The sequence below is a fragment of the Hemibagrus wyckioides genome, linkage group LG11, assembly GCF_019097595.1.
Source record: "Hemibagrus wyckioides isolate EC202008001 linkage group LG11, SWU_Hwy_1.0, whole genome shotgun sequence".
Classification (NCBI taxonomy): Eukaryota; Metazoa; Chordata; class Actinopteri; order Siluriformes; family Bagridae; genus Hemibagrus; species Hemibagrus wyckioides.
This window is the reverse complement of record NC_080720.1, coordinates 32704295-32771453: the sequence shown is the minus strand read 5'-3', so window position 1 is coordinate 32771453 and position 67159 is coordinate 32704295. Positions and strand designations below refer to the sequence as shown.

General features: G+C 41.5%; 1 protein-coding gene and 4 long non-coding RNA genes across 5 annotated transcripts; 4 read left to right on the top strand and 1 right to left on the bottom strand.

Annotated features, from left to right (window-relative positions):
- Nucleotides 1–4339: 4339 nt before the first annotated feature.
- On the bottom strand, nt 4340–5601 carry LOC131361314 (uncharacterized). Its single transcript, XR_009206011.1, has 3 exons — nt 5459–5601; nt 5121–5363; nt 4340–4793 (listed from the first exon to the last, which is right to left on the bottom strand). It is a non-coding gene; the product is annotated as an uncharacterized LOC131361314 (long non-coding RNA).
- Nucleotides 5602–6997: 1396 nt separating this feature from the next.
- LOC131361318 (uncharacterized) lies at nt 6998–7737 on the top strand. Its single transcript, XR_009206015.1, has 3 exons — nt 6998–7101; nt 7419–7537; nt 7642–7737. It is a non-coding gene; the product is annotated as an uncharacterized LOC131361318 (long non-coding RNA).
- An 8200-nt stretch (nt 7738–15937) lies between these two features.
- Nucleotides 15938–19052, top strand: LOC131361764 (membrane-spanning 4-domains subfamily A member 15-like). The gene is made up of 6 exons (XM_058403292.1): nt 15938–16009; nt 16097–16192; nt 17030–17086; nt 17676–17744; nt 17974–18081; nt 18891–19052. The coding sequence occupies exons 1-6, from the start codon at nt 15938–15940 to the stop codon at nt 19050–19052; spliced, it is 564 nt and encodes a 187-aa protein (XP_058259275.1).
- A 9160-nt stretch (nt 19053–28212) lies between these two features.
- Nucleotides 28213–30021, top strand: LOC131361313 (uncharacterized). The gene is made up of 4 exons (XR_009206010.1): nt 28213–28268; nt 28574–28693; nt 28776–28877; nt 29707–30021. It is a non-coding gene; the product is annotated as an uncharacterized LOC131361313 (long non-coding RNA).
- Nucleotide 30022: 1 nt separating this feature from the next.
- LOC131361311 (uncharacterized) lies at nt 30023–39622 on the top strand. The gene is made up of 3 exons (XR_009206008.1): nt 30023–30511; nt 30706–30813; nt 39189–39622. It is a non-coding gene; the product is annotated as an uncharacterized LOC131361311 (long non-coding RNA).
- The last annotated feature ends 27537 nt before the right edge of the window (nt 39623–67159 follow it).

Below are 67159 nucleotides of genomic sequence, written 5' to 3'. Positions count from 1 at the left end.
AATGCTAGGAGTAGACATCATGGGACCCCTGCCCCACAGCACTCACCAACATCAATATTATTAGATCAATATTATTAGACTAATATATTAGTCTTTGTAGATTACTTTTCGCGATGGGTTGAGTTGTTCCCCATGCGGAATGCCACTGCACAGACTGTCGCATCTCTCCTCAGGAAGGAAATTCTCACCAGGTGGGATGTTCCTGACTGCATTCTGTCTGACCAAGGTACACAGTTTGTTTCTGCTGTATGCAAAGAGATCTGTACAAAATGGAGGATAAATCAAAAAACAACAACAGCATATCATCCTCAAACCAACCTGATAGAACGGTTGAACCGTACCTTAAAACAAATGATTGCAGCATATGTAGAGGATAACCACCAAAAATGGGACCAGTATCTTCCTGAGCTAAGGTTTGCCATCAACTCAGCTGTACAGGAAACAATTGGAATGTCTCCAGCCGAACTACACCTGGGACGAAAATTACAAGGACCAATAGACAAGGTACTGCATGGCCTGAATCTCCTCCCTGATACACTCTCTTATGGCCTTGTTGAACAGTTATCTCAGCTGCAGATGAGAGCAAAAGAGTGTTGCAGAAAAGCTCAAGAGAGACAACTGAGAAGCTACAACAAAAAGAGAAGAGAAATTGTATTCAAAGAGAAAGACCGTGTGTGGGTAAGATATTTTCCCCAGTCAAGTGCACTTCACCACTTTAGTGCCAAACTAGCCCCAAGATGGAAAGGACCTTACCAGGTGACTGAGAAGTTGGGCCCGTTAAACTACAGAGTAGCGATGGAGGCCACTGGGGAAGATGTCCGCACTGTCCACGTGTGCAATTTAAAACCGTGTTTTCCCACTGCAGAAGAGAGAGACACCCAAGAAAAGCAGAAACTCCGTGAAGTATTCCAGGAATCATTAAATGAAGATGAAGAGTTTCTAGGATTTTAATCTTGCTAACCTCTTCCAACAACTGTGAGTTGTTTTCTCCAGAGGGGGAGAGTGTGGTGGAGCAGTAAAGGCAGAGCAGAAAGTGAAACCAAACTAAACGTCATGACAGCCAGCGAATAGGAATAGAAATTTAATTTGGGGAAGGAAGTGAGGTAGTGATATATACAGCGGTCTAGGAACAAAATGGGGGGGTTTTTGTCTGAGTGAGGATCAGAGGAAGAAACCGCGAGTGTCCAGGGTGGTGGCTGCACCAGTATCAGCTGAGCACAAACTCATGCAGGGGTACTGCTGGAGTAAAAGCCGGAGGGTCGCCGAGATCATTATCCAAGTGCAGGACCAGCACAAAGTGGCGTGTTGTCTCACCATTACAGGATTGTTTTGAGGTTAACTAATTTTTCTCCTTAAAAAACAGCCCCACCTTTTTGTGGCCTTCACACAGCCTATGTGTCACAAGTTTTAATTTAACATGTATTAGTTGTCGATCTGTCTGGACTTCAGAACTTATTTAAACCACATAACACATTTATTTCAATACACATTTATTTTATCACATATTTTAACCTACATAACCCACATCTACATGTTCCATATGTTTCTGTACTTGTTTATTGTTCCTGTGTGGTTCATGGTGATTGCCTGGCAATTACTTAGAATCCTGAGGATTTTTACCATTATTTAAGGAAAGGGTGCTACCCTTATTTTATTTTTTTAAGTTTTTTCACTAATTTTCACTAGTTTTCACTCGTTGCCTATGTGATAATGATAATGTGGTAAAAGTAAAAGGGGTAAAATACAGTGATTTCAGTTGGGTTTATTTATTTAGGTTATGATTAGTCAGTTTGTTTTAATTTAGTTTAATTTTTTATTTTCTAAATATTCTCCATTGCTTCCAGCCCTTTAACCCTTTTAGGTCCATATTTTTCTGTTACATTTATTCAGTGTTTTCTCCCTTTAACATCAGCCACTGCAATAATATTTTACTTTGCTCGCTTTTCCTGGCACCAAACACACTTCCGTCTTCTCCGAACACTCTTCCGTCTCGGCACCTGTTGTTTTGTTTTTTACTTTTGCCACAAGGAATTTTACCATTTTTTCCACTTACCTGGGTAAGTTACTTCTTATTTACATAGGTGGTGTGATATAATTTCTGTACATTATATAAAGTTTATATTAACTTTTATTTTTAATAAATGACCTTACGCTCTCTCTCGAACATTCAAGTCAGTGTCATGTCAGATAAGACTGTTATGGTTTTCTCGCACCTAAACTCAAGGATTCTGAATTTTCTCCAACATGTTTTCCGGTCTCAGTGGAGCCAGCTCCATGATATGATATGATATGCTAGCTTATGCCCTTCTTTCTTCTGGTTGTTTATGCCAAAGCCAGACCACAGACGGCAAAAAGTTAGAGCATAATTCTAACTAACCCACTAACGATGACTCAGCCAGTTTTGCTCATCTCTATTTTTGTGGTTTTATATATTTTTTCCCTTTTTTCCCTATAATGAACCAACTGGTTCCTTACATGGTTTTACATCTAACAACCTACTCAGAATTTACCTGATTTTATGTCTATTTTTTTGTGCTAATTTCATCTATTTGCTATAAGTTTAGCTGTCGACTAATTATTATGAAAGGTGATTAATACTGAAAGGATTATTAGATAATCAGATAATCAGTAGATTAGGTAAGATGATTAGATAGGCAACATTGTTTATGAAGTTTTGAGTAAACCCCTCCCTTTTGCCTTTTGTTATACAGTGAGGGAAAAAATTATTTGATCCCCTGCTGATTTTGTACGTTTGCCCACTGACAAAGAAATTATCAGTCTGTAATTTTAATGGTAGGTTTATCTGAACAGTGAGATACAGAATAACAACAAATAAATCCAGAAAAACACATTTCAAAAAAGTTCTACATTGATTTGCATTTTATTGAGTGAAATAAGTATTTGACTCCTTTGCAAAACATGACTTAGTACTTGGTGGCAAACTCTTGTTGGCAATCACAGACGTCAGACATTTCTTGTAGTTGGCCACCAGGTTTGCACACATCTCACATCTCAAGGAATTTGGGCCCACTCCTCTTTGCAGATCCTCTCCAAGTCATTAAGGTTTTGTGGCTGACCCTTCAGCTCCCTCCACAGATTTTCTATGGGATTAAGGTCTGGAGACTGGCTAGGCCACTACAGGACCTTAATGTGCTTCTTTTTGAACCACTCCTTTGTTGCCTTGGCCGTGTGTTTTGGGTCATTGTCAGGCTGGAATATCCATCCACGACCCATTTTCAATGCCCTGGCTGAGGGAAGGAGGTTCTCATCCAAGATTTAACGATACATGGCCCCGTCCATTGTCCCTTTGATGTGATGCGGTTGTCCTGTCACCTGGGGATGGTGTACATGGGGTCATAGGCAGCATTCCTCCTCCTCCAAACACGGCGAGTTGAGTTGATGCCAAAGAGCTGCATTTTGGTCTCATTTGACCACAACACTTTCACCCAGTTCACCTCTGAATCATTCAGATGTTCACTGGCAAACTTCAGATGAGCCTGTACATGTTTTAGTTAGCAGGTGGACCTTGCGGGCGCTACTGGATTTCAGTCTTTCCCGGCATAGTGCGTTACCAATTGTTTTCTTGGTGACTATGGTCCCAGCTGCCTTGAGATCATTTACAAAATCCTCCAGTGTAATTCTGGGCTGATTCCTTGCTGTTCTCATGATCATTGAAACTCCATGAGGTGAGATCTTGCATGGAGCCCCAGACCGAGGAAGACTGACAGTCCTTTTGTGTTTCTTCCATTTGGGAATAATCGCATCAACTGTTGTCACCTTCTCACCAAGCTGCTTGGCGATGGTCTTGTAGCTCATTCCAGCCTTGTGTAGGTCTACAATCTTGTCCCTGACATCCATGGACAGCTCTTTGGTCTTGGCCATGATGGAGAGTTTGGAATCTGATTGATTGCTTCCTTCTATGGAAAGGTGCCTTTCATACAGTTAACAAGCTGAGAGTAAGAGCACTCCCTGAGAGTGCTCCTATTGTAATCTCAGCATGTTACCTGTATAAAAGACAGCTGGGAGCCAGAAATCTTTTTGATTGATAGGGGATCAAATACTTATTTCACTCATTAAAATGCAAATCAATGTAGAACTTTTCTGAAATGTGTTTTTCTGGATTTTTATGTTGTTATTCTGCCTCTCACTGTTCAAATACACCTACCATTAAAATTACAGACTGATCATAGTAAATATTAGGAAAACAGACATTTGGGAGAGACATGTTGATTAAATGTAAGAGTTTTATTAAATAGACATATGAAATATAAATACACAAAAAGTAGCCAGAGATTGTCATGGCATCACTTTTGGCATCAAATGTCTTTTGCTGCCTCAGGGTCGTAGGTATGCGGGTGGCGTTCTGTTAGACGACAGCCCAGTTCACAGACGCCGGTGATGCAGTGCTACACACTTTGAACTGGCTTCTAGTCTCTCTTGCAGCTTAGCACACAGATTGCTGAGCTCCTGGCTGCGGAATGATGGAGGTCTCACAATCCACCCCGAGACTCCATCCCCTCCAGAAGTCCACTTCGTCCACAGCCAGTACTCTTTGCCCCACCTCCAAGAGTTGAAAACACAATTGTTACATATAATAAGCAACATGTATATCATTACAGTTTATACTGATGCAACAGAAATAAGTAAAACAAATTTATTTCTAATCTGTCTTACCCTCTTCCTCCTCTGGCGACTCCGGGCTGAGGTCTTATTAGGTGCAGCCACATTTGCTAGCTCTGGCTGGCTGTACCGGAAATCTCTCTGCATGGTCTCGTAGTATGTCTTGCAGGCAACTAGAAAAAAATGAATGGGTTTTTTAAAAACTACAACCAACCAAACTACACAGATAAACAGCAAAAACAGAATTAAGAACAACAACATGATGACAACAAAATATAATAACATTTTACACTTTATGTGGCTTGGACAAACTTTCGGCCCTAGCTCTGTGTTGTTCTTGTGTTTTAACTCTATGTTTTATGTTTCTGTAGCACCAGGCCCTGGAGAAACGTTGTTTCATTTCACTATGTACTGCATCAGCTATATGTGGTTGAAATGACAATATAGGTTCTTGAATCTAACAACTAAATAACAACAACAACACAGTGAAAATTACTTACCAACAAAGACATTTTTTATCCAGGCCTTCATCGTGTAATTTTGGGCTTATGGACAGTGCTCCCACTAAAATGAGGTGACTGTCTCATTATATGGCGAGCTTAATGAAGCTACAGAGTTAAAACAATGTTTATTTGCTTCTGAAACAACAGAGTGCATGTTAGCCCACATCTTTCATCCGTACCCTTGCTCCGGGTCATAGCGCCTACAGTTTCCTCAGAGTTGTGTAGCGGACGGACTGCCTCCTACAAAATACAAGGAAAAATGCTTTGTTACAAAACTTACACTGGTTCTGCCAAATGAAAGCATGGCTTATGTCTTTAGAAGAATTTAGACTTACCACGATTTTAGGATTGTGCAGCCGCCTCTTCCTCTTCAGTTCCTTGGCTAGCCATTGTCAAGAGCAAGGTAAATATAAAGAGTGGAGGTAAAAATGAAAATGGTAAGTGAATCCCAGGAAAGAGTAACATCTCTGTTTGTATGTTTTGGTTCCGCACTTTGTCTCGTTTCCTCGTCTGTGATTGGAGGAACATACCGCGTCACCGTGACCTAGCACCTGATTGGCCAAGGCTCATCACATGCGAAGTGATGTAACCAGGAAGAGCTCGGAGAGCATTAAACTGTACAGTGGAGCCTCTGTCTCCATTCCAGCAAACAATCTTGGATGAGGATGACAGAAATGCGATGTTGACCATGTAACATCAAATGTACCCTGAAAATTGTATAACTGAGATTGACTGTTTTGCCAAGACATGCAAAAGGGTAACCCACCATTGACCCTGTAGCAGAACCACAGCTGGCTATTATCAAGAGGTTTATTGTTGTACATGTTGTGTCAAAAGGTAATAATTTAAACATGTCATTGCACAAGTCACAAGTCTAAGCAAAACAACAGAAAAAGTTACTGTAGTCATGCCACTATGTACAATAGTTGAGGTCTAGGAGTGCTGTTAGGATCAGACTGTTGTCTTAAAATGTTTTTTTTTACTTTATGTAATCATTTGCTATAGACTTTGTTAGTTGTATACAATAAAAAGTATTTTCTTGTATAAGTATTTAGTGAGGCCAGGAGACTTGTGCAATGACATGTTTAAATTATTACCTTTTGACACAACATGTACAACAATAAACCTCTTGATAATAGCCAGCTGTGGTTCTGCTACAGGGTCAATGGTGGGTTACCCTTTTGCATGTCTTGGCAAAACAGTCAATCTCAGTTATACAATTTTCAGGGTACATTTGATGTTACATGGTCAACATCGCATTTCTGTCATCCTCATCCAAGATTGTTTGCTGGAATGGAGACAGAGGCGCCACTGTACAGTTTAATGCTCTCCGAGCTCTTCCTGGTTACGTCACTTCGCATGTGACGAGCCTCGGCCAATCAGGTGCTAGGTCATGGTGACGCGGTATGTTCCTCCAATCACAGACAAGGTCACGAGACAAAGCACAGAACCAAAACATACAAACAGAGATGTTATTCTTTCCTGGAATTCGCTTACTGTCTTCATTTTTACGTCTGCTCTTTATATTTACTTTGCTCTTTGCATTTTCTTCGCTGTTTACAATGGCTAGCCAAGGAACTGTAGAGAAAGAGGCGACTGCACAATCCTAAAATCGCAGTCTAAATTCTAAAGTCTAAATTCTTCTAATGACATAACCCATGCTTTCATTTGCCAGAACCAGTGTAAGTTTTGTAACAAAGCATTTTTACTTGTATTGTGTAGGAGGCAGTCCGTCCGCTACACAGCTCTGAGGCAAACTGTAGGCGCTATGACCCGGAGCAAGGGTACGGATGAAAGATATGGGCTAACATGCACTCCGTTGTTTCAGAAGAAAATAAACACGTTGTTTTAACTCTGTACTTTTTGCCTCCACAGATTAAGCTCACCATATAATGAGACGGTCACCTCATTTTAGTGGTAGCACTGTCCATAAGCAAGGAATTGCGTGATGAAGGCCTGGATAATAACGACTTTGTTGGTAAGTAATTTTCACTGTGTTGTTGTTATTTAGTTGTTAGATTCAAGAAGCTTTATTGTCATTTCAACCACGTATAGTTGACGCAGTACATAGTGAAATGAAACAACGTTTCTCCAGGATTTGGTGCTACAGAAACATACAACATAGAGTTCAACACAGAGCTAGGACCGAAAGTTCGTCCAAGCCACATAAAGTGTAAAGTGTTATTATATTTTGTTGTCATCATGTTGTTGTTCTTAATTCTGTTTTTGCTATTTATCTGTGTCGTTATGTTTGGTTGGTTGTAGTTTTTAAAAAACCCATTCATTTTTTTCTAGTTGCCTGCAAGACATATTATGAGACCATGCGTAGAAATGTCCGGTACAGCCAGCCAAAGCTAGCAAATGTGGTTGCAGCTAATAAGACCTCAGCCCGGAGTCGCCAGAGGAGGAAGAGGGTAAGACAGATTAGAAATAAATTTGTTTTACTTATTTCTGTTGCATCAGTATAAACTGTAATGATTTACATGTTGCTTATTATATGTAACAATTGTGTTTTCAGCTCTTGGAGGCGAGGCAAAGAGTACTGGCTGTGGACGAAGTGGACTTCTGGACGGGAATCACCACTGACATGATGTCAGATGAAGAAGACGGTGTCGTTGATGGAGTTTTGGGGGGGAATTTTGAGACCTACATCATTCCGCAGCCAGGAGCTCAGCAATCTGTGTGCTAAGCTGCAGAAGAGACTAGAAGCCAGTCCAAAGTATGCAGCACTGCATCATCTGCGTCTGTGAACTGGGCTTCCGTCTAACAGAATGCCACCGCAAACCTACGACCCTGAGGCAGCAAAAAGACATGTGATGCCATGACAGTAATCTCTGGCTACTTTTTGTGTATTTGTATTTCATATGTCTATTTAATAAAACTTTTACATTTAATCAACATGTCTCTCTCTCTATATATATATAAAACAAAAGGGAAAAGGGAGGGGTTTACTCAAAACGGTATTATAATTGCCCAGACTGACCAATAGCAACACATGTCTCAGCCAATCACAGGTGATCTTTCTGTTTTGAAAATTGTGCTTTCATCCAGTAGGTACTGTAGAACATTCAAGGTGGTTTCATTCATATGCTAATTCGCATTTCGCACCTTGTACCTCCACACACACCTCCCTCCCTATACACCCCCTGGTACGATAACGACTGTTTCTGTCACTTGTGAACAGGAACTTCCCAGGCTGTGAATTGTCGATAACTGCCGGTGATTAGAGAGGTCATCAGGCATTCACGGGGATGAAAATCTGCCTTTTCATGCAATGTAGGCTACACAATCATGGGGAAGACTGCTGACTTGACAGTTGTCCAGAAGACAGTCATTGACACCCTCCACAAGGAGGGTAAGCCACAAAAGGTCATAGCTAAAGAAGCTGGTTGTTCACAGAGTGCTGTATCCAAGCATATTCATAGAAAGTTGAGTGGAAGGAAAAAGTGTGGTAGGAAAAGATGCACCAGCAAAAGGGATAACCGCAGCCTTTAGAGGATTGTCAGGCAAAATCCATTTAAGAATTTGGGGGAGCTTCACAAGAAGGGGACTGAGGCTGGAGCCACTACGCACAGATGAATCCTAGACATGGCCTACAAATGTCACATTCATCATGTCAAGCCACTCCTGAGAGAAAGAACTGGACTGTTGCTCAGTGGTTCAAAGTCCTCTTTTCAGACGAAAGTAAGTTTTGCATTTCATTTGGAAATCAAGGTCCCAGAGTCTGGAGGAAGAGTGGAGAGGCACAGAATCCATGTTGCTTGAAGTCCAGTGTGAAGTTTCCACAGTCATTGATGATTTGGGCTGTCATGTCATCTGCTGGTGTTGGTCCACTGTGTTTTCTGAAGTCCACAGTCAACGCAGCCATCTACCAGGAACCTTTAGAGCACTTCATGCTTCCTTCTGCTGACAAGCTTTATGGGGATGCTGATTTCATTTTCCAGCAGGACTTGGCACCTGCCCACACTGCCAAAGGTACCAAAAGCTGGTTCAATGACAATGGTGTTACTGTACTTGATTGGCCAGCAAACTCACCTGACCTGAACCCCATAGAGAATCTATGGGGTTTTGTCAAGAGGAAGATGAGAGACACCAGACCCAACAATGCAGATGAAGGCCACTATCAAGGCAACCTGGGCTTCCATTACACCTGAGCAGTGCCACAGGATGATTGCCTCCATGCCACGCTGCACTGATGCAGTAATTCATGCAAAAGGAGGCCCAACCAAATATTGAGTGCATAGAAATGAACATACTTTTCAGAAGTCTGACATTTCTGTTTGAAATATCTTTTTTTTATTGATCTTATGTAATATTCTAATTTTCTGAGACACAGAATTTTGGGTTTTCCTTATCTGTAAGCCATAATCATCACAATTTCAAGAATTAAAGGCTTGAAATATTTCACTCTATGTGTAATGAATCTATATAATATATGGGTTTCACTTTCTGAACAGAGTGACAAAAAATATTGATCTTTTTCATGATATTCTAATTTTTTCAGATGAACCTGTATAGAGAACATTGTCCTCCATCTATCCATTCAATCACATCTATCCATTCAAGGATACATTCCATGTGTCCTAACTGTTCACCTCATCTGTCCTCTGATATGAAAACGACTGAGTTATGATCATATTGAGTTTAACATTAAACTAGCATGCAGAATCTGCTTGTCATTGCTGACAGAAAATGCATGGTTTATGAAAATATGATTATCCTGACCTGAGCTAATTTACTGAATCAACCAAGTCACATCTCTTTTCTTTTCATCCATGATGACATTAAAGTCATCTGTTGCTGCTTCTGGCATTTCATCGCTGATTCTGCCGCAACCTTGATACCTGTTCATTACACCTTTCAGTCAGCTAGTTTTCGAGTGTGCATGTGGCGTTCTTGGATGCTGACCTAGATGAGGATATAATGCTATCTGCATCAGACTCTGATGAGCTCAATGAGGACAAGTTTTTTTGAAGCGTTTTTTTGAAGCGCTTACCGCAAGTTCTTACCTGTGTTGGCATTTTTCATTTGAAAAACCCCCCGGGGTTTTAAAAAGCAGTCGGAGGATAGATTCACTGAAAGGTACATGATCATTCATTATGGCTAACTTTCAGCTGGTTCAGTGTTTGAGCTGCAGGATGTTCAGCAATTCTTCCTCCATCATTAGTGTTAATTTTACCTGTGATAAGTGTACGCTAATTAGTTCTCTGACTGAGAAGATATTAGCTTTAGAGGTGTGCATCCAGACTCTAGAGAGGGTTAGTGATGGTGAGAGCAGTGTAGTGTCTGTAGGAGGAAGTCTGGATGCCTTAGGTGGAGTAAGTAACCCCCCAACTCCGGCATTAGAGCCCTCACAGCGGGGCGAATGGGTGACGACTCAGAGGCATAGTCGCGCAGCCAAGGCTAACGCTATGGCTTGCCCATGGAATCACCACTCCTCTCTGCTTCACATGACCAACAGGTTTGCTCTCCTCAGTGAAGCACCCGCTGAGAAACCTGAAAGAGCTCTGGTTATAGGAGACTCAATTTTAAGGCATGTGAAATTAGCTAGGCTCCAGCAGCACAGGTTATGTGTATTCCGGGAGCCAGGGTGCCGGACATTGCAGGTAATCTTAGGGTCCTAGGCAAGCACAGGTTCTCCAAGATAGTTTTCCATGTAGGAGCTAATGATATATGCCTTCGTCAGTCTGAGGTTACTAACAGTAATGTTGTAGAGGTGTGTAAATTAGCAAAGGGGATGTCCGATGCCATAGTATGCTCTGGCCCCATCCTAATGCGGTGTGGCGATGTAGCTTACAGCAGGTTATGGTCGCTGAACTGCTGGATGTCCAGTTGGTGCTCCGAAAACAATGTGGGCTTTATAGGCAATTGGAGCTCTTTTGAGGGCAAGGCTGACCTGTTAGGGCGGGACGGTGTCCATCCCACTCGGGAGGGTGCTGGTCTCATTTCTTGCAGCATAGCACATAGTCTTAGAGCAGATCTAGTTAATCGGTGACAATCCAGGGCCAGGGCCTGGGAGCAGACAAGCAGGTTAATCCGACCGTCTGCTGGCTGCAAAGAGTCGTCACTCAGGGTTCATAACATTGAGACTGTGTCTGTTCCCCAAACCAAACAAAAATGTTTTAACAATCAGAAAATTTGTTTTAGTAACCTGATTAACATAAAACTAGATAATAGTGAATGCACAGCAAGCAGCTTTGATCTGAAGATAGGACTGTTAAATATAAGATCTCTGTCAACTAAAGCACTTATTATTAATGAACTGATAACTGATCAGGAGTTCAGTGTTCTTTGTTTAACAGAAACATGGATTAAACAAAATGTACGTAGCATTAAATGAAGCTTGTCCGCCTGGCTATAGCTATATACATCAACCGCGTCTAACAGGTAGGGGAGGAGGTGTCGCAGTTATTCATGATAATAAGCTAAGCACCACACAAAAACCCAGACATCAGTTCAACACATTCAAAGTTCTTTATACTAACCTAACGTATGCAAGTACTAATAATAAGTTCACAGAGTCAATTCCACTAATTGTTATTTACAGACCCCCAGGGCCATACTCTGAATTCCTCAGTGAATTTGGAGATTTTACTTCAAACCTTGTTGTTTCTTTAGACAAAGCATTAATAGTAGGAGACTTCAACATTCATTTTGATAAGCCAGAAGACCCTCTGAGAATAGCAGTTGTATCCATCTTAGATTCATTAGGTGTTAATCAAAATGTAATAGGACCCACTCATAATGGAGGTCACACTCTGGATCTCATTTTTACATTCAGATTAAATATAGAAAACATAGTCACTCTTCCACAGTCGGAAGCTATCTCAGATCATTATCTAGTTTCATTTAGAATGCGTCTTAGTCACGAGATGCACAACTTGCCACGTTACCGTATGAAGTGTATATTTACGTCTGCTACTGCAGAGAGATTTACCGATAGTCTCCCAGAATTATCACACATGATTGGTTCACCTTCTGACCCTACAGAACTTGACCAGGTGACTGATTACTTGGAGTCATTATTTCGGAACACCCTAGACACTGTATCTCCACTTAAAAGGAAAAAAATTAAAGAGATGAAACTAGCACCATGGTACAACGACCACACACGAGCTTTAAAACAATCAGCTAGGAAACTAGAGCATAAATGGCATCAAACTAAATTAGCAGTATTCCAGATTGCGTGGAAGGAAAGCCTTCTGAGATACAAAAATTCTCTTAGTACTGCTAGATCAGCATATCTCTCTGCCCTAATCGAAGATAACAAAAACAATCCAAAATTTTTATTTAGCACTGTAGCAAAACTAACTAGGAGTAAAACCACTATAGAAAAGTGCACACCATCTACATTTAGCAGCAATGACTTCATGAATTTTTTCAATGAAAAAATTTACAATATCAGGCAAAAAATTCAGACTATTCATTTAAAGCCATATTATTTGATAGATAATACTTTAGATAATATAACTATTTCTGATCAGAGCTTAGAGTGCTTCACTCCACTTCAAGAGCCTGATCTAATTTCACTAATTTCTTCTTCAAAATCTTCTACCTGCATCCTAGATCCTTTACCCACGTCTTTCCTTAAACAGATATTACCAGTAGCTACTGAGCCTCTTCTAAAAATAATTAATTCTTCTCTAAGCACTGGCTATGTGCCTAAATCTTATAAGCTAGCAGTTATCAAACCCTTGATTAAAAAACCGGACCTTGACCCCTGTCAGCTGTCTAACTATAGACCAATATCAAACCTGCCCTTTATCTCCAAGATCCTAGAAAAGGCTGCAGCACAGCAGTTATGTTCAGACCTGCATAGAAATAACATTTATGAAATGTATCAGTCAGGATTTAGGCCTCATCATAGTACAGAGACAGCACTGGTTAAAGTGGTAAATGACCTGTTACTGGCTTCTGATCAAGGTTGTGTCTCCCTACTGGTGTTACTCGATCTTAGTGCAGCTTTTGACACCATTGACCACACTGTTCTACTTGATAGACTAGAACATGTTGTTGGTGTTAAAGGAACAGCCCTCTCCTGGCTCAGGTCTTATTTGACTGACCATTATCAGTTTGTAGATCTAGATGGTGACTTCTCCATGCATACCAAGGTTATGTTCGGTGTTCCACAAGGTTCTGTCTTAGGCCCACTGCTTTTCTCCCTATATATGTTGAAACAAAACAGCCTTTATTTGTCACATATACATTACAGCACAGTGAAATTCTTTCTTCGCATATCCCATCCTTGGAGGTTGGGGTCAGAGCGTAGGGTCAGCCATGATACGGCGCCCCTGGAGCAGAGAGGGTTAAGGGCCTTGCTCAAGGGCCCAACAGTGGCAACTTGGCGGTGCTGGGACCCCTGATCTTCCGGTCAACGACCCAGAGCCTTAACCACTTGAGCCACCACTTGCACCATGTTACCCCTTGGTGCAATTATTCGTAAACATGGTATTAGCTTCCACTGTTATGCAGATGACACACAGCTATATGTTTCAGCTAAGTCAGATGAGAGACACCAGCTTATTAAGATAGAAGAATGTGTAAAGGACATTAGACATTGGATGGCCACTAACTTTCTCCTGCTTAATTCGGACAAGACAGAGGTGCTTGTACTAGGACCACAGGCAGTTAGAAGTGAGCTTTCTGATTACAGAGTAATGGTGGATGGTCTTTTGGTTTCATCTTTCTGGTCTTTCATTCGAAGCTCATGTAGATAATATCACTCGGGTAGCCTTCTTCCATCTTAGGAATATTGCTAAGATAAGAAATATGTTGTCGCTTCATGATGCAGAAAAACTAGTTCATGCTTTTGTTACCTCTAGGTTGGATTATTGTAATGCCTTACTGTCTGGATGTTCCAGTAGGAGCATACACAAGCTCCAGTTAGTCCAGAATGCAGCAGCTAGTGTCCTAACTAGAACCAGAAGATATGAACACATCACTCCTATTTTAGCCACACTACATTGGCTCCCAGTCAAATTTCGCATTGATTATAAAATACTGTTACTAACCTATAAAGCACTAAATGGTCTCGCGCTGCAGTATTTGAGTGATCTTTTAGTCTTTTATGATTCTCCACACCTACTTCGATCAAAGGGTGCTGGTTACTTGGTAGTACCTCAAGTAGCAAAGGCTACAGCAGGGGGCGGAGCTTTCTCTTTCAAAGACCCAAAGTTATGGAACAGCCTTTCAATTAGTGTTCGGGATTCAGACACAGTCTCAATGTTTAAGTCTAGGCTGAAGACACATTTGTTTAGTCAAGCTTTTAATATATAGTTTTCTTAGGTAAAGGAGCAGATCTGGAAGGTTCATGGTCATAGAGTGTTTGGTGACTGGGATGTTTGGATGCTGTCATCTTACCATCCTCGCAAGTCGCTCAGGTTTCCTGACTGTGAAGTGATTGGATGCTTTATGTCCTGGGAAGCCTTCATGTCTGTGACCTTCTGGCTCTCCCTTTTAGTTATGCTGTCATAGCTTGTCTTGCCGGAGTCCCTGCCTGCACTTTACACATAATTCTACATTGTCTTTAAGTGTCACATGATCAGAAATGTGACATCATCTTTCTCTTTCTCTCTCTGCCTTCTCTGTCGAGCTATACACCCCACTCCTGAGCTCCCAGTGTTTGCCAGTTTCCAGTGCGATTGCTGCCCTACCCCTGGCCAGAGTGCCCACTGATGCTGTGGATGGATCTGTGTGGACCAGTAGACAGCCATGGACAGAGCCACTTGGGGACTTTCACACCATCACAGATCTGCCATTTCTTCTGTCAGCCCGTGACAGCAAAGAACCAGTGCTTATAATGACCTTAGAAACTACACTGACCTAATAGTTCCTCATGGGTCATTGATTGCTGTTGTAGAAAGGACATTAATCAGTTACAGTTACATTATTTACTGTTTAGTGTCACCCAAATTAGGATGGTTCCCTTCTGAGCCTGGTTCCCCTCAAGGTTTCTTCCTTTCCATCCCAGGGAGTTTTTCCTTGCCACAGTTGCCACAGGCTTGCTCATTAGGGATAAAATAGGATAAAATAGTCTAATTATAGAATTTAATATTTTTTTTGTATTTCTAGTTAATTAGTTATTTTTTATTTTTTATTATTATTTTTCATTTTTACCCTCCCCTTTCTCTGTTTTCTTCTTTTGTAAAGCTGCTTTGAGACAATGTTCATTGTAAAAGGTGCTATGCAAAATAAATTGAATTGCATTGAATTGAACAAGTAGCAAACACCATTTGAATTGTGGTGATCAAACATTCTCTTGCTAAGCTTAGCTTAGATTGGCATGATGAAAAGTTAGTGTTGTCCACTATGAGCTTGACAATCTCTGACTACCTTCACACCACCTTTCACCTTCATGCAGATGTCTACCATTGTCCCTATACCTCCACACTGAGGTGTCGAGGTTGTGGCTGACTGTTCACCTCAGTGAATGCTGAATATTCAGCCATTGTAGACTTTGATGAACAGCAGTATGCAGCAATGGCTAGGGTTGAATATGCTTGCAGGCTATTTCTCCCCTTCACTGGCTGCATGGAGAAAGTCTGCATTCTCGGTGAGGCCCTGTCGGGCCACATCTGCCTTATAGGGAAGACCTACAATCCCACAGGTAAAGTCATTGTGGTGCTGCACAAAATGGCAGTTTAGCAGTCGTACTGAGTTGACCTGACCCTCCTGGGTTAGCCCCTGCAAGCTTGCTATTTTAGGTCACTATGCAAGGTGAGTACAGCGAGAGGCTAACACCTCTCTCAGACCACCTGGAAGCATGGAACACTTCTTTAGGTTCTGTCTGTTCATCGAGTCGAATCCTCCTCATCATGACCCCTGTAACGGCTCCAGCTGATACCCAACGCACAGCTTATCTGAAAGGCGAGCCCAAAGCACTGGGCGTAAAAAATACTTTTATTTTAAAATGTCTTCAGTGCTTAACATTTCATATTTTTCCAGGTTGTAATCTCGTCTCTTTTTCTCCACAGACTGTGCAGATAATGATCGCAATCATAACTTTGCTGTTCAGTATTTGTTTAGACTTCTTCAATAGCTGGTTTTATTGCTCTGCGTTGTATCGCTCTGTGTGAATCACTTGTTGTAAGTTGATGCCATTTATAAAACCTCACCACTTTACACATTACTGGATAACACAAAAGTCAATTAGATGAACAAAAATAGCTCATGATGTTGAAGCATGGTGGTGGTGGTAGCATCCTGTTGAGAAGTAAGCTTGGCTTTTTGCTTTCGTTTCTGATTAATGCCTCTGATTACTTAAACACTTAAACATTACTTAGATGTTTTTCTAAATACGTATTTATTTATTTATTTATTTATTTATTTATTTATTTATTTATTTATTCATTCATTCATTCATTTATTTATTTTGTTTAGTTTTTTCATTGTTGCTCCAAACAATGCACAAAAACTGACAGATGTGTTTTACTACAGATGTTATTAAAACATCTTTTAATAATGCACTTCCTTGGTTTTGATCATGTTTAACTTATTTTATTATTTTCATGCTTTCTAACATATTCTGGGTTCCTTAAGAAGCAGGTGTATTTATATTGAGGTCACATGATACTTCATCAAACCTTTTCTGGTTTTTAATTTGTAAATACATTTGTAAACTACTGATTTATTTTTTTTAATTATTTTATGTTTATTGGCTTAATCATGGCATGGCTTTATCTGTAAAGAAAGTAAGAGCCCAAGGTTAATTTTTAACAGGATACTACCATCCAAATGCTTCAGTAACATATTTTATATTGTGCAGAGAGAGAGAAAAAATGTTTAATTTCAGTACCTGGTTATAACAAAATATAGGAAAGATGGAGTAAATACTGATACAAGCCGATAACCTTCACTGTTGCTTTTTTGTTACTTGATAAAAAGTCGTGTTTCTTTTTTCGAAACAGTTCATAATATCTGGTGCTCTGTCAGTCGCTTCAGTGAACCAACAAAATCCCTGCGTGGTATGTAAACATGGCTTACTAATAACTTCACTTCCTTCTGTTTTTCATTTTAAAGTAGAACCTCCCTTGTTTTAGGAAAAAATAAAATAAAAAGGATTCTCACTTTAGTCAAATTAATGTTTGTTCTACACACTGAAAGAAAAAATGATCTGAAACTGCACTGTAGCAGCTGCTGCTCATGGTGTAGCATGAGGAAACCATAAACCACTTCCTGAGAACTCTTTTATATACACTGATATAAGTACATATAGACTTACAAAAATTTTTTTTAATGTTTTACATTTTTTAAGTGACTTATAATTATATTTAATGTTGAATAGGAATTAATTTAAAATTAATTCATATTATGAAATTATAGATTTCAATAGAATTCCAATTCCAAACTTCGTGAAATGTTTGCATGAAGACTCTATGGAAACGATGACTTCTTGTGAGCATAAATAGAAATGCCTCCAGCAGTGCCAGAGCTGCTGTTCTAGAGAATTCCCCAACCACTTCTGACCAATCAGGATCCAGACTTTAATGTGAAGTTTAATGATAGAATAATATATATTCTGTTAGATGACACTGTTTCCTGTTTCCTCTTTAGATAAAAGCCACGCTGGGAATGAATGTGTTTAGCACTGTGGTTGCAGGCTTAGATATTATTCTGTATTCAGTTCAGTGTTGATTGGCTTTTTGGTAACTATTTGGTAACTTTTGTTACCGCTATAATTCTGACCCCTATAACAACCCTTATAACAACAATTTCTATTACAGTTGTGTACATAACATCTGGTCAATAATTTTTATTATTATTATTCTACAAATGATATTTGTATCTTACTAAACTGTTTACTTGCACATTTATTTACTTGTTTGCTGGTTTGTCTGTTTGTTTGGGTCAGTTTCATGGATTCTCTGTAGTGTTGCTGTTTTTCGCTCTGCTCAAGTTCATCATTTCTATCTGCACTTCTGTCTTCGCCTGTAAAGCCACCAGCTGCTCTGCAACTAAAGTAAGTCTGTTTTTTCTATTTTACTAATCTGTTTTTTTTTTTTTTTTTAATCACACTCATGCAGTCTGAGACCCCAAACACAGACTAGTCATGTTGTGTGTAATTAGTGTTCATGTTGCAAAGTGAGTTAAAAAAAAAAATCAATTATGTACAACTTTAAAGACGCAGAAACGAGAGTGTGGTTTCCAGAGTAAAACTGAAGCTCAGATCTGAACCACGTATTTGGAAATAGAAAGAAAAAACTAATTCAGTCATTATTTAAGAAGAAACTTTATCATAAATCATGTTGCAGGTGCAAAATGAGTCTAAATACTCTGACTCCGCCTACTGCTGCAGTTCATTAATGCATGTTATTTTTAACACAGCTCTTTAATAAAGTTCCCTTTCGAGGAAACTCAATGCTTCATCATGGCTGATGCTATGGGAACGCTTCTTTGTGGAAGTTGTGTCTGAACCTCTGTGTGAAATCATGCCAATTTATCGGCTCGGGTAGGTCATGTGATGGAGCGGAGCACGCCAGAAAGCCCATAAATGTCACATTACTACAGTTTCTTTGTCTGTTCTTTGTTTGATAGTGGAACATGCATGCAAGGCTCTTGAGGGGGCTGGCTGCCTGCGCTGAGAAACTTTTCCTCTCTGTAAACTCCACTCTCCCTTGGCTGTTTTCTCCAGCTAAGCGCCTATGCCGTGTGACTCGGGTCTCATGTTTGCTGAGGCAGTGCACCGACTTAGATCAGAAGCAGGTCAAGTTAGTGAAGACGGAACAAGAGATGGGTGATCCCTTTTCTCTTTTCTTCTCTCCCGACTAGGATTTCCCCGCATCGGCTCTGGGAGCTCGTTTTGCAATTTCTCCCGAACCAAACAAGGAATTATTGTCTTCATCTGATTCTGAGGAGCTCAATGTGGGCAATGATGAGCGGTATTCCATGTTCACTTGCTTGTATATCCAGCCAAGCGCTTGTGCCGCATAGCTCGAGTCCCGCGTCCGTCAAGGCAGTGTGCTGGATTCGGTCATTGTTTCACGGCTTCATGAATCCTTTTCATCCTCTCAGCTGACTCTAATACATCCACCTAGGCTCCAGGAGCTTGTTTTTTGAGATTTCGCTCGACCTAGATGAGGACATAATGCTATCTGCATCAGACTCTGAGGAGTAACAAGGAGCAAACAGCATTCAAATTGCAATTGCATTCTCTGGTGTTCAAAAAGCTCATGTGATCACACGTGCCATTGCTAAGCTTAGCTTAGTTTGGCATGATGAAAGGTTAGTGTTGTCTGCTATGAGCTTGAAAATCTCTGACTAACTTTACACCGCCTTTCACCTCCATTCAGGCATCTCCTTGCTTTTTTTTCATACCTCCACACTGAGGTGTTGAGGTTGTGGAATAATCCTTATTCTGTCTGACTGTTCTCCTCAGTGACTGCTGAATATTGAGCCATTGTAGACTTTGGTGAACAGGAGTATGCAGCAATGCCTAGGGTTGAAGAGACGCTTGCAGGCTATTTCTCCCCTTCACTGGCTGCATGGAGAAAGTCTGCATTCTCATCTGCCTTATAGGGAAGGCCTACAATCCCGCAGGTAAAGCTGTTGCGGTGCTGTACACAATGGCAGTTTAGCAGTCATACCAAGCTGACCTGCTAAAGGAGCTCATCTGCAGGAAGGGGCTAATCAGTGAGGTCTGCGTGCCACAAAGCCGATGGCCCAAGCCATCGGCCATTTCTTGACTGCATTTAGTTGCCACAGAGAGGCAATGTGACAGAGATAAAAATAAATGGACAAACCTTTCTTTTAGACATCCTGGTGTCTCCTAAGGGCCTATTCTGAGATGCTAGGGCTACGTCAGTAGCCACCAGCCCCAGCTTGGCCTGCTGAGGCAGGAAAAGAAGGCTAGCAGGGCAGACTGAGCCACCAGATGTAAAATCTGGGTAGCTGGCCAGCACTTAGGGGCAGGTCCCCCAGGCGAGAGACAAGCATCTCCGCTATGTGGGCCAGAAATTAATCCTAATGCATGAGGGCTAGGGTTCTCAGGGATACCCCTTTACTGCCTTTTTCACTGCTGCCTACCCTGCCACCTCCTGTGCTTTGGGGTTCAGCCATAGCCACCCACGCTTCTGCTCCTTATGTGTTGCCACCTCCTGGGTTAGCCCCTGCCAGCTTTCAGGCCACGATGCGAGGTGAGAACAGTGAGAGTCTAACACCTCTCTCAGATCAACTGGCAGCATGGAAGCTTCTGCTTGGTACACCAAAATGGGTTGTGTGGGATAAGGCTACAGAATACAGTTTGCCTCCCATTCTCCTTCTTTCAGAGTGTGCTGCCCACTGCTGTTGGCATAAACCAAATTTATTTCCTCCATGAGGAACCTCTCTCGCGACTGAGAAAGGGGCTGTAGGGTGCATTCCCCTCCCAGATTGAACTGGCAGGTCTTGGTTAACAAGAAGGATGGGGGCTACACCAAATTTTTGACCTGTGTGCTCTGAATTGTATGAAACTGAAACTAAAAAGTCTGGGATATTATCACTCAAGGTCAGTGTGTTGCAGATCAGGTAAGAGGACTGATTTGTGATGACAATCCTGATATCTTCACATATGCATCTCGCCAGAGCCTCAGGAGACTACCCTGGTTCGCTTTCGGGGCGAAGTGTACCAGTGCCTGTTTCTCCTTTTAGGCCTAGTCTTATTGTTCACCCTCACAGAGTGCATGAAGACTGCTCTGGCATTATAACACCCTCAACCCAGTGAAATGTGTGCTTTCTCACTCTCTGAGAACTTGTGGATAGTTTGGGATTCAGCCACAATACGGGCACACCTGTCTCCCACTCTGGGGAATTCCATCCTTTCTGCTGTAAAGGTCTGACTCAAACCCTTAGACACCAGTCACTTTTTTTCTCTTTGAAAGTGTTTTTGTAAATGAAATTATATTGCAGCAACCCAGAAAAAAATATGTACACAAACGATAGACGGTTGTCTTTCCAAAAAGTTTATTGCCAAATAAATGTTTGCTATTAAATTAATGTTAAAAATAAAAAACTTAGGTATGTCAAATTCTCGTCTCCACACTCTCCGGAGACCTGCCCCCGCACTTAGCGCTCCATTCACATGCAAGATTTATGTAAACGACTCTATTCAGGTGTAAGTCAATGCTAATTTCTGTGTTGTTTGGGAGGAAACATAAGTTCAAATAATAGTAATCATCATGCTTTTTTTGCTGTTTGTGTCCAGCATTGAATAATTATTTCACTGTGAATGTCTGGAATGTGGTTGTGAATTTATGACTGAAATAAAGCTGCTTACATCGGTGTGTGCTTTCACTTTGCAAAAGGCAGCGTTTACTTAGCAAGTATATATTTGTGCTATGTTGTTTTTCTAAGCAGACGAAATGTAAAATCAATAATAGTACTACAGAAAACAACATAGCACAAATATATACTTGCTAAATAAATGCTAAATAAAAGTGAAAGCACGCACCAATATGAACAGCTTTATTTCAGTTATAAACAATAGCAACTTTTGCTAAGCATACATAATGTAAAAAAAAGAATATAATAGTACCCCAGAAAAACAACATAGCACAATTCACGTTGTCTGTGAATGGCTAGAATGTATTTGTGAATATGCCTTTTAGAAAATGTTCTAAAAGAATTGCATTTCAATGAAAGTTTCAGAAACCACGCTTTATTTATATCTTTCAGCAAAACCTGGCCTCAGTGTACCCTGTTTTTGTATGAGGAATCTGAATTTATAGGTGTGAACATCTGATACATCAATAGGAGTCCTGGGGAAACATGGTGTCACCTGAGCCAGGTGTCAATAGGTCTTACATATTCATGAATAATCACGAATTATTCAGTGAAACAGAGGCTCTGCTTAAAAAAGTTAGGCACATCAGTCACTTTACTCCAAATAATTAATAATAATTTAGCTGTTTTTCTATGGGCCCACACACAAGACTTTCATGAACTCAGTCCTGTATTCTAAGGCCTCAGACCCCAGTGGGTTAAAATCTGATTAGGCTAGTGCCTCCCTGCATCTCAGGCATAGAGGGTGCTCGGCTTATGACTGTAACGGCCAATGCAACTCCTTTGGATCTGCTACACATGAGATTGATTCAATGCTGGCTCAGGAGCAGGTGTTTTCACCCGTACAGACACCCTTGTCAGGGTCACAAGAGTTACACCCCACAAGCTTCTTAATCTTCTTATGTGGACAGACCCTGGTTTCTCACCTTGCATCCCACTCTTAGGGCATGCCCTTGTTGCAGGAATCTTTCGACAGATGCCCCCCTTTGGAGGTCCCCTTATTCAATCATTAGGGCAGTCTGTGTTTGCACTCCCTGTTCAGGTTGGTGCACCAGATCTGGCTCTAGGTAGAGACCAGATTTCTCTCACTGAGGGCTTTTTACACTCCAGAGCACATGATCAGGAAGCAGGCTTCCTGCTGAGGCAGGGGCCGAGTGCTAGGGAATGGCATTTCTACCTGTAGGTGGTGGAATGCATATGGCAATTTCTGACCAGGCAAAATTGGCTATGTTCACCTCCAAGGAGTCGACCCACTGTGCCCTGTGCCCTTCTGGATGGTGCTCCTTGGGAGATTCCTGTCAGGAGGAGCCTCCTCTCTCAGGTGCATAGGCAATTCTTGGCCCCTGCACTGAGATTTATAACCTCTGGACTGGCCCGGGAGGGGGCCCAGTTCCTAGATTACTTCTCCCAACTTTCATCTCTGATGTAATCTGCGTTGTTAGGATGTTGTTCACTGCCCTATAAATATGGTGCTAGAGTTCCTGCAGATATGCCCCTTTTTGGGCCTATCACCCTCTACATTGAGGTATACGTGGCAGCCATTGCTGCTAGTCACGTGCCTCTGGTCTCTCACCTCCTACGTGGTGCCAGGGAGCTGAGGCTTTCCTGTAGACCATGTCATGGCTTCTACAACCCCCCTGTGAGCCAATAGTGTCAGCCGCTGAGGAGTTTCTGACTCTGGAAACAGCTCTGCTATAAGCGGGGCATCTGGCCTTTCTGCAGGCCTTCTGCCCACTGCCCCATGAGTTGCCAGAACATGAGAGACTGCACCTGCTGTGCACAGTTTGGGTTCTTAGGACTTACGCCTATTGCTTGAGTGCAAGGCATAGGTCCTCTAGCTTTTTTTCTGCTTTGGCAACCACAGCAAAAGCAATCTGGTCTTCAAACAGCACCTTGTGCTGGGTAGCATTCCCCCCAGGATGTTTGTGCTGCGGTGGGTTGGTCCTCTCCACACACTTTTATCGGGTTCCATAACCTGGACCTGGACCACACTCCTGTGTTGAGAGTCTTACAGGGCTAATGATGCTCTACTCCTGGCTCGGTTGTGATCTTTCACAACCTCCGGGACAAACATCTCCCGTCATGTAGTGGCATTATTATTGGCGGTCTGATACCATCAAAAATGAAGCAACGGTGAGTTTCTTCGAAAGGGAACTATTCCCTGAGAATGGAATGAGATGCTGCATTACTAGCCACACCCCAGATGCTTGCTCGTTCTTCAGAGAAATAGAAATTGTGGTAATGTAACACAGATGCCCTTTTATCATCTTTCTGGCTCGCTTTGCTTCATCACATGACCTACCCGAGCCGGTAATTCACACAGAGCTTCAGACACAACTTGCACATAGAAGCATTCCCATAACATCAGCCATGATGCAGCCTCTCTTTCCCTTCTCAGGGAACAGGGGTACATACGTACGTAACTCGGTGTAGTTTTTACTCATTCTAGTGCTTTAAAAAAGTGCACTTGTTCACTTCATTATTATTTGAGCGTACTTAGGGTTCAGTTAAGTTAGATGATATTTAAAAATTATGCATGTGGGCATAAAGTTTGGAAAAAAAAGGCATGTCTCAGTTACAATTCATTTGACAAAATTATGTGTGTGTTTCACTCAATCTTTCAATTACAGCCGACTTATTCACAGGCGGTGACTACAGAGGTGATGTACACATTGCATATGAACAATCCTGACTACTACTAAAACCAAGATCCATAACAATCACCAGTAATCACCTACAATGTTTAGATCCTACTGTGGTTTAGTTCTTTTCTGAAACTTGCCCTACTTTTGCAGACAAATCCTACTTCCTGTTTCAGCTTCATGTCTAAAAATGACCTCCGAATAAATTAGCATTGATGTAGCAATGATTTTTAACCCTGTATTCTGCTTCAACTCTATTGTCATTGTGCAGTTTACATTTTCTAAGATGATGAAATGTAGTTAGCTTCTGACTGAAGAGTAAGTAAGATAAATGAAACCATTTACTGTAAAAGGACAGTGCAAGATTACAGATGGCAATAGCAGTTAAACTGTTCTATAATGTTTAATTGTATGATTAACAAATAAACAACAATTAAAAATAAACTTTCCATATGCAGTAACTTCTAAATGTTTGTCTATTTCTATGGTACGTGCTGTAGCGTCTCCAGGTCGGCTCACTTGCTCATGGGGTCCATTGCATCCTTCTCAAAAACTCAATTAACTATTACACAGCTCAGAACTGAGCTATCACTACTTATAGTCGTTTCATTATACCTCAACCGACATGCTGTAACTCATGGGAGCCAGGCTCCGGGATTTCTGATGGCTCTGGATAACCAATGACCCCCCCCCAACAAAGACTGGAGATAAAGGAGGTATTCTACCACCATGAATGTTGGAGTTCTGCAGACCATCAGTGCTGATAGCCCAGCCTCACACCTGGAACTCACCATCAACTTGTGACCTTACCATACAAATCACCCTGCACCCAGCAGTTTTACGGTCGTTAAAAGTCAACAAGAATTCCCTAATCTAAACCAAATCAATGCCTTGACCGGGGGATGACCAAAGTTCTGACTGAAGACACACACACACACACACACCCACACACACATACACACATACACACACACACACACACACACAAACCATCTGGAAACACTCCTCCTGACCGCCACACGCACACACATAAGGAGCATTACTTGAATCAAGTTTCAATAAAACAATAGTAAAACCCTACCTGACCCATGCCTAACACACCTGTATGTGTATTCCCCTTTTGCCTTTATATTATAAAGTCTATATATTGCCTGACTCGACGCCGATCTTTCTTCGGGACAAGACTGTCACTTTCTCTTGAGACTTTGCCGGCAGCTTCAATCGAGGAACTTTGCACCACCGAAACCTTTTTCGTTCCAACAGAATCTCTTGCTTGCTCAGAGGACGTTGAATCTCCGAACCTCCTTGATCCACTACATCAGGACTCTTATCAACAAACCAATGCAAGTAAAAGCTACCAATTATTTTAGATCCACAATTTTAAGCTGAAGCCCCTTATTGAATCCTAATTACCTTGATGATTCTCACACGTGGTAACTAAAACTCGATCTGAAACTTGCCATATTTGATCTCTTCTCTGTTTCCTTATCTCTTTCTCTCTCTCACTCTCTCTCTCTCGCTCGCTCTGATTTCCTCCGTATTCTCTTCCTTAATCTCAATCTCTCTTCTCCTACTTATCCCCTCTCTATAATCCTTACCCTGTCTTTTATATATGTGTCGTAGTTAGTATTTGTTGTGTGTTTTTGTTTTATTAAATGCATTTTATTCACAAGTGATTGTCTCTGTGCTTTGCTCACAATTTCAGGGTCCCTGAACATTACTCTTGCTATGTGCTAAATTACAGCTAGTACTTTATAAAGTAGTTATTCTTTCTTGGCCAGGAAGATAACTTTCCCTGGAATTAATGCATAATTATACGGTCTGTTCGCTGGACGAACAAATCAAATAATTGTGTTATTGATTCTCTGACAGTTAGTTCTAAGAACCCCCATTTGAATATTTATAATTAATTATAACCAGTTATAATTACACTTAAATATTTAAATGTTGAGCTAGATTCGCGACAGTGCATTAGTATGACCAAGGGTGTAACTTGATAAATTGATTATAATGATAAATTCTGTCAAAAAGAATAGTAGGCTACTAAACTGTGTATATAAACAGATGTCTTACTTTCTTTATTGTTTAATAGGGGCTGTTCACCAAGGCTTGAGAGAATCATTTTATAAAGTCTATGTAAATATTTTGTGTGTGCATACAATTTAAATAATGTAAGACTCAAATTCCACTGTTGAACAAACTTTTACTTTAAACTAACTGCTGTATCTGAAAATGTGAAATAAATCACATGTTGCACAGTACGTTTGACAGAGACACATCCACCAAACTGTAGGTGATTAGAATAGAATAAGCAAAAAGCTTTTTTGAACCGTTTGTGTTGAATCACTATTTTCACAATATTAATATGTAATATAATTTTATAATTTTTATAAAAATTATATGAAAATGTTTCAAATCATTGCTTTAATAATTGTCTCTCATGAATAAACAATCACTCTTAGTTAATGAACAAATTAAAATATTTACATTCCTGGTGCTAATTTTTGGTGCATCACAAATACCTAAAATTGATCATTTTTATGCCTCCATCACTGTATTATAGCAGGGTAGGAATAAACATCTGTACTCCTTACTGCTGTAATCCAAAAGGATGGGAAAAGTAGATACATTACTTATACAGTAGATACATTACTTATTTGGTACACAGGATGCAAGATTGGCACACAATCTCACAAACATAAAAATATATATAAAGAACATTGTCCTCCATCTATCCATTCAATCACATCTATCCATTCAAGGATACATTCCATGTGTCCTAACTGTCCACCTCATCTGTCCTCTGATAGGAAAACTGAGTTATGATCATGAGTCTAACATTAAACTAGAATTCAGAGTCTGCTTGTCATACATTGCTGAGAGAAAATGTGCCGTTTAAAGTGAACTCATTTTCATGCTACACAGAATGTTCATGAAAATATGATTATCCTGACCTGAGCTAATTTACTGAATCAACCAAGTCACATCTCCATTTTTTCTTTTCATCCATGATGACATTAAAATCATCTGTTGCTGCTTCTGGTGTTTCATCGCTGATTGTGCTGCAACCTTGATACCTGTTCATTACACCTTTCACTCAGCTAGTTTTAGAGTGTGCATGTGGTGTTCTTGGACGCTGACCTAGATGAAGATATAATGCTATCTGCATCAGACTCAGATGAGCTCAATGAGGACAAAAAGTAGCAAACAGCATTCGAATTGAGGTGATCACACTTACTGTTGCTAAGCTTAGCTTAGATTGGCATGATGAAAGGTTAGTGTTGTCCATTATGAGCTTGACAATCTCTGACTAACTTCACACCACCTTTCACCTTCATGCAGTTGTCTACCATTTCCCTATACCTCCACACTGACATGTCGAGGTTGTGGAATAATCCTTATTCTGCCTGACTGCTCACCTCAGTGACTGCTGAATATTCAGCAATGAGGTCTGAACTCTAAACAGATTTAGCCCTCTGTGCCACTAAGCAGATGGCCCATGCCATCGGCCATTTCATGCTTATGACGCTCTGCTCCTGGCTTGTTTGTGCTCTTTCACGACCTCTGGGACAGACATCTCCTGGTGTGTGGTGGCATTGGTATTGGTGTTCCCATAGCATCAGCAATGAAGCAGCGTCGAGTTCCCTCGAAAGGGAACTACACCAGGTTACGTATGTTCTCTGAGAAGGGAACGAAACACTGCATAGCTAGCCACACCCCGGGCGTCCACTCGAGCTTCCTTCAGAAGCTGGAGTATTGTGACGTAGATGCCCTTTTATGATCTTGCTGGTGCACTCCAGACTTGCCATATAACCTACAGAGCTTCAGACACAACTACCACATAGACGCATTTCCATAACCATGACGCAGTGCCTTGTTCCCTTCTCAGGAAACCAGTTTACATACGTGACCTGGTGTAGTTTCATAGCAATATGAGACATTCTTTTTCTTCTTTCTTTGATGTTGAAATTTTTTTTATTGAAAAACATCCATCATGTATGGAATGTTCTGAATATTTTAAAGGGGTGAACATGTTATTCAGTATAGTAATAAAAAGTAAACATCAGTATAAACATCACACAACACAGCAAGACATTGTTGATAAACCTTCCCTTTTATTAGTTCACCACAATCATATCAGTCAAACTCACACATGTGTCGGAGGAAGTGAAGAGTCATTCTCAAAATTTCCACTAGCTCACAAGCCAAACACCTCCAAGTAGCCAAGACCTAGCACACTCTTCATCAGGTAAACATTGTGTCTTTGTTTTCTTTGTTGTTATTGTTGTTGTTTATATCATACAGATACAAAAACAATAACAAAAAATCTTAGCAAGTATTTTAGCAAGTTTTAAAATATTTTTAATATAGTCAAATATATTTCCTTTTATAATTAATATATACATCAAATATATGATCAATAAAACCTATTAATAAAATATTTATTAACTTCAAGCTTGAATCTTTCACTTGTCTAGAAAATCTGTACCTTAAAATACGTAACTGAATTTAAAACAAGCTAAGGTGTCGTAACGTATATATTACTGCATAAAGAACACTTCTTTAGGTTCTTTCTGTTCATCGAGTCGAATCCTCGTCATCATGGCCCCTGTAACGGCCCCAGCTGATACCCAACGCACAGCTTATCTGAAAGGCGAGCCCAAAGCACTGGGGGTAAAAATACTTTTATCTTAAATTGTTTTCAGTGCTTAACATTTTTCCAGGTTGTAATCTCGTTGTCCCTTTTTCTCTACAGACTGTGCAGATTATAATCGGAATCATAACTTTACTGTTCGGTATTGTTTTAGCCTTCTTCAGTGGCTGGATTTCCTGTATCGCTCTGTGTGAATCACTTGTTGTAAGTTGACACCATTTACATAACCTCACCACTTTACACATTACTGGGTAACACAGAAGTCAATTAGATGAACAAAAATAGCCCATGATGTTGAAGCATGGAGGTGGTAGCATCCTGTTTAGAACTAAGCTTGGCTTTTTGCTTTCTTCTGTGAATAATGCCTCTGATTACTCAAACACTTGGATTTTTTCTGACATATTTATTTATTTATTTATTTATTTATTTATTTATTTATTTATTTATTTATTTATTTATTTTGTTTAGTTTTTCCACTATTGCACCAAACAATGCTCAAAAACTGATAGATGCATTTCCTGAACTTCTTTTAATAATGCACTGCCTTGATTTTGATTATATTATTTTATTATTTTCATGCTTTCTAACATATTTTGGCTTCCTTAAGAAGCAGGTGTATTTATATTTAAGTCACATGATTCTTTATCAAACCTTTTCTGTTTTTAATTGTAAATACATTTGCAAACTGCTGATTTATTTTATTTTTGGTTTAATCTTAAAAATTAATAAATAAATTTATTAATTACTGTTATTACTGTTTTTTTTCATAAAACATTATTAAATGAGTTTACTTTGTATGTGTAAAAAAAAAAAAAAAAGCAAGAGCCCAGGGTAATTTTTAACAGGATACTTCCACCACCATGCTTCAGTAACATATTTTATCTTGTGCAGAGAGAGAACAAAATATGTTAATTTCAATACCTGGTTATAACAAAATATAAGAAAGATGGAGTGAATACTGACACAAGCCTGTAACCTTCACTGTTGCTTTTTTGTTACTTGATATACAGATGTGTTTCTTTTTTTGAAACAGTTCATAAGCTCTGGTGCTCTGTCAGTCGCTTCAGCGACCCAACAAAATCCCTGCATGGTATGTAAACATGGCTTACTAATAACTTCACTTCCTTCTGTTTTTCATTTTAAAGTAGAACCTCCCTTGTTTTAGGAAAAAATAAAATAAAGTGAATAAAGAAAAAATGATCTGGAACTGCACTGTAGCAGCTGCTGTTCGTGGTGTAGCATGAGGAAATCATAAACCACTTCCTGAGAAATCTTTTATATACATGTAGACTTACATTGTAGACTTACAAAAAAAAGTTACTTTTTTTTTAATGTTTTAATTTTTTTTAGTGACAATCATAGTAATAATCATATTTAATGTTGAACAGGAATTAATTTAAAATTAATTCATATTGTGAAATAGAATTCCAATTCAATAGAATTCCAATTGAAAACTGAACATACTGTATCATTCGCGAAATGTTTGCACAAAGACAAAACGCAGCTCTTCACCTTCCCGAGAAACAAAATATTCAGTTTTACCTCTCACCCATGTAAAGGTCAGAGAGCTTTATATGGAAACGATGACTTCTTATGAGCATAAATAGAAACCGCCTGCACCAGTGTCAGAGCTGCTGTTCTAGAGAATTCCCCAACCACTTCTGACCAATCAGGATCCAGACTTTCATGTGAAGCTTAATGATATCTATTCTGTTAGATGACACTGTTTCTTATTTCCTCTTTAGGTAAAAGCCACGTTGGGAATGAATGTGTTTAGCGCTGTGGTTGCAGGCTTAGATATCATTCTGTTCTCATTGGACATGTTGATTGGCATTTTGGTAACTATGTGGTAACTACTGTTACCACTATAATTCTGACCCCTATAACAACTATTTCTATTACAGATGTGTACATAGCATCTGGTCAATTATTTTTATTATTATTATTCTACAAATGATATTTGTATCTTACTAAACTGTTTACCTGCACATTGATTTACTTGTTTGTTGGTTTGTCTGTTTGTTTGGGTCAGTTTCATGTATTCTCTGGAGTGTTGTTGGTTTTCTTTCTGCTCGAGTTCATCATTTCTATCTGCACTTCTGTCTTCGCCTGTAAAGCCACCAGCTGCTCTGCAACTAAAGTAAGTCTGTTTTTTCTGTTTTACTAATCTGTTGATTTTTTTATTTATTTTTATTTTTCATAAATCACATTGCAGGTGCAAAATGAATCTAAATACTCTGACTCCGCCTATTGCTGCAGTTCATTAATGCATGTTATTTTTAACACAGCTCTTTAATAAAGTTCCCTTTCAAGGAAACTCAATGCTTCGTCATGGCTGATGTTATGGGAGTGCTTCTATGCAGAAGTTGTGTCTGAACCTCTGTGTGAAATCATGCCTATTTATCGGCTCGGGTAGATCATGTGATGAAGCGTAGCGCACCAGAAAGACCATAAACGTCACATTACTCCAGTTTCTTTGTCTTCAGGAAGCTCTCTGTGTATGTTTGTGTCGATTGTTTGTCCTGTCTGTCTAGACCACGGAAAAAGAAGATATACATAAAAGATTTGGAAAGATGGCATGTTCAGAAAATTGTGTGCATCTGTGCCCTGCTACATTTTGGGGACAACTCACACTTTTTCTCTGTTGTTTGTTTGATAGTGGAATGTGCATGCAAGGCTCCTGAGGGGGCTGGCTCCCTTGCGCTGCGAAACTTTTCTGTAAACTCTACTCTCCCTTGGCTGTTTTCTCCAGCTAAGCACCTGCACGTCATGACTCTGGTCACGTGTTTGCTGAGGCAGTGCACCAACTTAGATCATAGGTCTCGCAGTTAGTGGAGGTCGGAACAAGAAATGGGTGATCCGTTTTCTCTTTTCTTCTCTCCCGACTAGGATTCCCCCGCATCAGCTCTGGGAGCTTGTTTTGCAATTTCTCCCGACCCGAATGAGGAATTATTGTCTTCATCTGACTCTGAGGAGCTTGTTGTGGGCAATGATGAACGGTATTCCACGTTCACTTGCTTGTATTTCCAGCCAAGCGCTTGTGCCTCGTGGCTCGAGTCCTGCATCCATCGAGTCCATCCGCGTGCCGGATTCGGTCATTGTTTCATGGCTTCGTGAATCCTTTTCATCCTCTCAGCTGACTCTAATACCTCCACCTAGGCTCCAGGAGCTTATTTTGAGATTTCGCCCAACCTAGATATGGACATAATGCTATCTGCATCAGACTCTGAGGAGTAAGAAGGAACAAACAACATTCAAATTGCAACTGCAATCTCTGGTTTTCGACAAGCTTATGTGATCACATGTGCTATTGCTAAGCTTAGCTTAGTTTGGCATGATGAAAGGTTAGTGTTGTCCACTATGAGCTTGAAAATCTCTGACTTCACACCGCTTCACAGTTTCTTTCACCTCCATTCAGGCATCTCCCTGCTTTTTTATTCATACCTCAACACTGAGGTGTCAAGGTTGTGGAATAATCCTTATTCTGCCTAACTGTTCTCCTCAGTGACTGCTGAATATTCAGCCATTGTAGACTTTAATGAACAGGAGTATGCAGCGATGCCTAGGATTGAAGAGATGCTTGCAGGCTATTTCTCCCCTTCACTGGCTGCATGGAGAAAATCTGTATTCTCATTGAGGCCCTGTCGGGCCACATCTGCCTTATAGATAAGCATCTCTGCCATGTGGGCCAGAAATTAATCCTAATGCATGAGGGCTAGGGTTCTCAGGGATGCCCCTTTACTGCCTTTTTCACTGCTGCCTACCCTGCCACCTCCTGTGCTTTGGGGTTCAGCCATAGCCACCCACGCTTCTGCTCCTTATGTGTTGCCACCTCCTGGGTTAGCCCCTGCCAGCTTTCAGGTCACGATGCGAGGTGAGAACAGTAAGAGGCTAACACCTCTCTCAGATCAACTGGCAGCATGGAAGCTTCTGCTTGGTACACCAAAATGGGTTGTGTGGGATAAGGCTACAGAATCCAGTTTGTCTCCCATTCTCCTTCTTTCAGAGTGTGCTGCCCACTGCTGTTGGCACAAACCGAACCTTTTTCCTCCATGAGGAACCTCTCTCGCGACTGAGAAAGGGGCTGTAGGGTGCATTCTCCTTACTTTCTGAGTGTTATAATTTAGCTGTTTTTCTATGGGCCCACACACAAGACACCCAGACCCCAGTGGGTTAAAATCTGACTAGGCCAGTGCCTCTCTGCATCTCCGGCATAGAGGGTGCTCGGCTCATGACTGTAACGGCCAAAGCTATTCCTTTGGATCTGTTACACGTGAGACTGGTTCAACACTGGCTCAGAAGCATGGGTTTTCACAGCTACAGACACCCTTTTCAGGGTCACAAGAGTTACACCCCACAAGCTTCTTAATCTTCTTATGTGGACAGACCCTGGTTTCTCACCTTGCATCCCACTCTTAGGGCATGCCCTTGTTGCAGGAATGTTTCAACAGATGTCCCCCTTTGGAGGTCCCCTTATTCAATCATTAGGGCAGTCTGTGTTTGCACCCCCTGTTCAGGTTGGTGCACCAGATCTGGCTCTAGGTAGAGACCAGATTTCTCTCACTGAGGGCTTTTTACACTCCAGAGCACATGATCAGGAAGCAGGCTTCCTGCTGAGGCAGGGGCTGAGTGCCGGGGAATGGAATTTCCACCTGTAGGTGGTGGAATGCATATGCTCCTAAATTACCTCTCCCAACTATCACTTCTGGTGTAATCTGCATTGTTAGGATGTTGTTCACTGCCCTATAAATATGGTGCTAGAGTTCCTGCAGATATGCCCCTTTTTGGGCCTATCACCCTCTACATTGAGTTATACGTGGCAGCCATTGCTGCGAGTCACGTGCCTGTTCTCTGGTCTCTCACCTTCTACGTGGTGCCAGGGAGCTGAGGCTTTCCTGTAGACCATGTCATGGCTTCTACAACCCCCCTGTGAGCCAATAGTGTCAGCCTCTGAGGAGTTTCTGACTCTGAAAACAGCTCTGCTATAAGCGGGGCATCTGGCCTTTCTGCAGGCCTTCTGCCCTCCGCCCCATGAGTTGCCAGAGCATGAGAGACCTGCTGTGCCCAGTTTGGGTTCTTAGGACTTACACCTATTGGTTGAGCACAGGGCATAGGTCCTCTAGCTTTTCCTCTGCTTTGGCAACCACAGCAAAAGCAATCTGGTCTTCAAACAGCACCTTGTGCTGGGTAGCGTCCCCCCCAGGATGTTTGTGCTGCGGTGGGATGGTCCTCTCCGCACACCTTTATCGGGTTCCATAACCTGGACCTGGACCACACTCCTGTGTCATGAGTCTTACAGGGCTAATGATGCTCTGCTCCTGGCTCAGTTGTGCTCTTTCACAACCTCCGGGACAAACATCTCCCAGCATGTGGTGGCATTGTTATTGACGTTCTGATAGCATCAGAAATGAAGCAGCGGCGAGTTTCTTCAAAAGGGAACTACATCGGGTTACCCATGTAGCCCGGTTCCCTGAGGATGGAACGAGATGCTGCATCACTAACCACATCCAGATGCTTGCTATTTCTTCAGACAAATAGAAATTGTGGTAATGTGACACAGATGCCCTTTTATGATCTTTCTGGCTCGCTTTGCTTCATCACATGACCTACCCGAGCCGGTAATTCATATATAGCTTCAGACACAATTTCCACATAGAAGCATTCCCATAACATCAGCCATGACGCAGCGTCTCTTTTCCTTCTCAGGGAACAGGGGTACATACGCGTCTCTTTTCCTTCTCAGGGAACAGGGGTACATACATAATGTGGTGACCACATTTTTCCGGTCCAAAGTCATATATTTATAGTATATATTTATAATGTATTTATAGTATATTTATACTATGAATATACACTACTCACAAAAAGTTAAGGATATTTGGCTTTTGGGTGAAATTTATGGAAAATGTAAAAAGTTCACGCTACATTGATATTATATCATGAAAGTAGGGCATTTAAGTAGAAGCAGTGCTGATTTCCTCATCTCAAACAATTTATTGAAACAAAAGCCAACAACAGTGGTGGGTATACCACAACAAAAAAATGTCAATGGCTCAATAATTTGTCATGTGTCCTTGACCATCAATTACAGCTTGACAATGACATCTCATGCTGTTCACGATTCGACTTATTGTCTGCTGAGGCATGGCATTCCACTCTTCTTGAAGGGCAGCCCTCAGGTCATTGAGGTTCTGGGGTGCAGGGTTACGAGCCTCTACACGGCGACTCAGCTGATCCCATAGGTTTTCTATGGGATTCAGGTCTGGAGACAGTTCAGGCCACTCCATTTGAGGTACCCCAGCCTCCAGCAGCCGTTCTCTAATGATTCAACCTCGATGAGCTGGAGCATTGTAGTCCATGAAGATGAAATTAGGCCTGTGTTGTTCATGCAGGGGCACAATGACTGGATTAATGATGTTATTCAGGTAGTATTGGCTTGTCACTGTACCATTCACAAGATGTAGGGCAGTTCTGTATTGAATAGACACACCTGCCCAGCCTGTAACACCACCACAACAGTGGCTGATGCATAGCCCTCTCCTTGACATCATTGGTGGCCATCATTTCTGCTCAACGTGAATCAACTTTCATCAGAGAACAACACTGAGGCCCACTGGTCCCTCATCCAGCTGGCCCATGCAAGACGATGACACCTGTGCCTGGTGGTGTGGTCAGGTACCCTTGCAGGTCGTCTAGCATGCAGACCACACTGATGTAAACAGTTTCGAATGGTCTGACGTGACACTTGGGTGCCTCTCACCTCCCTTAAATGTGCCTGGAGTTGAGTAGCATTCATCATCTGGTCCTCAGGACACTGTTCACAATGAAGCGGTCATCAACGTGGGATGTGGCCAAAGGACGTCCACTTCTATGCATTTCTGTGACTCTTCCAGTCTCTCTGTATCTCTGTCGCAACCTGCTGATGACACTCTGTGACACTCTAAGCTCAGGGGCCACTTCCCTCTGAGAACATCCTGTTTGAAGCCTCGCAATGCCGAGGCACTGTTGATCAATTGTTAGGTGTGGTCTTGGTCTAAAGATGTCAAATTGTGAATGGCATGATGAAGAGGACTGTTTAAATACCAATTCTAACTGAACCAGAAAATTTATTGGTCGATTCATGGATCAAACACCAGTTGTGAATTTTGCTGTTAAGCACCTTGTTAGAGAACAGCAAGTTATGCAAAAAGTACTGAAACACTGAACAGTTGGACATGTGCATACAAAAGTGTAGAGAAGGTCAAATTAAGTTCACCTGTAAAGGTTATAGTGCATTTTAGGTGCATCCAGAAATTTCACCCGAAGTAGTGTGTATATTATACTGTGAGTAGTGTTGAACTTGACTGTGCAGGCCAGTCAAGTTCATCCACACCAGACTGTCAGCCATGTATTTATGGACCTTGCTTTGTGCACTGGTGCACAGTCATGTTGGAAGAGGAAGGGGCCAGCTCCAATCTGTTCCCACAAAGTTGGGAGCATGGAATTGTCCAAAATGTCTTGGTATGCTAAAGCATTCAGAGTTCCTTTCACTGGAACTAAGGGGCCAAGCCTAGCTCCTCAAAAACAACCCCACACCATAATCCCCCCTCCACCAAACTTTACACTTGGCACAATGCAGTCAGACAAGTACCGTTCTTCTGGCAACCGCCAAACCCAGACTCGTCCATCAGATTGCCAGATGGAGAAGCACGATTCGTCACTCCAGAGAACGCGTCTCCACTGCTCTAGAGTCCAGTGGCGGCGTGCTTTACACCACTGCATCCGACGCTTTGCATTGCACTTGGTGATGTATGGCTTGGATGCAGCTGCTCGGCCATGGAAACCCATTCCATGAAGCTCTCTGCGCACTGTTCTTGAGCTAATCTGAAGGCCACATGAAGTTTGGAGGTCTGTAGCAATTGACTCTGCAGAAAGTTGGCGACCTCTTCACACTATGCACCTCAGCATCCGCTGACCCCGCTCCGTCAGTTTACGTGGCCTACCACTTCGTGGCTGAGTTGCTGTCGTTCCCAAACACTTCCACGTTCTTATAATACAGCTGACAGTTGACTGTGGAATATTTAGGAGCGAGGAAATTTCACGACTGGATTTGTTGCACAGGTGGCATCCTATCACAGTTCCATGCTGGAATTCACTGAGCTCCTGAGAGCGACCCATTCTTTCACAAATGTTTGTAAAAACAGTCTGCATGCCTAGGTGCTTGATTTTATACACCTGTGGCCATGGAAGTGATTGGAACACCTGATTCTGATTATTTGGATGGGTGAGTGAATACTTTTGGCAATATAGTGTATATATACAGGGATTGGATAATGAAACTGAAACGCCTGGTTTTAGACCACAATAATTCATTATTACGGTGTAAGGCCTCCTTTTGCGGCCAATACAGCATCAATTTGTCTTGGGAATGACAGATACAAGTCCTGCACAGTGGTCAGAGGGATTTTGAGCCATTCTTCTTGCAGAATAGTGGCCAGGTCACTATGTGATGCTGGTGGAGGAAAACGTATCCTGACTCGCTCCTCCAAAACACCCCAAAGTGGCTCAATAATATTTAGATCTGGTGACTCTGCAGGCCATGGGAGATGTTCAACTTCACTTTCATGTTCATCAAACCACTCTGTCACCAGTCTTGCTGTGTGTATTGGTGCATTATCATCCTGATACATGGCACCGCCTTCAGGATACAATGTTTGAACCATTGGGTGCACATGGTCCTCCAGAATGGTTCGGTAGTCCTTGGCAGTGACGTGCCCATCTAGCACAAGTATTGGGCCTAGGGAATGCCATGATATTGCAGCCCAAACCATCACTGATCCACCCCCATGCTTCACTCTGGGCATGCAACAGTCTGGGTGGTACGCTTCTTTGGGGCTTCTCCACACCGTAACTCTCCTGGATGTGGGAAAGACAGTGAAGGTGGACTCATCAGAGAACAATACATGTTTCACATTGTCCACAGCCCAAGATTTTTGCTGCTGGCAACATTGAAACCGACGTTTGGCACTGGCACGAGTGACCAAAGTTTGGCTATAGCAGCCCGGCCATGTACATTGACCCTGTGGAGCTCCCGACGGACAGTTTTGGTGGAAACAGGAGAGTTGAGGTGCACATTTAATTCTGCAGTGAGTTGGGCAGCTGTGGTTTTATGTTTTTTGGATACAATCTGGGTTAGCACCCGGATATCCCTTTCCGACAGCTTCCTCTTGCGTCCACAGTTACTCCTGTTGGATGTGATTCGTCCTTCTTGATGGTATGCTGACATTACCCTGGATACCGTGGCTCTTGATACATCACAAAGACTTGCTGTCTTAGTCACAGATGCGCCAGCGAGACGTGCACCAACAATTTGTCCTATTTTGAACTCTAATATGTCACCCATAATGTTGTGTGCATTGCAATATTTTAAGCAAAACTGTGCTATTACTCTGCTAATTAAACCTTCACACTCTGCTCTTACTGGTGGAATGTGCAATCAATGAAGATTGGCCACCAGGCTGGTCAAATTTAGCCATGAAACCTCCAACACTAAATTGGCCAGTGTTTCAGTTTCATTGTCCAACCCCTGTATATATATATATATATATATATATATATATATATATATATATATATATATATATATATATATATATACAGCTCTGGAAAAAAAAGTAAGAGACCACTGCAATGAATCAGCAGATGAATGGTCACAAACCATGAAGCAAAGCTGAGCTGTTTGCTTTTTTCTGCAAAAAGAGTGGTATAAAGTTCCCCAACAGCAATGTGAGAAACTGGTGGAGATCATGGAGCCAAAACACATGCAAATCGGGGTTATTCCACCAAATACTGATTTCTTAATGTTATTTAGCCGAAGCATTAACACAATTTGTTTACAAATTATTTGCATTTTGTTTTATTTGAGTTATTAAAGCTCTGCAAATACTGCATGCTCTTGGGTTATTTTGATGTGTTGTCATTTCCTTTAATTATACACTCTAAATAACAATATTTGAAATAAAATATTATAAAATATAAAATATATGAATTTAGAAATATTGTCAGCAGTTCACAAAAAATGAAACAACACTTTTCATCTCACCAATACATGAACCTGTAAGAAAAAAACATAAGAAACTGATTATTTTGCAGTTGTTTCTTATTTTTTCCAGATATATATATATATATATATATATATATATATATATATATATAAAACTTCCATATACTGCTTTTAATAAATATAAAAACATACTTTTAATGAACTTTATCTTTGTAAGTTACCTGTATTTTTACAAGTTATTATTACTTAATCAAAACAACCCAACTCCAGTTTGATTGACCTTACTTGGAATGCACAATAAAAAAAACATGATTGATTTCTGAAGATATATAGATATGTAATGGTATTCTGAATCTGAGAAGCATTTCCTGTCTAAACATTCTTGTGACCCTAGAACTCAAGTCATGTATATAAAGCATAAATAAGGAAATTGTGTGTGTGTGTGTGTGTGTGTTTCAATCTTTCCATTACAGCCGATGTATTCACAGGCGGTGACTACAGAGGTGATGTACACATTGCAGATGAACAATCCTGATTACTACTTCAACCAAGATCCATAACAACCACCTGTAATCAGCTACTGTGGTTTAGTTCTTTTCTGAAACTTGCCCTACTTTTGCAGACAAATCCTACTTCCTGTTTCAGCTTCATGTCTAAAAATGACCTCTGAATAAATTAGCATTGATGTAGCGGTGACTTTTAACCCTGTATTCTGCTTCGATTCTATTGTCATTGTGCAGTTTACATTTTCTAAGATGATGAAATGTAGTTAGCTTCTCACTGAAGAGTAAGATAAATGAAAGCATTTGCTGTAAAATGATAGTGCAAGATTACAGATGGCAATAGCAGTTAAACTGTACTATAATGTTTAATTGTATGATTAACAGATAAACAACAATTAAAATAAACTTCCCACATGCAGTAGCTTCTAAATGTTTGTCTATTTTTATGATACATGCACCAGTATGACAGGGTAACTTTGTTTCGAGAAGTGGGGGGACACAAAATGAGAGAAAATGTTTTTGATTTGAATTCCATTTCCTGCATTTACATACATTTAGGGACTATGGTGCTACAAAATCAAGGAAATAATGAAGTTGATTATACTGATAAATTCTGTCAAAAAGAATAATAGGCTACTAAACTGTTTATATAAAAAATATATCTTACTTTCTTTATTGTTTAATAGTGGCCGATCACCAAAACTTGAGAGAATAATTTTATAAAGTCAAAAATGTTCATCATTAATGTTTTGTGTGTGCATACAATTTAAATAATGTAAGACTCAAATTCCACTGTTGAACAAACTTTTACTTTCAACTAACTGCTGTATCTGAAAATGTGAAATAAATCACATGTTGCACAGTACGTTTGTCAGAGACACATCCACCAAACTGTAGGTGATTAGAATAGAATAAGCAAAAAGCTTTTTTGAACCATTTGTGTTGAATCACTATTTTCACAATATTAATATGTAATATAATTTTATAATTTTTATAAAAATTATATGAAAATGTTTCAAATCATTGCTTTAATAATTGTCTCTCATGAATAAACAATCACTCTTAGTTAATGAACAAATTAAAATATTTACATTCCTGGTGCTAATTTTTGGTGCATCACAAATACCTAAAATTGATCATTTTTATGCCTCCATCACTGTATTATAGCAGGGTAGGAATAAACATCTGTACTCCTTACTGCTGTAATCCAAAAGGATGGGAAAAGTAGATACATTACTTATACAGTAGATACATTACTTATTTGGTACACAGGATGCAAGATTGGCACACAATCTCACAAACATAAAAATATATATAAAGAACATTGTCCTCCATCTATCCATTCAATCACATCTATCCATTCAAGGATACATTCCATGTGTCCTAACTGTCCACCTCATCTGTCCTCTGATAGGAAAACTGAGTTATGATCATGAGTCTAACATTAAACTAGAATTCAGAGTCTGCTTGTCATACATTGCTGAGAGAAATTGTGCCGTTTAAAGTGAACTCATTTTCATGCTACACAGAATGTTCATGAAAATATGATTATCCTGACCTGAGCTAATTTACTGAATCAACCAAGTCACATCTCCATTTTTTCTTTTCATCCATGATGACATTAAAGTCATCTGTTGCTGCTTCTGGTGTTTCATCGCTGATAGCTTAGCTTAGTTTGGCATGATGAAAGGTTAGTGTTGTCCACTATGAGCTTGACAATCTCTGACTAACTTCACGCCACCTTCCACCTTCGTGCAGGCATCTACCATTTTCCCTATACCTCCACACTGAGGTGTCAAGGTTGTGGAATAATCCTTATTCTGCCTGACTGTTCTCCTCAGTGACTGCTGAATATTCAGGCATTGTAGACTTTGATGAACAGGAGTATGCGGTGATGCCTAGGGTTGAAGAGATGCTTGCAGTCTATTTCTCCCCTTCATTGGCTGCATGGAGAAAATCTGCATTCTCATTGAGGCCCTGTTTGGCCACATCTGCCTTATAGGGAAGGCCTACAATCCCACAGGTAAAGCTGTTGCAGTTTAGCAGTCCTACCGAGCTGACCTGCTAAAGGAGCTCATCTGTGGGAAGGGGCTCATCAATGAGGTCTGAATTCTAAACAGATTTAGCCCTCTGTGCCACTAAGCAGATGGCCCATGCAATCGGCCATTTCATTTGCATTTAGTTGCCACAGAAAGGCAATGTAACAGATCAAAGAAATGGACAAAACCTTTCTTTTAGATGTCCTGATGTCTTCTAAGGGCCTGTTTTTCCTTCGCTGCAGTGAGGAGCTAGGGCTAGGCCAGTAGCCACCAGCCACAGCCTGGCCTGCTGAGGCAGGAAAAGAAGGCCAGTGTTGCAGCCTTAAACACCCCATGTAAAATCTTGGTGGTTCAACAGAGCAGGTACCCCAGGTGAGAGACAACCATCTCCACCATGTGGGCCAGAAAGGAATCCTAACACCCAGTGAGCTAGGATTCTCAGGGATGCCCCTTTAGGGCCATTCACACTGCTGCCTACTCCGCCACCTCCGATGCTTTGGGGTTCATCCATGACTACCCATGCTCCTACTCTTTATGTGTTGCCACCTCCTGGGTTAGCCCCTGCGAGCTTGCTGTTTTAGGTCACTATGCGAGGTGAGCACAGCGAGAGGATAACACCTCTCTCAGATCACCTGGAAGCATGGAAGCTTCTGCTGGGTGCATCACAATGGGTTCTGTGGGATAATGCTACAGAGTCCAGTTTGTCTCCTGTTCTCCTTCTTTCAGGGTCTTTCCTTCTTTCATCTAAGAAAGGAGCAGTAGAGTACATTCCCTTCCCAGGTCAAGCCGTCATGTCTTGGTTCCCAAGAAGGATGGGGGCTGCACCCAATTGTAGACCTGTGTGCTCCGAATTGTCTTCTGAAACATACAAGTCTGGGATGTTAATACTCAAGGTCATTCTGTTTCAGATCAGGTCCTGATTTGCAAAGATAATCCTGAAGGGTACATATCTTCACATATGCATACTGCCAGAGCACAGGAGACTGCCCTGGTTCACTTTTGGGGCATAGTGTACCAGTGCTGGGTTCTCCGTTTAGGCCTAGTCTTATTGCTCACCATCACAGAGTGCATGAAGACTGCTCTGGCATTATTGCACCCTGGGGCATCCAGGTACTCAATTATGCAGATGACTGGCTCATCTTGGCTCAATCGAGGGAAGTGGCAGCCAGGCACTGAGATGCTGTGCTTGCCCACATGAGGTCCTTAGGCCTCAACCCAGTGAAGTGTGTGCTTTCTAGTACCTTCTGAGGTAAAGTTCAGGATTTAGCCATGATGTACATCTGTCTCCTGCTCTGGAGAATTTTACCCTTTCTGCCATAAAGGTCTGACTTTAAAATCTGACTAGGCCATTGCTCACTGCTTCTCAGGCTTAGAGGGTGCTCAGGTCATGACTGTAGCGGCCAAAGTTATTCATTTGGGTCTGCTACACGAGACTGCACCTGAGACTCAACACCTCCTCTCTCAGGTGCCTGGGGTGATTCTCCACCCCCACCCTGACATTTTGAACCTCTGGTCTGGTCCCTGAGAGGGACCAGGTCCTAGACTCCATTCTCCCCTCTGAGGTTGTGGAGACTATTTTGAGCTTTTACCACTGGTGTAACCAGCTTAGTCAATATCTAGTTCACTGCCCTGTTAGTACAATGCTAGAGTTCCTGCAGTCACACCTCTTTGAGGGCCTATCACCCTCTACATTGAGGTATATGTGGTAGTCACATGCCTGTTCTCTGGTCTTGCACCTCCTATGTGGTGCCAGACAGCTGAGGCTTACCTGTAGACCACTTACCTGTGGGACTTCTAAGTGGTCCTGGAGGGGCTTCTGTGGGAAATTTCTGAAACTTATACTTGTCTTATACCTAATCATTAAGTATGTTTGATTTTAATCAGTAAGGGAAGGTTAATGCTAATTCTAATTCTAATTTTAATAATAACTTTGAATACTTTCTTTTAATCCTTAAGATAGATCTGAGTCAGGTTTAATCATTAAGACATAAACAAAGAAACTAGATAAATTGTTTAATCATAGACAATGATTAAGGATAAAGTGGTTAATCATTACATTCATTCAGTTATGTTTAATCATATACTGATTTTCATTTTGGTAATCAGTACTTACTCTCATTGTTAATCATTGACATGTTGCCTCTCTAATTAGCATCTCTAATTTATTGATTATTTGATAAAAATAATAATTATTTGATTACTTGGTCATCTAATAATTCTTTCACTATTAAGCAACTGCCATAATCATTAGTCAACAGGGAAGCTTATGATAAATAGATAAAATTAGCACAAACATAAACATAGAAGTTATAGGACAAAAAAAATATATAAAATCATAAAAATAGTGATGAGCAAAACTGGCTGAATCATCGTTAGTGGGTTATTTATTCTCAAACTTTCTGGCTTTGGTGTAAACATCACAAGGGCATAGGCTAGCACATCATACCATATCATGGTGTTGGCTCCACTGAGACCGAAAAAACATGTTGACGAAGTTCAGAATCCTGGGGCTTAAGGGCGAGAACACCATAACAGTCCTATTTGACCCAATTCTGACTTGAGTGTTTATTTTAGAAAAATTAAAGTTAAAACTACCCATATATAATGCACAGGTGTTATATCATGTCTTATCATCTTATGCAAATAAAAAGTAGCTTACTGTAGCAAGTGGAAAGTTGGTAAAACTCCTTGTGGCATAAGTAAGAACAAAACAATAGGTACCGAGATGGGAGGGGGTTTGGAGAAGATGTTAATTGAAGCGCCAGCAAAATATTATTGCAGTGGCAGATGTTAATGTAAACATAGGGACATAACACACTGAGTAAGTGTAATGGAAAATCACAGACTTTAATAGAGAGGATTTAGGAATTTAAATTAAAATTAAATTAAATTAAAGTAAACTGACTACTATTAGCCTAAATAAATAAATAAACTCAACGTAAACCAAATTAAACTACACTTCACGCAGAGCTATTTTGCCCCTTTTACCTTTACCTTATTAGCAGTATTACTTAGGTAACCTGATATAAATTATATAGCGTTCGCGCCCTAAATAGTGGGAATACATAAAATGGTGTAAATGTAAATGTGATAATAAAAATAGTGGTAAAGTCCTCAGAATTCTAATAAATGTCAGCCAGTCACCATGAACTACACAGGAACAACAATAATCAAATACATGGAACATGTGGGTGAATGTTGAATTAAAGGTGTAATGGGTATAATGAAACAAATGTGTTTTTGGGTGAAATAAGGTTTAATAGAAGTTTAGATAGACCAACAGCCAATATGTGTCAATATTAAAACTTGTGACCCATAGAGTGTATGAAGGCCACAGAAAGGTGGGGCTGTTTTTCAGGGGGAATAATGGGTGAACGTCAAAACAATCCATAGAAAAATAGAACCCAGCAAGGTTAGACAGCTGGGCTAAAAGGTATATATACTGGGGGATTTGTGAATGGGGGTGTACTTGACTGCATCGATTCATGAATCTGTGTATTTGAGTGCCAGTTTTGGTGATATTTTTCTCTAAATATACCCGGTTGCTTTTTCTCATCCAAGCCTGGAGGAGTTCTTTATTTCTTTGTTTTTCTGCAAATTTCTAATTTGAACTACATAACTATTGGATTATATTGGTAATTGGAGAAGGCTCTAGGACCACCCTGTGGTGTCCTCCTGGAGGGAGGCTCTGGGTTCTCAACACTTCTCCAAGCCCCCCTTGAAAAAATGAAGTCATCCTCTGAGGAGTTTCTGACCCTGGAAACGCCTCTGCTATAAGCCCGTCATTTGGCCTTTCTGCAGGCCTTTTACCCTCCTCCACAGCTTTATCAGGTTCTATAACCTGGACCTGGACCTCTTTCCTGTGTTCTGGGTCTTACAGGGCTTATGACTCTCTGCTCCTGGCTTGTTTGTGCTCTTTCATGACCTCCGGGACAGACTTCTCCCAGTGTGTGGTGGCATTGGTATTGGTGTTCCCATAGCGTCAGCCATGAAGCAGCGTTGAGTTACCTAAAAAGGGAACTACACCAGGTTACACATGTTCCCTGTGTCTACTCGAGCTTCCTTCAGACAAGTAGAAGCTGGAGTATTGTGATGTAGATGCCATTTTATGATCTTGCTGGTGTGCTCCAGACTTGTCATATAACCTACACATGCCGATAAATTGGCATGATTTCACACAGAGCTTCAGAAACAACTTCCACATAGAAGCATTCCCATAGCCATGACGCAGTGCCTCTTTCCCTTCTCAGGATACCAGGTTACATATGTGACCTTGTGTAGTTTCATAGGACATGAGACATTCTATTTCTTCTTTCTTTGATGTTGAATTTTTTTTTATTGAAAAAAATCCATCATGTGTGGAATGTTCCTAATATTTTAAAGGGGTGAACATGTTATTCAGTATAGTAATAAAAAGTTTACCCATTTATTCTTAATTTGCGGGTCAGAGGTGATTGTGCTGAGAAAAAACTACCTGAGCTGAGATGAAGAAGAAACCTTAAGAGGACCCAGATTGAAAAGGGAACCTCTTGTGGTATTATAAATCATTATAAACACTAGAGTGGGATTATAAATCACTATAAACACCAAAAAGAACCAATTGCATGTAGCCAATGAAATTATATAAAATTAAAGTAATTTAATAAACATCACACAACACAAGAAGACATTGTTGATAAATCTTCCCTTTTATTGGTTCACCACAATCATATCAGTCAACCTCACACAACCTCACACAAGTCACGCCAAACGCTTCCAAGTAGCAGAGACCTAGCACGCTCTTCATCAGGTAAACATTGTGTCTTTGTTTTCTTTGTTGTTATTGTTGTTGTTTATATCATACAGAGATTCATTTTATACTATTAAATAAAACTGCTTACATTGTGTTAAATGTTTTAATGAGATTAATTAAAAAGAGAATCCTAAAAAAATGGCTTGATCAAATGGACAAAAAATCTTAGCAAGTATTTTAGCAAGTTTTAAAATATTTTTAATATAGTCAAATATATTTCCTTTTACAATTAATATATATACATCAAATATATGATCAATAAAACCTATTATAAAAATATTTATTAACTTCAAGCTTGAATCTTTCACTTGTCTAGAAAATCTGTACCTTAAAATATGTAACTGCATTTAAAACAAGCTAAAGCCTCGTTCACACTACAGGATTTTAAGCCCGATTTAAGCCTGATTTGCAAATTAACGAGCGTGCCGACAGATCGGTCTGTGATCGTGGGAAAATCAGCGGGTGATCAGCGCTCAGCAATCTTTATGTGTGAACTACTCAACGACGCATCAAAGAGGCTCGCTGACGCGTCGCTGACACCTCACAGACAAAATCCAGATATCTGGCATGTTAAATATCTGGGACGGTCGGCCGACTCGACATCACGTGGTGTCAATTGTGGCTACAACCTCCAGCCAATGAGAGAGCAAGTCAACAGAGTTGAGGTCACCGGAAGAAAAGCAGCAGCAGCAAAATGTTTTCAAAAATAGTGTGGACACAACATTTATTTTAATAAATTAACATTTATTTAGAGCGAGACTCCTGCCGATGTCCATTTTCAAAACAAACCTCTACCAAAAGTCTCGCGTCATTTCCGGATCCACCTGTCGCGTGTGTTTTCGTGACAAAACGTGGTTTGGTGATGGCGTTGAGTGACAAGAGTTGTCAGATTGTGTGGTTTGTGACCCCCTCTTGTGTATCATTTACGAAGCATCGTGTAGTGTGAAGACCACAAAGACAAAAAGACATACAGTGAAGTCATGTAGTCTGAACAGCAAAGCGAGCTGCCCACGGTTAAAGTTGCACGGTTACTTGTAGTGTGACCAGGCCTTAAGTGTCACGGGCACGCCGGTCCCAGCAGCACTACCTCGCTCACAGTCACCTGAGTTCTAATTGTGACACCTGCACTTAATTCACCCAGTGCCTATTTAAAGAGCTCACTCGTCATTGACAACAGCAAGTATTAAGACTGTAGTAGTTAACCCCACTAGTCTCCTCTCTTGCTTAGAAGATTATCGTCCAGTCTGCCTGTTTTGCCTTTTTCCCTGCCTGCTTTAGTTTGCATTCAACCTGAGTTACGTTTTACCTTCTGCCTGCCTGTGTTGGATTAAAGTGGTATTCAACTTGCTCTCTGCTTCCTGTGTGTGTGTGTGTATTGTGACACTAAGGTGTCGTAACGTATATATTACTGCATAAAGAACACTTCTTTAGGTTCTGTCTGTTCAAGTTGACTCTTCATCATCATGACCCCTGTAACAGCTCCAGCTGATACCCAACGCACAGCTTATCTGAAAGGCTAGCCCAAAGTACTAGGGGTAAAAAATCCTTTTATTGTTATGGGGGGAACTTTGGTACGTTAGGAAGGGGGAAGTACCAGGTCAGCCCCGTCCTCTACGAGGATGCTGAGGGGAGAGCGGACTGGTGCCCGGGGCAGATAGGGAAAGTGTGCGACTGAAGCAATGTATAGTAGAATTGTTGGGTGTATCAGTTATGAAGGATGGGAGAATAATATAATGGGATAATGAGGGTTTTAATAGAGTGCAGAGCTTGGTGTACGGAAGGCACATCCAGAGCAGGGTTCGAGGTTGCAATGTCTAGACACATGCCCAAAGCGCTACCGCTTCGCCAAGAGAAGCCAGAAGAGGCACTTGGGGAAATGCGCAAGAGAGGATCAGGAAGCTGCACCGCTACGCTGCTGAGCCTCTCGTGCGCTGCCCATTTTCGACATTACCTCTCGGGGCGCTGAGTGCTCCGAAACGAATTACCGTATTCTGACCTTAGTGAAAACTTTGTTAAATTGCTTTTCGAAATATTATCTCTCAGCGCGCCTAGCGCTCTGATACAAATACTGAGAAGAGACTAAGGGATGCTTTTAGTAATCCTAGACCTCTAGATTATGCGCTATGCGCTATGCTACAGCATACTACCCTAATTATAGCACAGACTATATCCGCACGCGGAGTGAAGGAATTCTGTAGTTTAAGTAGCAACGCATGCAGGTGCCGTGAGTTGCGCTAATTGCTGGCACGTGAGCCGGCGGCTATAAGAGCGCGTGCTGGTGGCCGCGGGTTTGCCTGAGAAGGCACTGGCGACGTTACATTTATCTTAAATTGTCTTCAGTGCTTAACATTTCAGATTTTTCCAGGTTGTAATCTCATTGTCCCTTTTTCTCTACAGACTGTGCAGATTATGATCGGAATCATAACATCACTTAATCATCACTGTTCGGTATTGTTTTAGCCTTCTTCAGTGGCTGGTTTTCCTGTATCGCTCTGTGTGAATCACTTGTTGTAAGTTGACACCATTTACACAACTTCACCACTTTACACATTACTGGGTAACACAGAAGTCAATTAGATGAACAAAAATAGCCCATGATGTTGAAGCATGGAGGTGGTAGCATCCTGTTTAGAAGTAAGCTTGGCTTTTTGCTTTCTTCTCTGAATAATGCCTCTGATTACTCAAACACTTTTGGATGTTTTTCCAAAACATTTATTTATTTATTTATTTATTTATTTATTTATTTATTTATTTATTTATTTATTTATTTATTTATTTATTTATTTATTTAAATTATTTAATTTTAGTTTTTTCCACTGTTGCTCCAAACAATGCACAAAAACTGATAGATGAACATCTTTTAATAATGCACTGCCTTGAGTTTGATTATGTTTATATTATTTTATTATTTTCATGCTTTCTAACATATTCTGGTTTCCTTAAGAAACTGGTGTATTTATATTGAAGTCATATGATACTTTATCAAACCTTTTCTGGTTTTTAATTGTAAATACATTTGCAAACTACTGATTTATCTTATTTTTGGTTTAATCTTTAAATTAATAAATGAATGTATTAATTACTGTTATTACTGTTACTATTACTGTTTTTTTTAATTATAAAATATAATTAAATGAGTTTACTTTGTATGTGTAAAAAAAAAAAAAAATAAGCAAGAGCCCAGGGTAATTTTTAACAGGATACTACCACCACCATGCTTCAGTAACATATTTTATCTTGTGCAGAGAGAGAACAAAATATGTTAATTTCAATACCTGGTTATAACAAAATATAGGTAAGATGGAGTGAATACTGACACAAGCCTGTAATCTTCACTGCTGCTTTTTTGTTACATGATATACAGATGTGTTTCTTTTTTCGAAACAGTTCATAAGCTCTGGTGCTCTGTCAGTCGCTTCAACGACCCAACAAAATCCCTGCATGGTATGTAAACATGGCTTACTAATAACTTCACTCACTATGTTCGTTTTAGGAAAAAAATAAAATAAAAAATTCTCACTTTAGTCAAAGTGATGTTTGTTTTACACATTGAAAGAAAAAATAATCTGGAACTGCATTGTAGCAGCTGCTGCTTGTGGTGTAGCATGAGGAAACCATAAACCACTTCCTGAGAACTCTTTTACATACATGTAGACTTACAAAAAAAAGGAAAGAAGAAAAGAAGGATATGTTCAGTTATGATATGTATAGGATATATATATATCCTATACATATCATAACTGAACATATCCTTCGTGAAATGTTTGCATGAAGACAAAAGGTCAGAGAGCTTTCTGTGGAAACGATGACTTCTTATGAGCATAAATAGAAACCGCCTGCACCAGTGCCAGAGCTACTGTTCTAGAGAATTCCCCAACCACTTCTGACCAATCAGGATCCAGACTTTCATGTGAAGTTTAATGATAGAATAATATCTATTCTGTTAGATGACACTGTTTCCTGTTTCCTCTTTAGGTAAAAGCCATGTTGGGAATAAATGTGTTTAGCACGGTGGTTGTGTCACGGCCGGGATCCTCGTCCTAGGCGGGGCTCGAACCCAGGCCGTCCGTGGTGCACATGCCCACACTAGCATGCGGCTGAACGCAGACCCAGACACAGGATTCAGCGAAGTGCTGCTTTTATTCACATGAAGACACATGGGAAGACGAACAGGATACGAGACATGGCATGGTTCAAAAAGGAAAATAAAGACAGAACAGGAAACAAGATCAACTCAGGAGCATAGATGGACTGGAACCACGGAACGAATAACAGTAAACAATCACGGACAAAGACAGGCACAAAAGGATCCCTATTTATAGGGCTAGACATTAGGGTAAACTGGGTACAGGTGAGACAATCAGGGGAGAGAACAATAGGACAGGTAATCACTACTCACCAAGATTATGTCTGCTCCTGCGACACCGGATCCGCAGCAGCCACCAGCTGGATCTCCTCCTGCACCCAACCCGATTGCAGAGCTTGTGACCTCTCTACAGGAGACTATCCTGACCGCTGCGACCCCTCCGGCCTGTCCCGTGGCCAAACCAGCACTGTACTCCTGTGAGGTATTGGAATGTGCCGGGTTCATAATGCAATGCCACCTGTACTTTGACGTTCTCCCTCAGCAGTTCGCCAACGACCGCACAAAGATTGCATTCAGGTGCTATGGACATCCGAGAGCTCTGTACTCGCCTCTCTGGATGACTTTTTTGCGCATTTCAAGGCAGTCTTCGGTGTGAGCGCTTCCGCCCTCTCGATCCATGATGAGCTGTTTGCCCTATGGCAAGGAAGAAATACAGTTCGCAAGTATGCTCTGCGCTTCCGCACACTGGCAGCCTCCAATGGGTGGAATGAGTCGGCTCTACTCACGGCGTACCGGCGAGGTTTACGGCCCGAGATCTGGAAGCAGATGACCTGGAGGCCTTCTTGCTGAAGGCGCAGAGTGTGTCGCAACTTCTCACCACGGTCACTGCTGAGGGGAACTACAGATCCGATACCTTACCCCAAGTGGAGTCCTCTGCACCAGAGCCCATGCAGATGGATGAGTACCATCTGACACCAGGCGAACATCACCACCATCTTCAATGTGGACTCAGGAGTCAGGCCACCTCATTATTACCTGTCCAGTCCGACCCCAATGCCCAGCGGTGAGAACGGTCCATTTGCACTCGATCATGTTTAATCCTCGTTATTATGAGGCTACTCTAATTGTTGCCTCTCATTCATATATAGTGAAAGTGCTCTTCGACTCCGGGGCATCCGGAAACTTCATTTACTCTCACGTTCTATCTGCCTGCCACATACCCCGACAACCGAGCCCTAAGCACTATCAGATCACCATTATACAGGGAAAACCGCTGGGCCACAGACTGGTGAAGTGGATCACTCACGAGCTCACCCTCCGTATTGGTGTACTTCATGAGGAAACCTTATCCTTCTTGGTGCTGGAGGATTCCCGAGTGGACATCATTCTGGGATGTCCCTGGCTGGCTCTTCACCAGCCCAACATCCGGTGGAGTGAAGGGAGTATCGATCAGTGGAGCGATTACTGTTTCTGATCCTGCCTGCATGCGCTCCCAGTTGCCGCTCCCATGGAACTGGCCTTAGGATCTACTACCATAGAAAGCCCCCAGACCTCCACCACCACGGACCTCCCAGATGAATACCAACACTTCCGCGAGGTCTTCAGCAAGAAACGCCGCCACGAAGCTTCCTCCGCACCGACCATGGGATTGTGCTATAGAACTTATTCCCAATGCCAGGATGCCTAAAGGATGCATCTATCTTCTGTCTGTCCCGGAACATAAGGTGATGGAGGAATACGTTCAGGAGGCATTACGCCAGGGGTTTATCTGCCCATCCACATCTCCGGCTGCGTCCAGCTTTTTGTTTGTGGTGAAGAAGGATGGGGGACTGCGGCCCTGTATTGATTACAGAAAACTAAATTCCCAAATGGTAAAGTTCACTTACCCCCTTCCTCTGGTCCCTGTGGCACTCAAGGAACTCCGGGGGGCTCGCATTTTTACCATGCTTGAGTTACGGAGCACATACATCTTAATCCGAATCCACCATCATGATGAGTGGAAGACCTGCCGGACATTACGAATATAGAGTTATGCCCTACGGTCTTGCCAATGCACCCTCTGTATTCCAAAATTTTATGAATGAGATTCTGCGGGACATGCTTCATCGGTTCGTGATGGTGTATATCGATGACATTTTGATCTATTCCTCCAACCGAACCGAGCATGTCCGTCATGTTCGGCAGGTGCTAGCTCGTCTTCGCCATCACCACCTCTATCTCAAGCTGGAGAAGTGCGAGTTTCACCGGCCCGTAATACACTTTCTGGGGTACATCATCTCCGCCAAAGGGATTCAGATGGACCAAGCTAAGGTCAAGGCGGTAAAGGACTGGCCACTACCGCAAATGATTAAAGAGCTACAGCGCTTTCTGGGGTTCGCGAACTTTTACTGTCGTTTTGTGGCAGGATATAGCCAGCACACAGCCCCTCTTACTTCCCTGCTGAGAAATCATCCAAAGAAACTTAGCTGGACCACCGACACAGGCGAAGCATTTCAAAATCTAAAAGCCACCTTCTGCTCCGCACCCATCCTGCTGCACCTAGATCCAAACCGTCCTTTCATTGTAGAAGTAGATGCCTCTTCTGTAGGTGTTGGGGCAGTGCTATCCCAACGTGGAGGTGAGCCGGCTGTACTACCTCCATGCACCTACTTCTCGAAGAAATTATCCCCGGCAGAGCAAAACTACGACATTGGCGATCGTGAATTACTGGCGATTAAGTTGGCTTTAGAGGAATGGCGGCACTGGCTAGAAGGGGCTAAACATCCCTTTGAAGTGATTACCGATCATAGGAATCTCCAATACCTTAGAGAAGCCAAACAATTAAACCCCCGCCAAGCACGTTGGGCTCTGTTCTTTACACACTTTCGATTCACCGTCACCTATCGTCCAGGGCATAAAAACATCAAAGCCAATGCTCTATCGCGAACCCATGCCCCGGACCTGAAATTGGAAGATCCGGGACCCATATTACCTCCAGAGCTCTTCGTCTGTCCCATTCTTTGGACCCTCGACGACGAGATATGTGCTGCCACCTCAGAAGAACCCGCTCCGCCGGGAGGCCCGGAGAGGAAAATATATGTGCCCACATCCCAACGTCTCCTCCTATTGGACTCGCTGCACTCCTCTCCAGGCTCAGGACATCCGGGCAGACAGAGAACCCTCTCACTCCTAAAGAACAGGTATTGGTGGCCTGACATGGCACAAGATGTGGCACGCTTCGTGAAAGGATGCTCGGTCTGCACTGTCGTCTCCACACCGCGCCGGCTTACGGAGGGCAAGCTTGTTCCACTTCCAATTCCACATCGGCCCTGGTCACATCTGGGAATTGACTTCGTCACTGACTTGCCCCCCTCCGAGGGGTATACCACCATTCTCATTGTGGTAGACCGGTTCTCCAAGGCGTGCAAACTACTCCTGCTCCATGGCCTACCCACCGCCTGGGAAACCCACCAGATCTTCCGGCATTACGGCATCCCAAAGACATTGTGTCCAATAGAGGGCCCCAATTCATATCTAAGGTATGGCGAGCTTTCTTCAGAAAATTAATTGTATCTGTAAGTCTCTTCTGGTTACCATCCACAGACTAATGGCCAGACCAAGTGAAAAGTGCAGGAGATTGGACGTTATCTGCATGCCTACTGCCGAGACCACCAGGAGGAGTGGAGCCAATACCTGCCCTGGGCCGAGCACGCACAGAATTCGCTCCGCCAAGAAGCCACAGGGCTCACACCGTTCCAGTGCATACTCGGTTATCAGCCACCTCTGTTCCAGTGGTCAGGAGAACCTTCGGAAATCCCTGCTGTGGACTACTGGTTCAGAGAGAGTGAGAGGGTCTGGGAATCAGTGCACACGCACCTGCACCACACTGTAAGCAGGCACAAAAGACAAGCCGATACCCGCAGGCGGGAGGCACCACTATATCAGGCAGGCACATGGTTTGGCTTGCTACTCGAGACCTGCAACTCAAGCTCCCCAGCAGGAAGTTAAGCCCCCATTACATCAGGCCTTTCCCCATCCAACGAGCCGTGAATGATGTGACTTATGAACTCAACCTGCCGGCGCACTATTGGATTGCACCCACCTTCCACGTCTCACTTTTAAAACCGTACACTAACCCCCTTCTCCCTTCTTCCACAGAGACAACAGAGTCACAGCAGCCCGAGGTGGACCCAGACAGCACGGTCTACCGGGTCTGGGAAATCCTCGACTCGCGACGGCGGGGCGGCTGAATCCAATATCTAGTCGACTGGGAGGGCTATGGTCCGGATGAGAGGTCCTGGGTGAACCGCGAGGATGTCCTCGACCCCACGCTCCTCTCCAAGTTCCATCAACGCCGACCGGACTGGCCCACTCCCAGAGGCTGCGGTCGACCCCGTCGTCGGTCACGGGGGGGGGGGGGGGGGGGATGTGTTTACTGTCACGGATCTGCAGGACTCCCACACCCGAGTCACCTGAGTGCCGCCAGTACACCTGCAGTCAATTAGTCCAGAGACTACTTAAATGCCAGACTCGTCAGAGACGGCGGCGAGTATTGTTTGTTGTTAGTGTTAATTAGAGTTACAGGTGATTCCTGATTTCTTCTGCAGTGTCTATCGCTTAAGCTTTTCAGTTCTCGTTTATCTCATTTGCTCTTCGTTCTACATTATATTAAAGTCTGGCTGGTTGAAACTGATTCTCCTGAGTCTTCCTCTACAAACCGTGACATACATAGCATCTGGTCAATTATTTTTATTATTATTATTATTATTATTATTATTCTACAAATGATATTTGTATCTTACTAAACTGTTTACTTGCACATTTATTTACTTGTTTGCTGGTTTGTCTGTTTGTTTGGGTCAGTTTCATGGATTATCTGTAGTGTTGCTGTTTTTCGCTCTGCTTGAGTTCATCATTTCTATGCACACTTCTGCCTTCACCTTTAAAGCCACCAGCTGCTCTGCAACTAAAGTAAGTCTGTTTTTTTCTGTTTTACTAATCTGTTGGGGTTTTTTTATTTAATCACACTCATGCAGTCTGAGACCCCAAACACAGACTAGTCATGTTGTGTGTAATTAGTGTTCATGTTGCAAAGTGAGTTAAAAAAAAAAAAACATACTTTAAAGATGCAGAAATGAGAGTGTGGTTTCCAGAGTAAAACTGAAGCTCAGATCTGAACCATGTCTTTGGAAATAGAAAGAAAAAACTCATTCAGTCATCATTTTAAGAAGAAACTTTATCATAAATCATGTTGCAGGTGCAAAATAAGTCTAAATACTCTGACCCCGCCTACTGCTGCAGTTCATTAATGCATGTTATTTTTAACACAGCTCTTTAATGAAGTTCCCTTTCAAGGAAACTCAATGCTGTGTCATGGCTGATGCTATGGGAACGCTCCTATGTGGAAGTTGTGCCGCGTCCGTCGAGGCAGTGTGCTGGATTCAGTTATTGTTTCACAGCTTCGTGAATCCTTTTCATCCTCTCAGCTGACTCTAATACCTCCACCTCGGCTCCAGGAGCTTTTGAGATTTCACGTGACCTAGATCAGGACATAATGCTATCTGCATCAGACTCTGAGGAGTAACAAGGAGCAAACAGCATTCAAATTGCAATTGCATTCTCTAGTGTTCAAAAAGCTCATGTGATCACATGTGCTATTGCTAAGCTTAGCTTAGTTTGGCATGATGAAAGGTTAGTGTTGTCTGCTATGAGCTTGAAAATCTCTGACTAACTTTACACCGCCTTTCACCTCCATTCAGGCATCTCCCTGTTTTTTTTCATACCTCCACACTGAGGTGTCGAGGTTGTGGAATAATCCTTATTCCTCCTGACTGTTCTCCTCAGTGACTGCTGAATATCCAGCCATTGTAGACTTTGATGAACAGGAGTATGCAGCAATGCCTAGGGTTGAAGAGACACTTGCAGGCTATTTCTCCCCTTCACTGGCTGCATGGAGAAAGTCTGCATTCTCATTGAGGCCCTGTTGGGCCACATCTGCCTTATAGGGAAGGCCTACAATCCCGCAGGTAAAGCCGTTGCGGTGCTGCACACAATGGCAGTTTAGCAGTCGTACCAAGCTGACCTGCTAAAGGAGCTCATCGGCGGTAAGGGGCTCATCAGTGAGGTCTGCTCTCTGCCAGGCCACAGATTTAGCCCTCTGTGCCGCAAAGCAGATGGCCCATGCCATCAGCCGTTTCTTGACTGCATTTAGTTGCCACAGAGAGGCAATCTGACAGAGATAAAAGAAAGCGGCAAACCTTTCTTTTAGACGTCCTGGTGTCTCCTAAGGGCCTATTCTTCCTATTCTGAGGAGCTAGGGCTAGGCCAGTAGCCACCAGCCCCAGTCTGGCCTGCTGAGGCAAGAAAAGAAGGCAGCCTGAGCCACCCCATATAAAATCTGGGTAGTTGGCCAGCGCTTAGGGGCATGTCCCCCAGGCGAGAGACAAGCATCTCCGCCACGTGGGCCAGAAATTAATCCTAATGCATGAGGGCTAGGGTTCTCAGGGATGCCCCTTTACTGCCTTTTTTACTGCTGCCTACCCTGCCACCTCCGGTGCTTTGGGGTTCAGCCATAGCCACCCGTGCTCCTGCTCCTTATGTGTTGCCACCTCCTTCTGCCGGGTACTCCATAATGGGTTGTGTGGGATAAGGCTACAGAATCCAGTTTGCCTCCCGTTCTCCTTCTTTCAGAGTGTGCTGCCCACTGCTGTTGCTTTTTCCTCCATGAAGAACCTCTCTCGCATCTGAGAAAGGGGCTGTAGAGTGCACCCGGTTCCCTGAGAATGGAACAAGATGCTGCATCGCTAGCCACACCCCAGATGCTTGCTCTTTCTTCAGACAAGTAGAAGTTGTGGTAATGTGACACAGATGCCCTTTTATGATCTTTCTGGCTCACTGTGTGTGTTTCACTCAATCTTTCCATTACAGCTGATGTATTCACAGGCAGTGACTACAGAGGTGATGTACACACAGCAGATGAACAATCCTCCCTACTACTACAACCAAGATCCATAACAACCACCTGTAATCACCTACAATGTTTAGATGATACTGTCATTTAGAGCTTTTCTGAAGCTTGTCCTACTTTTGACAAATCCAGGCAAATTGTCAGCTTCATGTCTAAAAATAACCTTATAAAGTAGCATTTATGTAGTGGTGACTTATAACCCTGTATTCTGCTTTGACTCAATTGTCATTGTGCAGTTTACATTTTCTAGGGTGACAAAATATAGTTAGCTTCTGACTGAAGTGCAACATAAAAAATGACAAGTAAGATCAATAAAAGCATTTCCTGTAGAAGTAAAGTGCAAGATTACAGATGGCAATAGCAGTTAAACTGTTTTATAATGCTTAATTGTATGTTTAACAAATAAACAACAATTAAAAATAAACTTTCCACAGAGTAATGTCTGAATGTTCGTCTCTTTCTATGACATGCGCATCAGCATGACAAAACATCATGTATAAAATAGAAATATTTGAGTCAGCAATGTTGACTTCTGGTTTCTGATTGGTCAGAAGGTGTTGAGTGATTTTAACAGCAAATCTGACAGTTTATATTCATACAGATCTACTGCAAAATGCAAAATTTATGGAAGAAATCTCCAGTGTCAGAGGTAAAGCTGTCACTAAGTTACAGTTTCCTGGCAACATGATGTTGGAATTCAGAGTCCGTTCAGAGTGGACAAACTTCTGGTTTCTTATCTTAGCTATCAGACAACTATCAACCAGATATTAGAGTAGAAGCAGGTCACTCTGTTCGCTGTTCACAGACAAGACAGCCATCTCAGAGACAGGCAGCCAGTCTGAAAAACCCGAAGAAATCCGCTCTCTTTATACTCTGGCACCTCATAGCGCCTCCTTCTTTGAAATTGTTTGCATTAGCAATTACCTATTATTTTCAAAGTTTGGCTAATTTAGCCCCTCCTTCCCTAATTTACATACCCTTTAGCATTTCCCTTTATTTCCTGACTTGTCCTCATACCGCCCATAATGACCTCATCTCCTGCTCCCTGAATTCCCCTTATTTTCCAGAAACTGATAGACACTCTTATTTCCATACCATTTTTAGTATTTCCTGCCTTACCAATTTCCCAATATTTCTGACCTAACTTTGAGTTTTATTTTTTAAAAAAACTGTGCCGATATATATTAGCACCAACTTCCTTGTTTTTACTTTTACAACACAAATTTTCTTGTGGATGGAGCCCTAGAATTCAATATGGTCTCTACAACCTCAGCTGAAAGACCAGAGTCTAACAGCTGGTCGGGGGCCAGACCCATAGTTTCTATGTCTCGGGGCGGGGATGGAGAATCACCTCTTGTTCCTGAGACAGGTGGTTCTCCTGGTGTTAGCTCCTGCCTCGACAAGAGTTCTCCTCCCTGGTTTATGCTCCCCGAAATGTAAATTGCTCTCAGTGACAAAAACCTGGTCTCTGCCCAGACCAGGATCTGCTGCGCCAGTCTTAACAAAGGGCACAAATGCACAAATGCCTGATGATTGAAGTAAGGAACTGCCATGGTGTTGTGCGTCCTGACCTACAAATGGTAGCCCCTGAGTTGTGGAAGAAAATGTTTCAGTGCCAGAAAAAGCCTTCATTTCTGGCCAATTTATGTGCCATGTGAGAGCCTTCCCACAGAACACGAGCAGGGCAGCCATCTAAGCCTGCTCCCCGGCCCGTGAGGGAGGCATCCGTCGAAATAGACTTGCGATGACAACACACCCTGAGAGTGGGACCCAAGCTAAGAAACCGGGGTCTCTCTCACATAAGAAGGGTATGAAGTGACAGAAGTCACCCTTAAGACCCTGAGAGGTGATTGTGGGTTGTTGCTGCCATGAGCCCCATTAACCTCTGTGTCTGAGAAGACACTTTCCTGAAAGTGCATGGAGACAAAGCTAGGCTAAAAGGCAGAATGCGTTATTGGTATGCTACACCCCCAAAAGCAAACCTGAGAAATCTCCTGTGTTCTGGCCAGGTATTTATATGAAAATTTGTGTCCTTCTATCATCACAGACCAGTCCACAGATCTGATTTGAGACACAATAAGTTTGAATATTAGCATCTATGCAGATCTAAAACTGGATGCAGTCCCTGTCCTTCTTGGGTACTAGAAAATACCGACTGTAAAACCCTTAGTCTCTCTGAGTAAGGGGAACGTGTTCTATGGCCCCTTTGTCAAAGAGTGACTGGAGTTCCTGCTCTGGCCTGCGCGGACAACAGTGGGTGACAGGCCTTGAAAGGGGGGAGGACGGGAGGCAAATTGGATTCTGTGCCCTTTCTCCATGGTGCACAAAACCCACTGAGACACACTCGGCAGAATGTAACCCGATTCCCTGAGAAGAGAACAAGACGCTGCATCGCTACCACACCCCAGGCGTCCACACGCGTTTCCTTCAGACAAGTAGAAGCTGGAGTAATGTGACATAGATGCCCTTTTATGGTCTTGCTGACACACTCCGCTTTGTCACATGACCTACCTGAGCTGATAAATTATAATCTGCTGTAGATTATAAACCATTATAAACACCAGAGAGTGGTATTATAAATCTTTGTAAACACTTTTTGGTGTTTATAATCCCACTATCTGTGTTTGTAATCTCAGAGATTATAAACACCAAAGCACTGGAATTATAAACACTATTATAAATCATTATAAACACCGGAGAGTGGGATTATAAATCATGGATCTTCTAGAACTGTGTACTATATGATCAAAAAGTATGATTGTAGAACGAGGAACTTCATTTTAGTTTTAACTCGAAGTCTTGTTGCAGTCAAAGAACTGATCACTAATCCACAGTGATTTTATGTATCTCCAGCCTCCATGTGGATCCTCCCTTAGCGTCTCCTCAGAGTCTCCAAGCAGAGGTCAGATTGGGTCAGTTAGGTCTGGGGAGCAGAAGAGGTCAGGATCACTGGAGCTCATTTCATCAGTATGCTTATCAACAAGCACAAAAACACATGCTTCTCTTATCCTTGTATTGATCCTAAAGATGATGAAGTCCACAAGAGCATCGTTGGAACCACACTAAAGCACAGAGTCTCTTTCTTTTTTCATGTCTTTCAATTTAGAAGCTGTCAATCCCTCACAAGGACATTCTGACCTTTAACACAAGCCAGACAGTAGCATTCATGAGCTCGGCGTCTTTTAGACCACATGAGCCACTCTCGAGTCCATGGCTAATCTGAAGCTGTTCTCCCGAGAAAACAGGTTAAAAACTCTTCGTTTCATTTGTCTGAATTATTGAAGCAGGAAAAATGCTGGGCAAAGTGGTCAATAATTTCTCTTACAGAAGAAGAGGAACCATCTGTATCCCAGGACTGGAGCAGATACTTCAGGAACAGTTTGGTCTTCATCACCAGCCCTAAATCTGATCTCTCATGAAATTTAAAATTGCATTTCACTTGTAGGATGTTGTCATTAACCCTGTGACCCTTAGCCCCGCCCCTTTTCCTTTAACATAAGAGTTGATGAATACAAACATTTACTAAAGTCAAATATTGATTGAGAAATCAATACAAAGCCAAACGTCAAATACTTTAAATAATTACGCACATTAATAAGTTTCACTTTAATAATAATAATAATAATAATAATAATAATAATAATAATAATAACAAGAAAAACAGTTTATCTATTCCCCACATTTACGTTATAATTTATAATTCAAGTGCTCTCACATTTTTACAAGCATCACCATCTCGGTGCTCAGGAACCTACACCACTTCTTTTACTCCACTAACATCATTTAATTTCTCATAATTGTCTCAAGCTATTTTGCACTTTTTAAGTGTAACATAATTTATAAAATGAAGCAGAAATCATTTTTTGTGCTTTACTGCACTATTCTTAATACGGTATGTCAGGTTTCTGTCAGGAGGGGGCTCTGGTTAGCTTCGTATTACATGAGAGAGACGAGAAGAAAAAAGCAGCTGTTGAGACGAGAGGAGACGGAGTCGAGTGTCGAGAGGAGACGGACGCTTTAAGCCGGGGTTTAAAGGATGAGAGAGAAAATATTCACAGAGAGACAAATGCTGTGACAGTGGATGGATAGATAGAGAGAGAGAAAGAGAGAGAGAGAGAGAGAGAGAGAGAGGAGCATGATTTAAAGATAAAAAAGAAACAGTGTGTGTTCTGTAGGATCTGAAACAGGAGGTCAGGTCACAGGTATAACGGTCATGAGTGTAGATTACACACAGCTGAGAGTTTACACTCCAGAGAAGTTTAACACTGGAACTGTATTTTTTTCCCCAGGATGCAGATAAAATAAAACATGAAACAATAAAGATGATCAGAAAATGAAAAAAAAAAAAAACATACAGTGAGAATGGAGAATAAAAGTTTGTAAAGAAAAAATTAACCTCTCTTTCTCCTTTTCTCTGTATCTCCCACTCTTTTACCACCTCCCTCTCCCTCCCATCTCTCTCCTTCTCTTTCTCTTCACCATCTCTCTCTGTATATCTCTCTCACTCTCTCTGTATCTGTCTCTCTCTCATTTGACTCTTTGTATATCTCCACTTATCTCTCCACCTCCCTCTCTCTTTCTCCACCTTCCTCTTTCTCCCTCTCTGTATGTCTCTCTCTCCCTAAATTGCTCTCTCTCTCTCCTTCTCTCTATCTACCCCCTCCTCTTCATCTCTCCCCATATGTCTGTCTCCCTATATTGCTCTCTGCCCTCCATCTCTCTCTCTCCCCATCTCTCTCATTTCACTCTTTCTATCTCTCTCTCCCCATCTCTCTCTCTCTCTCTCTCTCTCCCTCTCATTGTGCTCTTTGTATCTCTCTCCATCTCTCTCTGTATTACTCTCTCTCCCCTCATCTCTCTCTCTCTCTCTCTCTCTCTCTCTCCCTCTCTCTCTCTTTCTGTCCTCATTAAGCGTTCTTTGTGTGTGCTGAGACCAGTCCAGATTACACATTGTTCAAATCCGTCACTCAGATTCAGTTCCAGCTGTGATTAAAGGTAACATGTCTTGAGTGTGGAGGAGGCGAGTTTTCCTTTTTTTCCCCCTCTTGTTTGCTAATCTAATGAACGAAGCCAGAGTAGACGAGTGAGAAGTGTGTGCAGAAGTATTTATTACTGTTATGGATACCATTCCACAAAAGTGTGCTATATTTCAAGTGGAAATGAGAGAGAGAGAGAGAGGGAGAGAGAGCGTGGGAGAAAGTGAATTTTAACAAGCCCTTAATGTGAGGTCTAAATTTTACATGAGAAAAAACGGCAAGCAGAACTCAGCCCCAAATATAGAAAAAACACATTTTCTCGGAGTTTGTATTTAAACATCCAGCCATCGAGGCGATTTTCTTTCTGCTGACGTTTAATACGTTAAAGACACAAACTCACCTTTCTCACACACACATATAAAATGTCTTTCTTTCTTTTTTTTTTTTTTTACGACATCAGTGGGGCGCTGTCCCCTTAAAGTTGGCCAGAGAAGAATGCTACTTTAACACTTTAACAATAATTATATATTTTAATAACAAAATAAAATCATTTAGTCATACGATTCCTCTGTTAGTCATATTATTATTTATTTGAAATAAAAAAATGAAAACTGTATTTCGTTCATTTGTGTGTGTTTGTGTGTGTGTGTGTGCGGGGCGCCGGATAAGTTTTGAAAGACACGTGACTTGAGACGGAGCTCTGATTGGCTTGTTTCAAATTGTCCTTGAACCCACCCACTTGTTAGCAAATCAATATTGTTTTTAAATATTTGGCCTCATGTGATTCTCAACGAGTCTCATTATCGCTCAGCAGATTGTCAGTTTACCTACAGGTGGAAGCAAGCGAAATATCTCGAGATGAAAGAAAATTCGGTTCTGTCTTTACCCTTTCACAAGAGAATTAAGACCTTTCTGAGAAATAGCATGACCCAGGAGAGGCCGAATGCATTGGCCATGCTGTCAATGAGACTGGTCATTGAGATGACTGACTTTAACCAGAAGCTCATTGAGAAATTTGCAAGCCAGAAAGAAAGGAGAGCAAAATTTATTTTCAAATAGTGCCACTGGCCTGTGATTAGGCAAATTTCCAATGTGTGTGTTTTTTTTTAATGATTACCTTCATCACTTCATTACTGATAATAAATCCACACTGCACTCAAATTCACTGATTCATAGTACATTTATTGCATGCTTTAACAGTTTAAATTTTCAATATTTTATCTTAGTAGTAATGATATATAATCACCTGATAAATGGCTATTTACAGTCCTGCATTACTAACAGTTTCATTTTAAGTTTGTTTGCACCCCCCAAAAAATCTTTAGCACCAGCCGCCACTGTACAACATATTTAAAAATAAAATTCCTGCCAACGCGGTTTAGCGACAGAAAATCCACAAACATCAAACAGAAGAACTGATAAACAATAGTGATGATTTGCTCCGGTCACTTTCTGGCATCTTGTGGGAGTGGCCTGTCGTGTATTTTTTTGTTTTGTTTTGTTTTCAATGATAAATGCTAATCGAGATAAATAGCTTCGAAATCTAACTAGAACATTTTTTTTTAATTGTTTGATTTACATGCAATGGTACGCTATTGTACACTCTGAGGCCCAAAAATCAAAAAAGCTTTATTTTTCTAAATTCTTTATAACACAGTAAATAAAAGGTCGTGTATACAGTAAAGATTGTCAGGATCAGATGAAACCAGGATCACTTCATGTTACACACCAAATGACCACACGAGTCCAGGAAAAAAAAGCGGGAAAAAAATACAACAGGAAATCAATGCTAGGCTAAGTGAAAGAGGATTTGTCGACAGATTAACGAGTCTTAATGAGACTAGATAACGAGGACATGGCATCAATATCGGCAGGAGAGCAGCTCCAGGAGGAGGATCGTCACCGTTCTAACAGATTAACCCAGATAAATAACCAATAAAATCCGTGACATCTGCATTTACACACAACCTGGAAGATCATTTGATCCCAGAACAGATCATATCCTCGATTAAACACGAAGAGGAAAAGTGAGATGGTGTTTCAGAGTACATGCTGCACACACGCTTGACCTTTAATCTTTTTTCTTCTTCGATAATTAGCCCCTTTAAGCCGTAATTCGGGTTGAAACCCGCATTTCTTTTTTGTCCTGTTGTCATTAGTGTACAATACAGATGGATAATTATGGCTCAGAGAAGAGCTACTCCGACGTTTCAGACTCTTACAATCATTAGGAGAGACGCTGTGGTTAATCAAACACAGGCCTGTCGACCTTTAGCTGAGGTCAGTGCAACTAAGCAACAAACATGCTGCTTTTTTAATAGCTTTATAATCCAGACAGCTCTGAATGTAGAGAATTCTAGAAAGGGTTAGCGTTTCAGCTAGAGACGAACTGCATTGGTGTTTTCGACTGAGGATTAGAATTTTTAGAAATATCACAGATGCTCAGGTATTTCTCCTGAGCTTGTTCTTTATCGTTTCTGGTTCATATTTTGGAGCTAAAACAAATGAGCAGTGTGTCCAGTATCTGGTTTCGGTGTATTAGTCGGCTAGATTACAGATGGATATCTGAGAACACTGCTGGCTTTTGTTCTTTGTTTTCCATGTGTTTTTGTTTCGGTTTGGCTCCTGCCTCCAGCGCTGTACCATAGACCCTTTTTCTGTCAGTAAACATAGTGATGTTTTTTTGTGGGCGGAGCTTAGGTGAAGGCAGAAAGATTTCCCTGACCGCTTTACAAGCAGTAGTTATCAGGTTTTGTTAGTTTGTTTTTAAACAATGTATGGTCAAAATCCCAATTTATCTGACTATGTTAGGTCACCAGAACCGTAAATCTTAACAGACAGAACCAGATTGGCCGACGCATACACGCTCACTCGATGGATGGACGATGTGACAGGATGACCTCCGGTTGAGTGACCTGACATCTACACCTACCTGATAGAAAAACCCAGTGCTTTTGGCAACTGTAAAAAGGGAGATGTCACAAACAGTTTCCTTTGTTTAGTCTCCGGTTGTTAGCTACTAGTTAGTTAACTTACACGCTAAAAAGTTAGCGCTACATGAGAAATCATTTAACTTGTTCGCCAATTTCTGATGAGGTGAGCATGCGTAAGAAATATTTAGACACCTAACCAAACCGTAAACTATACCAACGACAAACAATAGTTTCTTTAACCTTATCTAATAGGAAGTGTGCGCTGCAAACGCGAGACTTTTTGATGATAGTTTCTGTCCATTCTGCTCGTTTTATTGAGTTTGGCCACAGCTGTCATGTTTGGGTTTTTTTTGGCTGGCAGTGGCAGTATGCGATAAAACTTCAAATTGGAGCCTGCACTCTGTCGATTCTGCCACACAACAACACAAGAAGATGACATTTGTGTTCCTCGTGTAGCCGACTCTGTACTGGTTTGTATTGGCCACCTCCAGTTTTTCGCCTCCAGACGTCGGCACAAAAATTCATCTATTAGATGAATCAGTTGTTTTCCTGATGTGGATTAACGCTCAACTATGTTTCTTGAAGTGGAATGGAGAAACACACAAATGTGTGCTCCTGTTCTGTGTTCAGCTCGTAAACACTTTCACTCATTCATATCTGCAAAACAATTTTTTTTCTCATATTGTGTATCAATTTTGCTTTTCTGACTATTTTTATGTTGGTTTTTGACCCACGCTACACACCAGGATTCTCAGATTAAGAAAAAAAATAAAGACACTGAGTGTTTGAATGATGAAATACAGGCAATTATTTCAGGAAGAATGGTGAATAAGTCTTCCTGCTCAGAGAGGTGAGTCAACAGTGTATCACGTCTCCTTTTTGTTTGCCAGTCAGTTGTGTTATTTTTAACCACAAGATCGATCGGTTTGGAGTTTTATTGATTTACCAGCAGCTTCAACTGGACTTCGGTTTGAAAATGATAGAAGAAATCACTTCTTCTTTTACCTTTTTAGTGCATTGGTCATGTTAAAGGCACCAAGATTGTGAGAAGGTTCAGGTGTAGCACACACACAGGGTTGATCTTCACCGCTTCTCTCATTAAAGCCGCTCGTCTCAGCAGGGTGAATGTGTATCAGGTTCGACGGTGTTACACACACTGCTCACTTTAACACGGATACTGCAAAAACCCTTAAACAGCGTGTACTCACTCTCCTTATTAACGCTGCAGAAGCCACAGGGGCCTGCAGGAGGAGACGGAGACGAGCTCCAACACGCGAGCTGAAATCACGGCCTGTTCCTCTGCGGGAGATCTTCACACACACACACAAACACACACACACAAAAACACACAGGAACATTTGGTGCTCGAGAGAAGAAATATCTTTCTGAATCAGTGCAGGACGAGCGTCAGGAGAGTCACGCTGCACAGCTGAGCTAGCGGGACCTTAGAATAACTGTTTTGTTTTTTTTAAGGGGCAGGTGGGGGAAGGAGGTGTTTGTGGAAGTGCAAAGTCATAAGAATGGAGATGATTTTTAGAAGAATCTGCAGACTGAGATGCATTATAGATGAGTTTACGTTCACACGGCGTCGGAGAAGTGGCGCTGCGTCAGCACTTCCTGTCATGAGAGAGAGAGTTTTAGGAGAAAACAGATGAAGCCTGAAACTGAAGCAGTCACTGGAGGTGTTTACTAATACGACATCCTTCTGATTCTGCATTCGCTGAAAGAAAGAAAGAAAGAAAGAAAGAAGTGAATGAATATACATCACAAATATAATGCAAAAACTATTAAACAAAAATGAATTTGTTCAGCATGAAAATTAAAATTTCTGCAAATAAAGACAGGAAAATGGCAAGAAATTAAATATATTTAAATATATTTTTATTTTATATGGTGTGAAATCAATTGATTGACATTTGTAATGATTAATTTATTAAATAAATAAAAAATAATAAATAAAAAAAAACACACACACAATGCACATACACCGAATGCAAAAGATATAATTTAAGGGTTTTTTTTCTTTTTCTTTAATTTCTTTTTTCTTTTTCATTGAGATTTGGAAAAAAGCCTGATGTGTACATTATTATTTTATTTTATATATGCTTTAAGTTGTTTCTTTTCTTTCTTCTTATTCAGCTTTTTCTGATTAAGGTACTAAAACTGAA

What these genes read in the sequence shown, in the direction of transcription:
- LOC131361764 (XM_058403292.1), top strand. Translation starts at nt 15,938, where the DNA reads ATGACCCCTGTAACGGCTCCAGCTGATACCCAACGCACAGCTTATCTG. An exon ending in ACCAACAAAATCCCTGCGTG is followed by an intron (nt 17,087 to 17,675) that starts GTATGTAAACAT and finishes TTTCCTCTTTAG; the next exon opens with ATAAAAGCCACGCTGGGAAT. An exon ending in TAGATATTATTCTGTATTCA is followed by an intron (nt 17,745 to 17,973) that starts GTTCAGTGTTGA and finishes TGTTTGGGTCAG; the next exon opens with TTTCATGGATTCTCTGTAGT.